General features: G+C 45.1%; 1 protein-coding gene across 1 annotated transcript; it reads right to left on the bottom strand.

Annotated features, from left to right (window-relative positions):
* Positions 1 to 2,578: 2,578 nt before the first annotated feature.
* LOC144122008 (carnitine O-acetyltransferase-like) lies at positions 2,579 to 42,442 on the bottom strand. The gene is made up of 5 exons (XM_077655514.1): positions 42,415 to 42,442; positions 30,077 to 30,199; positions 29,343 to 29,541; positions 28,545 to 28,682; positions 2,579 to 2,794 (listed from the first exon to the last, which is right to left on the bottom strand). The coding sequence occupies exons 2-5, from the start codon at positions 30,100 to 30,102 to the stop codon at positions 2,579 to 2,581; spliced, it is 579 nt and encodes a 192-aa protein (XP_077511640.1). The 5' UTR covers positions 30,103 to 30,199; positions 42,415 to 42,442.
* Positions 42,443 to 63,288: the final 20,846 nt, after the last annotated feature.

Genomic DNA, 63,288 nt, shown 5'->3' with positions numbered 1-63,288 from the left:
GCTTATCAATAAATACGAGTCAGAACTTCCAGAAATAGTTGTAATGGGAAACATTTATTTGAATTGGCCTTCAAATGGTTCCAATTGTTTTCGCAAGCTTCAACTGACTATTTCGGACGAAGTGTGTCAGGCCTGTGCCAGAGGTATGTATATGTCAATTTTGCCTGGGCTTTTAGCGGAGTGACGGTGTACCACAATTATACAGGTACAGACCTTTTCACGTCCCTCGGAAAAACCGGCTTTCTGGGCTGTAGGGAAAACGTGCATCTCTATTTAAGGCAATCGTGTTGTGCAAGGTTATTAACGGGTCGCATGACATCAAAAGCAACAGGCCCAGTCAAGTGGCCTTGCTATATATGCTACGTCATGCGAATGAGAGAATACGGGAGGGGATGACAAAATCTGCCTTAGCTACAATAGTTGACGCTGTAAAAAGCGCACAAATGTCGAGGAGAGGCGAGGCAATGTCCGAGAAAAAAAACCTTTTCTAAAGGAGTCTGGTCAGGTTCAGGAGTGAAATGAGGGAGAGGGGAAGAGTGAGAGGGCTAAGAATTGGAACTCAATAGCCCGAGAACTAAACACTGTCTGCCACATAATTACATCACTCTGCCTTTAGAACGTAGTGATGGCAGTGTTACTGAAGCTCAATGGAAACCTAGCTGCCGTAGTACATGAGCAAGAAGCTTACGATTCAGGTAACTAACAACCTTCCACCATATTTCATACAACACACTGCTTCTTATGGTAGCCAACACAACAGCCTCTTATGGTAGCTGCCCCGCTGACATCCTTTGCATACATCACAAGCACAAAGTATACAGTAGTATTTCGATGATGCGACCCCAGCTGATGCGAATTTAGGGACAATATGAATAGGTACAATTGCCTGGCCAGAGTTCATTGCGTACTATGTAAAGAATCTTGGTAGTGCTGAACACTCTCTGTGCCCATACAGATGATCCAAATGCACGAACCGTGTCCTCGATCACCAAGCGCTGCCTCTACACTGCCAGCTGCTTGGTACACACCACAGGCATTGAACCGTGGCATGCGGCCAGTGCATTGCTGGCGTGATCGCAGTGGTGCGTGGCTGTGAACAAATCCCATGAATGCATTTCCCATGCTTTTACATTCGTTTTGGGTGATAGAAATATTTTTCGCAACCCTGTGAGATTCGTACAATCTTGCACAAGATAATTCATATTCTTCATTTTTAAGAACATTTCCTAATGAATTTCTGGAAAATGTTTCCAAGCCTGTAGTGGCAAAACCTTCAAGCTTTTATCTTTGAATGCAATAAAAAATTATGCAAAAGGGTCAGGGTGGAAAGTTGGTCTGGCCGGTTTTCTAGCAGCATAAAAAAATAGTTCTACAGAAGAGGACAAAAGTACAGGACGTGCGCTAAAGCGCGTCCCGTCTCTGACCTCGTCTGTAGCCGTTGCAAAATGACCATAAGAGCAGTCGCACAACAAAGCCCGTTGCTTGAGCTGCAGTGTGTGCAACGGTTCGATTTCAACGCACGCAGCCAGCAGCCAGCATGGCAGAATGGTTACATGAACTTACCTCTGCTGAGGAATGTTAAGCGACCCATTACTGCAATGAACTTTCCTCCACACAGAGACAAGAGGTATACCAATTGGGGTCAATGTCTCACTAAATTTTTTAGAGGCATGCACAGTGATGGACAAAAGTTTGTGGGATGGGGATTTGCGGAAAAAAATTATTTCTGCGCTGTCGCACTAGACAGGCAGATTGTATTTTTGCAGCAGATGAAGTTTGCACAACTCCTCATGTTCATATGCATTTCAGTTACCTTTCTGCTGCACCTCAACTCGCCGCAATACAATTTTTGCCGCGAATCGGGATCCCAGAAACTTTTGTCCATGACTACATGTCACCAAAATCTTCTCTGGAAATTGCTATGAAATGTGGCAATATGCAAGCTGGCAAAATAATGCCGAGGTCCCTTTTTTCATTGCAGATGTTTTGAGGAAAATGTTTTTTCTGCAAGGAGCATATTTTTGCATTGAAAGGAGAGCACCAAGGCATCGTCTTAGCACACAAATAAGATACCACTACAGCTACCACTATGATGGCATATGCCATCATCTGGAGTAGGAAGAGGTAGTCATAAAAAACTGGTGGCAAAACATTTGAATTTTTATTTCAGCAAGTGAAATAAAAATATACACGTATTTATTTAGTGGTAATCCCTGAATGCAACTCGCACGAGCGGCATTTAATAATGTAAGCTTCTATTCTCTGCTCATGAAACAAAATAAAGCATGCAGGAATATTCCACTTGGGACAATACATAAGTGAACTATCAGCTCAGGAACTTCCACATAAGCAACATTATGGTTCAAACTTCCATAACTAACATACTGCAAAACCAAAACAACAGTAACATTGTTCCTTAACAAGTTGTCGGAAGCAAATTATACAAATTTCATTTTGCAGGATCGGAAAAGACTTGCTTCTTCACAAGCTACTGATAACAAACATCAAACCTTTGTTCAATTTTATTGTAAGAAGGCAATAAAAACCCCAAACACCATTCCCATTAGAGCGTTGCTCTTTATAACTTTGATGCCTGTGAAAGCCTGAGACAATCGTGTATTTGTGTCAAGCTCTCCTCTAAAGCATCCCTGAATTTTGCTGTGAACGTAGCAGCACTGCTGTTGAACGAAGACAAGCCAAAAGTGACTATGTGAGCTTGAGGGTTGTAGCAGCAACCATAGCCATCCTTCACAAGTGGGCCAGAGAACATTACTGCATCGCATTGTGTTACCACCTGCATAACCAAAGAGAGTTCACATTAGGTGATGCTAATTAGAACATCAAAGTGCTTTAAGAAAGCAAACAGTCGTTGCATTCTTTAAATATTTTGGGTATAATGTAGGCAGAGTCATGGCCCAAGCAGGAGGGGCTTCGACCACAATAAAAGTAAATACAGCAACCGCACCACCAGAAAAAAAACCGACCATGAATTGACAAGCAAAAGATTCAATCCACTGGCGAAATTCAGACAAGACAGTTCCACAATGCTCTAGTTCTCCCAAAAACTATACATATAGACATTTGTTCTAGCAAATACTGGTGGTGGTGCAAAATAGGTTTCTATATGTGGAAATACGATGGATGTGAAAAAGTATTTGGTCTTCCTTGAAAGGTAGTTGCCAAGAAAAGGGAGGCTTTTGTGTACTTCCAGTATTTTAATGGACTTCCTGCTGCATACTCTCACCCTTAAAGTTACCATTAGGGACATTATGAGGAAATGGCGCTACATTCATATATACCTAAGTGCAAATAATGTAACAGAAAGAAGGTAACTCAGAATCCCACACTTTCCATAAACGCGTCCAACTGCCTTATGCTAAGCGTGATGAAGTTGGCCGACATATTTTTAGGAGTAAGGGTCCCATACTACTGCAGCACGTTTAGATTGGTATTGCACAGGAGCTACAGATGGGGGAGCTGGAGGTTTTAGTTTAATGAAACTGGAAAAAAAGAAATACAACCTTAATTTTTAAAAAAATAAGTTTATAACAAAAACGTACCTTTCAGATGTACATTACAACTTGCTGGCTACTGAGTGTGAGTTGGCGGCAGTCACAAAGTAATCAATATGGGAGACAGGAGTGTGCAGACACAACAGGATTGTTGGATTAAGTAGCACAGTTGTATGTTTGAGGCACTGCTCCACTACTTCAGACACACGCCGGGTGCAGTCAGAGAGGCTCCACCATCTTGTCAAGTTCCGCCTAAACTAGCATAGTGCCTTCGGCTCGCAGGCTGTCATTGCGTCACTAAATGCTACTGTTCACGGAGGCCTTTTCAGGACATGAAAGGAAAAAGGCTTCAATGCTAACAAGCCATAGCTTAGGTGAACTAATGCATAAGCGTCTCCAAAAAGGGTCATGCTCTGGCCTTAGTGATAGTTCAGTGCCGCTTTCATTGCTGCCATCATAGTGTGGACTACTATCAAAGGCCCTCTGGCCCCTGGATTTCAGTTAGTTACTTTTTTTTCTTCCCAATCGTACTTTCTTGTGAAGTGCTTGCTCTATTCACAGTTCATTTCGTGTTGGAGGGAGGAATGTGTGGCAAGAAAGAAATACACTTCCGTTTATAACAGCCAGGTATTCATCCAGCATGAGGGAGACAAGGGAAGACAGGCCTGGTTCCATATGCCTAAGCAAAGCAGTTGTGTGCATTTCTGAGTTTTGTTACTTTTGCTCGTTTTGCCTTTTATTTTTGCACAATATGGTGTTTAAAAATATACTTACATTCACATTTTTGTCCTATGACCTGATCATTCAACTTTAGCACTGTTGCTTTTTCTTATGGCGATAGCATTTCATATTGCAATCATTGTTTTCAATTTTGCAATTATTGCAAGATAATTTCTGACTGCACAACGGTGCCACATATATTAGTGAAAAAGATTCCTCCACACCAAAAGAGTTGACCGTTTTTAAAAACCATACATTGAAAACTCCAACCCATGGATATAAGCTTGAAGTCTGGTGCTTAGACTTTTCCATTGGGTGAGGGGTTGTCAAACTTAACTCTGGGCATGCTACAGTCAAACCCGGTTATAATGAACCCGGGTAGAACGAATTATGGTTTACATCACTCGAAGCTGTTTCATCAGTATTCATGTGATATTGTTACGAGCAATTCGAAGGAGAACATCCGGAGACGTGACGTAAAACTGTGGCGGTCCCTAAGTAGTCCGAGCGCGCGAGCGGGAGAGAAACATCTTCTTTCTCCACGGATGCAGGCGCTTTTTCTTCTTCCACAGTGGCACGTATCACTGCCCCCTCTTCTGCAGCATCGCCACGATGCGGCTAGGAGGGAAATATCAGCAAAATACAGCTGCAGTGAACCGCTGTTCAGTCAGGGGGTCCGTCGTGGTAAGGCTTCATGCGAACAATGTGCACGACTTCAGTACGGCGCGACCGGCGCGATGAGCAAGCCGCTTAGACGGGAGTAACTGCATACGTCACATCACTGATGCGGCGCACTACTTCGTAAGGGCCGAAGTATCTGCGCAACAACTTTTCAGAAAGGTCGCGGCGACGAACAGGTGTCCACATCCACACCAAGTCGCCAGGCACGTAACTGAAGAAGCGGCGTCTGAGGTTGTACCTAGCGGCGTCAGTCTCCTGTTGGCGGTTAATTCGCAGGCGTGCATATTGCCGCGCTTCCTCAGCACGCTGAACGAAGGTGTGTGCGTCGAGGTCAGCGTCAGAGTCGCAGTAGGGGTCAACGGGCAACATAGCATCCAACGGAGTGGTCACTTGCCGACCGAAGACAAGCTGAAATGGGGTCGGTCGGGTTGTCTCCTGCAGGGCGGTGTTGTAGGCAAACGTTACGCACAGAAGAATGGTATCCCAAGTTTGATTCTCGACGTCAACATACATAGCAAGCATGTCGGCTAGAGTGCGGTTGAGTCACTCTACCAATCCGTTTGTCTGTGGGTGATAGGCCGTAGCATGTCGATGGCTGGTGTGCGTCAGAGTCATCACGGACTGGGTTAAGCGGGCAGTGAAAGCAGTTCCCCGGTCAGTAACAACCACGGCGGGGGCTCCATGACGCGCAGGACAATGTTGTGTACGAAGAACTGCGCCACTTCAGCAGCAGTGCCTTTGACAAGAGACGTGGTCTCAGCGTACCGTGTCAGGTAGTCGGTGGCAACGACGATTCAACGCTTTCCAGATGAAGACTTCGGAAAAGGGCCAAGGAGGTTCATGCCCACTTGGTGAAAAGGGGTCGTCTGTGGTTCGACGGGGTGAAGGAATCCAGCTGGTTTCAACGGAGGAGACTTACGACGTTGGCAGTCGCAACATGGTTTTGCGCAGGCCCGCACTGATGGGAGTAACCTGGGCCAATAATACTTCTGCTTAATGCGCGCGAGTGTACGACTTACTTCGAGATGGCCAGCGGAGGGTGCATTATGACAAGCACTCAAAATCTCTGGCCGCAGCTGTGATGGTACGACAAGCAGGAACACTTGTCTGTTGCTGGAAAAGTCGCGCTTGTAGAGAACACCAGATTGTAAAGTGAAGGTGTGGAGCCCGCGACGAAAAAAATGCGGGATGTGAGCGTCGATGCCTTCGAGGTAATCGATGAGCGGCGCGAACTCCGAGTCCTCCCGCTGAAGCTGTGCCGCTGTGCCATTTTTGTGGTACTAATAGCGCCCAGGAAAGAAAAATCATCGGCGGGTTCCTCGGGACCGATTGTGATAGGTGCACGCGGGGGAAGGGGCCCAAATTCAGGCGACTCTCCGCGGATACGGCGGCTGGCTTGCTGGTGGACAGGTGTGAGGTCCGTTGTGATGCTGTGCGGAGTGCGGTAGACAGGAAGCGTTACCCCGCACCTGCACCAAATGTTACGAGCAATTAGAAGGAGAACCTCCGGAGACAAGACGTAAAACTGTGGTGGTCCCTAAGTGGTCCGAGCGCGCGAGCGGGAGAGAAACATTTTTCTCCACGAATGCAGGCGCTTTTTCTTCTTCCACAGTGGCACGTATCAATATATACTTTCTACAGTGAATTTCACATTGGATATATCAAACTCTGAGTGCGTGCCGTTGATGCACACACAAGCATGAAAGTGCACAGGCCGCACTGTCGGCACCGTCTCCAGGCAGCTGTGCCTGGTCACATGCTCCTGAGGGCCAGCTGAGAAAAAGGGAGCCCTCTTTGAGCTCTGTGCCTTCACCTCGACTTGCATTGCAGCCCTCCTATTCCGCAGCTGCCCCCCACATGACCAACTATGTGTAAGCAGCTTCGGGCCTATTGCGCTTTAGGAAAGAACACGAACCGGGCAGAGCCAACACCCTTAAGAGTTTTACAAGGCCTTAGTTCTCCTCCTGTGATAATGTGAAGAGAGGCCTACAGTCACCACCACTTAAGGCTGAGTTGAGAGAATCGCCACTGAGGTCACCTAGCAACAGTATACTTCCACTGACTGCTCCACACTTTTTGTTTAGTTAGAACGATAGAAAGAAGAGCAGGTACATGATGCGGCATTTAATTTGAGGCACTAGCCACAAAGCAGCAGTTTTGCAAAATTTGCGTAGGTATTGATGGTAGCAGCTCTATGGCATGGCGCTTTGTCTTTCTTGTAAACATGTTTCTTTACACATAACTTTAATAAACTGCTGAATGTTCTTAAATTTACTAGGGTAGAACGTTGGGCCAGTTGGTGTAGCGACACAATTAAAAACAGCGCAGAAATACACAGGACGGGAGGGAGAAACTCGCATACACACACACTCCCTCCCGTCCTGTGTTATTCTGAGCGAAGTTTTTAATTATGTTCTAAAACTTTTCCTTAAATTTTCTACTCATAGCTTTTATAGAGAACAGCAATAATAAAACATAAAACACGTGATTAGCTTCAGTTGCATATAAATAATCTTATTGTGGACATGTATATTTATTCTAATCCAGATTATGTTTAAAATGATTAATTCCCCTTTCAAGACATCAATACATGCACTGCTGCAGGCCACTTAGTTACAACACAGCAAGTTTAGAAATGGAGATATACCACACTGAAGGAACTATTTACAAAAAAAACAACTGCCTTATTATGTAGAGTTTCAACTTCTTGGCTTAAAAAGATAAAATGGGCCTTCAGGAAACACAAGTTGTGGCATGCTGGCCCCTACAATGTTCATTACAAGTGTCCTACCTTTTTAAAATTAAAGCGTGCTCACACTGGGCTCCACTGCCACGCAGACCTTGCCTATTTACCCTGGAAATGTACTGCATCTGAAGCTGGGAGAATGAGTGTACAGTCTCTCCAGCACACAAATTACCGTGCCATGCTGCTCATGGATACAGACACACAGCTCCTATTTGCTGCATATGGGAGTCTGGCCAAAGTGGCCTGCTCTTTGATGAGATTGCACCTGGGCGAAGGGCAGATGCGAAAGCGACGCAGTGATGGTGTTCTCTGTAGACTCGTTGAGGTGGGAGGCCTCTCGAACGTCAACCTCAATAAAGCAAGGTTCACTAACCTAGAAGAATGTTAAATGTTCTTTAAATAGCAGTTGTAACTCGGCAAGAGACCTACCTCTTAAAAAGATACTGGTGCAGTTTTTGAACCTGCTAACCTTCTAGGGTTCTGAAGTAAAGTCGTTGATCACGTCTGTGATATTACATTTTGATTTTGGCTAAAACACTGGAATAATCACCAAATGAAAGCGCGGTGTCCAAACATCCCGCACGAGCGCAGGTGAAGAGAACAACGGAGAGGGAAACGTCGTCCATGTCAGCCAATGTGACGTCCCGTTGAGGAGTCAGGGATACTTCGATCCACCCGAGGAAGCTTTTAGCAGGTGTTGTTTCTAAAGCTGCATGCGCTGTTCCTGTTACATGCGTTGTAGCCATACAAAATGTGTCAGATGACTGAGCAGCAGGTTCAACACAAGGTAAGTACTGCTCTGCGTTATGGTGCACATATAACTACTGCCGTGACGTATATCGTGCTCCACTGTTTCTCATAAGATCAAAAGCTTGCAGCATGGGGGGTCGCAGCTCTAATGAGGCAGAGTTTCAAGTCGACCAAATCAAGCATACTCTGCTCGAAGCACTTTTTTCAGAGCAGCTGCACGCAGAGCTTGTTCCTAATGTGATCTCTCGGGCTTTCAGTCAAAAAGGCACGGCTGAGCCACGACATGGTTCCTTCAATTTTTTTCCGCGTATCATGTGTGTAACCAGTGCCAAAGCACTTCTGCTAAAAGAATAAACATGAGGTAATGGCTTTAACACCAGATTCTAATTCTATTACTTTGCGACAGTTCAGTTCTTTTTTGTGTGTGGAGCATAGTGTGAAGTGTTTACAGCAATCGGTCCACGGACAGTGACCTCCGATGGGACAGACAAACAGCTTCAGCAGGTCGCTACATCTGTGCCTGTTTTTTTCACAAAAAGGGACACACTACAGGCAGCTGTGTTAATCGTCACGTAACCAATCATCAGCATGATTATTCGCGGGCGGACAGGCTATTGTGGAGAGCCCACTGTTGTGTCTGAGATCGTGGTGGCTCTGCGAGACGCTTTCCCGCACGTCATGCGCCTGACATGCTCACACCGCTGCAGAAGCTTTATAGAGGCTTAGGCATGTGTCGCTCTCCTCAAGACACGCGGCCAGACCTCCTGGGGCATACTGAGCAAAGTTTGGTTCGATGCGCCCAAGCAATCCAACATCGAAGCTTTCATATGCTGCATCTTGTTTTTCTCCCCATTGCTGCGTCCCCACTAATCGTGATTATGAGATTAAAATGAAAATATTCGACAGACAGAGGTATGTCTGGTTTGGAATACAACACTTAGAAATAGACGCCAACCATGTTCTTGCAGGAAAACCTGATGTTTAGAAATCTTGCTTGGTTTCTTTATCAAGGTGTGGCTGCGGGCTAGTTGCAGGTTGGCTTTTAAACTCTCATAAAGGTTACCACCAGGCCATTCATTTTAAACTGTGGATCTAGGAAGAGGGAAGGGATCCGAAGAAGACATTATTGCCCGGCATCTGCTGAACGCGCCGTGACTAAAGCAGCAGCATTGTGCACGGACTTGCCTTGGTCTACAACACAGTAGTTCCGTCAAAGTCTACCCTGTGGTCACATTCTTCGTAGTGCTCGGCCACTGAGCTTCACTCACTTTGACATCAACTTTGTGCTGCCCCATCCATTCTGTGAAATATTTTGTTTCCCCAACATAAAACGCCAGGCACTCAGAGAAGCTAGGGTATTTTGTACACGATGCCTTGGGCTTTGGGATGACAGTCCTACCTTTGGGCGAAGCAGGAGACATCTGATATTGGTAATTGGCCTAAGTATTTTTCGCACCCCTTCCATTCCGAGAATACGACCTCAGGTTTCATTGATACATTTTACGCATGGAATGCATACGCGTCTTTCCCGCTGGTGTATGCTGAGGCTAGACATAGAATTGTTTTGGTTGACTATTGGTTTCAGGTTATACCTGAAATGAACAAATTAAGGTAGGATTTTTTTTCAAGGTCAGTTTAAAAATAGTCGCCAAAATCGCTTTACAACACCGCAAAAATCTGTGATCTGGATTCAGTGCAGTGCCGGATACATAGCAGCAGCTTCTCGGGTCCTCAATGTGCCATCTAAACCTCTTGAGCAACCACAAGAAGTGGCACGATTTGCGGTATGCCCCGCGGCACCATGTTCATACTTCTGCTAAAAACTTAATCTGCCTAATTTTAGTTCCATATTCGAGTACGCAGCATCAAAAACTGTAGGACGCCACAACCAGCCTGATTTTCACAAAACAGTGCTTCAGTGTCCCTTTAAGAGACTACATTTGCTTCTTACTATTATAACAAACTCTGGTTTAAAGAGACTTTTCTATAATTCAATGCCTCAGCTCCTTGTATTTTTCAAAAGTAACCATTATTTGAAAACATTTCGAACATCTTGCCGTGGATTACAGTCGCAAAACGAAGTCTTCTTGAAGTATCACTCTAATCCAGGCGTTCTGGGCTTCATCCCATAGAAACTTGAATATACAAGTGAATTTTGGTTCCCAGCAGCGCTTGTTAGGTGTTATCCACATTCTGCCCCAATGAAGGCAGTAGCACATCTCACCCCACACACAACCGCATGCACAGCACATGCGTAAGCACTACATCCACTGTCAATGTACAAAAAAAATGGGCTCAGAAGCATGTTGCAGCATGCCACGACTTTTCTTACCCCGAGGCTAGGCTATCAAGGGAGTGCCTGGTACTTCTGCAAACCATCGCAATGGTGTCGCCGTCGTCCCCATTCGGGCTTCTCCCAAAAGCTGGTGTTAACAATTTTATATCTTCCTGGCCTCAGTCTCAATGATAGTTTGCCACTCGTAGCTTCGCAACACGCTGCACAGAACTTCAATGTGGGCCTCTTCTGTGAGATGTAGCTTAGGAGGGGAAGGAAGAGCCAGAAGGCTTTAAGTTCTCCAGGGGGTGTTGGGAGAGCCAGAACTGCCATTGGATCCTGTCGGGCAACAGGGGAGAAGGAAAATGGCTTACAAAAGCAATTCGACGTCTCCGGCACCACACGCTCCTGCTTTTAAAGCGCTGCTCTTGGCCCATTCCTTTAAACAGCGGTGTGCACGTCGGCAATCTTGACAGTGAACCAAGCAGCTGCCGCGCAATTTCCACCAAGCGTGCTGGCTGCAATGGCTCGATGAGGAACTTACAAGCGTGACAGGACGCTGCGGGGCCAGTAGCTGCACAGCGTGTCACTGAAAAATTATTTGCTTTCACACCACAGATTGCTTTTTTTATCTTCGATGCTTTCTTCGCATAGCGAGCTCTAGCTCTAGCCTTACAGGGGCTCCCATGACTCCAGCCGTTCATACGCTGCTGCCGATTCTGGACCTCCTGTTTTCTGCACTTGCCCAGCGAGCGTGTCATGTGGTCAAGATGATGAAGCTGCGGCAATCCCTGCCGCTTCCTGCAGGCTGAAAATTATTTAGCGCGTCGAGCGTGGCGTAAAGAAATCGGATGTTGCAGTGGGCTTCGAATTGCCAGGAGGACACTCAGTAGTTGAAGAAAAAAAAAGTCTGCCATTAAGAGAAAGCACGAGTGCGACCGATTGCTGTTGTGTCCGCAATCCGGCGTTTTCGCTCGGCTGTTCACAATCTTATGTTTGATGAACTTGGTAATGAAATTCGTTATAAGTGGGTTTGGTTTTTATGAACTATCGCATACATCAAACATATTCCGGCGAAACGTTATGTTCGCTGTAACCTGATTCAACTGTAGTGCAGGCCCACGCAAGAGCTCTGTGACCAATATGATGATGCCCAGGTAACCCTTAATGGAAATGTCTATAAGTGCTGATTCAAATTTCCTTTCTATAGCAGTAGCTTTCACAAGGCCAACGTGCAAGTATCCAATATGGTCAGACTAGAACAGCTTACTATGTTAAGGGTGGAGCCAAGATATCTGTATTATTTTTGAACTTCAGAAATGCTCTTACTTTGTGACATACACGAAGTATCACTGTTTCCTTTACTTTGTCATGCGTATAAGCAGTTTTTCCTATTGAGTACCATGCATCTATTGCCACAATGTCTTGCTGGAATAAAGCGTGATCCCTTTAGCAAGTTAATGATTTAAAAATTCCAGTCATGCAAATTGTTAAAACGACGCACTATCTCCAATAGCATCAAATACATAATTTTTATCAATTAAAAATAACGGGTCAAAAAATGCTTCCTAAAAGTGCTTCTGAAGTGACACTTAGAACACCTGAACAGTCGGCCACTTCAAAAGACTGTTGCCTATCCTAGCGACAAGTGCCAGTCCACTGAATGATAAGCACTAGAAGCCCTATTGACTGTAATTTAAACAACAGCTTTGTATCAGGAACCTGACCAAAAGCTTTGTAGAAATGCACACACAAGATCTTGCTCAACATATCAAACACTGTTGACAACTGCTGTATAGAAGTAGAGATGCTTTATTTGGTTTGGTTTTATGGGGTTTAACATCCCAAAGCGATTAACGCTATGAGTGACGCCACAGTGGAGGGCTCCGGATAATTTCGACCACCTGGGATTCTTTATTATGCACTGATATCGCACAGTACACATGCCTCTAGCATTCGGGCCCCATCGAAAGGAGACCAACGCGGCCGGGGTCGAACCAGCGTCTCTTGGGTCAGCAGCCGAGCACGATAATCAGTGAGCCACTGCGGCGCCTAGAGATACTTTGTCTAAAAATTATCTGGATTTTGGGAAAAGGAAATGGCACAGAATCTGTCTCGCATATCCGTGGACACCTGAACCACCGTGAGGGAAGAGATAAAGGAGGCACTAAGAGAGGAATTGAGGAAAGAGGTGCCATAATGAAGGGCTCCGGAATAATTTTGACCACCAGGGGACCTTTAACGTGCACTGACATCCGAGGTATTCTGAGGCCTGAATTGGGAACAGTTGGGAATAAGAGTAAATGGAGAATACCTAAATAACTTGCGATTCGCTGATGACATTGCATTGCTGAGTCACTCAGGAGGTGAACTGCAAATCATGATCAATGAGTTAGAGAGGCCGAGCAGAATGCTGGGCCTAAAATAACATGCAGAAAACCAAAGTAATGTTCAACAGTCTAGCAAGGGAACAGCAGTTCACAATTGGCAGTAGCGCCTGGAAGTGGAAAAGGAATACGTCTCCTTAGACCAGGTAGTGACCGCTGATCCGGATCATGAGAGGGAAATAACTAGAAGGATAAGAATGGGGTGGAGCGCATATAGCAGGTTCTCTAAGATCATGAATGGCAGTTTACCAATTTCCCTCAAGAGAAAAGTGTACAACAGCTGTATCTTACCGGTACTCACCTACGGGGCAAAAACATGGAGGCTAACGAAAAGAGTTCAGCTTAAGTTAAGGACAACGCAGCGAGCCATGGAAAGAAAAATGATAGGTGTAACGTTAAGAGACCGGAAGCGGGCAGAATTGGAGAGGGAACAAACGCAGGTTAACGACATCCTAGCCGAAATTAAGAGGGAGAAATGGGCTTGGGCAGGGCTTGTATTGCGAAGGCAAGATAACTGCTGGTCCTTAAGGGTAACGGAGTGGATTCCAAGAGAACGTAAGCGTAGCAGGGGGCAGCAAAAGGTTAGGTGTGCGGATGAGATTAAGAAGTTTGCAGGCAAAGGGTGGATGACGCTGGAAAAAGGCAGGGTTAATTGGAGAGACATGGGAGAGGCTTTTGCCCTGCAGTGGGTGTAATAAGGCTGGTGATGATGATGATATCGCACAGCACATGGGCACCTTATCATTTTGCATTCATCGAAGCGCGGCCTCCGCGGTCGGGTTCGAACCCCCGTGTACTCTGGATCAGTAGCCGAGCACCTAACCACTGAGCCACCGCGGCGTGTTATTGTCTAAAACCATGTTGGCGAATTGACAGCACATTATGTTTGAGCAAAAACTTCTGCATTAGCTTGCAATAACATGCCACTGCTTGAAAGATGTACTGGTAACAGCAACAGGCTTGAAATTACGAAGTGATATTGGGTCAACTTTTTTATAAATAGATACAATGCATGCATTACACCAGTGAGCTAGTATTCGACTTGTAGACACAGATAGCTTGAACATGTCAGTCACAAATTTGAAGGCTTGTTTGGCACACCGTGCTGTAAGCGCAATTAGGAATGCTGTCCGGCCCCATTTACTTTTTCCGATTTTTGTTTAAGAACATAGCTGCAGCACCTATGCACATTATTCCTGGTCCATATTGCAGAATGACACAGCAAACACTGGCATTAAATACACAGCAGGAGTCTGACGCGTGTGCATTACGCACAGCCGCACCGTCGGATGTTACTGAACTTTCTTCGAGAGTCCAATGTGTACCTATATTTGTAAATACTTCATCCCTGCAGGCACACTGTCACAAAAAATGTGCATGAAACATTTCTAAGACCCACAATTAAGCCTCAGATGTTTGCAGTGCAAATGTAATATTTACTTGTGCAATGAGCAGAGTTTAAGAACCCCAGAATTAATTTTTTTAAAGCGTTCACTTTTCTTAGCGCATCCATCCGTTTTGCACCATCTGCAGTGCACGCGTTGGCAGTGCCCGAGGATGCTGCATGCCAATACATCAAGATGAGTTTATCTTTTGACGAGAGCTTTTGCACAGGTGGCACACTCGGCGAACTTGGCAGAACACCAAGGCTCTGTGCTCATTTGCTCAGCGTGCTGCTGTGAGCTCAGCTGCGCCGCTAATATGCTTAGAAAGCCGGTCAGCGCTTGGGCATTGAACAGGAGTGCAGCAGTTTAAGCCAGAATGATATAAAACACCCTCAGAACAGAAATGCTATGCAGGAAGCCAGACCTTCAGGCCTCCAAGCGATTTAGTGAGGTCGAGAATAGAACCGAAAATGCGTAGTCCCTCTCACACCACAACTAACACCTAAAAATCTCCATTATACACTCGAAAACAGCCAACAAGCTTTTTAACATTGTGTAAAAGAACTCATGGACATCAGTTGTATGTCCATGCATATGTTCCTTGGCCATGTAATATATTCACGCTGATGTCAAACCCTGCATACACAGCTTTGCTTTGACAGTCCTTACATACATCAAGTACACCTATATGAAAGGAATCTCATAAATGTGTTCAGCTAAATAGAACTTCTTGCAGCATCAAAATCGCTGTTCAAATAAGGTAGCTTTAAGAAGGGAAGATGACAACCTTTCTTAAGCTCCAAAGCAACTAAGAACTAAAAGTGCAAGTTTCACACAAGTTAAATCAACATGTTTCACTCTAAAATCTTCAGCTTAGTTCTGCTGCTTTGCAAATAAGCACACCGCCACAGAAAGACAAAAGCTGCCTAAGGTTTCTGATGATACTTTGGTCCTTATGTGATGCCAGCAAACCGACCACATGTCACTGGTTTTTCCTTAGCATCAGTACGTCTGCTTTCATCATCAGCAGCTCCTTGCGAAGCTATGCTGAGCATTTTTAATGCATAGCATACATGGCATGAGCTCTTAACCCTACCCCCCGTATGTGCTCACAACACACTTTCAGTGATGCTACGGATAAAATGCAATTTATGGTAATTTTTGCAGCATTAAAATTTCCCATTTGGAGCAGAGAAACGTCGGTTTAGAAGCAGTCTGGAGAACTGAAATTTCAAATATGAAGCAGTTTCGAGCATTATAACATTGGTTTAGAAGCACTTGGAGTATGTAGCTTTTAGTTTCTAGATCTTTTAGGTTGGCAAACAGCGCTAGAAATGTTTGAGTGCAATGTAAAGATGCGCTACACCATTATTATTGTAATTATTGGCACATAGGTGCACCTGAGAAGTCTTGAAGTCTAAGTTTTACGCTGCCTAATTGAAGAGGCACCTTTGAGAAATATGTCATACAATGTTTAGTTGGACACCCCATAAATACACTGCACATACTTTTGAGCACAGTAGATCAAACGTGTTCATGTGTGGCTCCTAATTTTTCTTTACAATGCTTAGAAAGCTTTATTATATCTCTCCCACATCAAAAACACAAAGCTTTTCATCTATGTTAGCCAGTTCAGCCACGCTTTCTTGCACACTTGTGCTAGAATCACTCAAAATCAATTAGAATCAGTCATCTCCTTATCCTTGTGAGCCAGGACAGCTTTGATCAGCCCTGTGCGGGCTGAAGCATCGTCGACAGTTCTGCCTATGGAGCGCAAAAAGCCTGTACAGACCCTGCACAATGTGTAGAGCTCCATTTTTTAAACAATTGGCAGAACGCAAGGGCCACCGTGTTGCACAACTGAAACAAACGGCAAAGTACAAACGCAGCAACACCATGCAGCTGTGCCCATTTACAACGAACATAGGCCTCGCAAGAATGAGATCGACACGGCAGTTACAATGCGCATTGTGGCTACGGCACTTTGTCGCATAGACAGGAAGTCCCCGGACATGGTGCTAGGTTGCAATGAAAATAAGATGCCAGAAGCCCACGTGCAGGAACGTGCTGCACGGCCGCAATTTTCAGAGCGAACAATAGTGTCAAAAATATTCATCGCAATATGTGAGAACAATAGGCGTAGTAACATGTATGCGACATAAAGTAGGAAAAAATCCACACGTGCCCAGCATTGCCCTGTGTCGAAGAAACTTCGAGCTCCCTGCGAGGCTAGCCGAGTTAGGTGCCAATCTCACGGGACAGACGCTGAGTGGATATACAGACAAAGCTCATCAATTAGAATTCAAGGAACCAGAAAAAGTGTTCCAATTATCCCAAGTTCAAATAATCGAATGATCCCGACAAAACTGACAAGAACCACTTTCATCGTGGTAAATGTTTTAAGGTTAAAGACTGCACAACGGTTGTCTGTTGTTGGGATGAGCACAGCGTGACAGCAAATAGTCTTCACATTTCTGTCAATGCTTTATTGCGTGCACACTGCCGGAAGCGTCAAAGAACAGCAGCTCAAATGATTAAGGCCCCACGACATCTTTCATGTTGTTATCGAGCCCTCTCAGAAGCGAGCGTGTCACGAGTGCGAAGGCACACAGTTTTGGTATAGTGTTCTAGAAGTGGAATGTGTGCCATCCGCGCCACAGACTAATGGGGCGAGGTGGTCACTGGAGCGATGAAAAGCGTAGAGGGCTGCACTGGCTGCACGAGGACTACTGTCGCATCGCTCACAGCACGGAGAAAACATGCACGGCATCTGCTTCTGTACTTCGTTTCGTGCGTTCTTTTCTCCCAAGTCACGTTTTTTTGCTGTTGTGCCATGGTGCAATGTGAACTGAAGAGAAAGGCGAAAAGGACGACGCGACAAGAGAGACTGCGTGCGCTTGGTAGGGCACAACAGCACTAGCTGCTCGCGGAAAGAAGAATGATCCTTCTTTGGCGCTCTGTTGGTAGCGCATTGATGTGACTTAAGCTTATTCGCGGTACATCAAAAAAAGACTAGGGCAATTGCAGTTCACTGGAATAAAGATCACCCTATATGGCACCAGTTCATAGCCATGCTTACATTAAAATTTAGCAAATTCTCTATTCTTTACTCAGCAAATACCCCGCTTTGCCCAGGGTGCGTTAGCAGAAGTTTTGACAGCTTTGAGAAGAACAAATCATTGCTACAGCACACTTGGTACCACTCTGTTATGATTCGCACAGAGAATGAATTAGCATAAAGGGCCGCAGCAGTGGCTCCGTGCTTATGGCGGTCGGCTGCTGACCCCAAAAACGCGGGTTCGATACCAATCATGGTGGTCGAATTTGGTGGGCGAACTTATAGAAGCCCGTGTGCTGTGCTATGTCAGTGCACGGTAAAGAACCCCAGGTGGTCAAAATTTCCGGAACTGTTCACTAGTGTCCTCATAGCCTGACTCGCTTTGGGACATTAAACCCCCATAAATCATTAATTAGCATAAAGGTTCGTCCTAGTCTGGCATTAATTTCGAAGTCATGATCAGTTCATTTGGATATGTAATGCAGTGGTTTTAAGTAAATATCTTAATTCATCATTTTGTGGAATTCTGCGAACAACAATTTCACAGTTTTCTTCAACGAGAGAACAGTGCTTCCCATTCCAATTCACTTTTGTCCTCGCTCACACCATCATCATCATCATCATCGTCAGCCTTACTACGCCCAATGCAGGGCAAAGGCATCTCCCATGTCTCTCCAATTAACCCTGTCCTTTGCCAGATGCATCCACCCTTTGCCTGCAAACTTCTTAATCTCATCCGCTTACCTAACCTTCTGCCACCCCCTGCTGACACCATTGCATCACAAATATTATTTCAACTTTTAAATTAGCATTATGTGATTTCTGTGTTTTAATGTGATGCTGATCAAATAACTATAAAACAGGATTTAAAATATATTGCAAGCATTACACATTTTAGAATTTCTCCCACTGTTCGTCCAGCAATAATTTTTCAACAACAGCTTATTTGCACCATTTTGCTGGTTAACCACTAATCATTGTCACATATCGGACACTCTTCACTGCTGACGTGGTGGCATTTATTGTAGTGTGTGTCGTCCTCATCAGCGTCTCTCCATGTCTTTTGTATCATCTCCCTTCCACGCTATTTACTGCACTGGCTCCTGGAAGGCTGCTGTGACCACAACTAACCGTTTGCGGCATCTGTGCCGAAGAAAGAGACCGAAGAAATCTTCCTTGAATACACTCAAAAAGACACGGCCATGCCCCGCCGCACGGACTCCTCCTTCTCCCAGAGGCCTTGAAGTGCCAGAGGCCTTGAAGGTTCCAGCACTAACTAGAAAACCTGGGGAAAGATGCGCAGCTTTATGCTGGCTGAAATGAGGCTCCCTCTTTCCTAAAGGCCTAAGCAATGTGAAATAAAGTACACCGACATCCTTGGTTTTCTTCCTTTCTCCAAATGCTTTTTGCACAACTCTGTCATCATGCAAAGTGTACAATTTAAGTCAACACAATTCTGCACAGGCTAACCCACTGTCCCTACCTGCAAAGCCTGTCTAAATTGATAACCTGACTAGGCGACCATAATAACGGCGTTTACATGAAAGTGCCAGATATCAAATTCCCAAAATATGTTCAGAAAATTTCATGTTTTTTGTTATGGCACCTTAATCACTTTTGATCATTAGGCGATCACTATGATCAACTACGATCATTAGGCGCGAACCGCTTTGGTCTGATATAGAGTAGACCTCCTCTATAGTAAACTGACTCGGACCAGCTAAAATCTTTACTATATCAGGCCCTGAGGATGCTCTGATAATTAATTCACTACTTACTAAACACAGTGTTTGTTTATAAAAGAAACATTCTCAAATACCTTCCACCCTGCTCTGCTGTCCCTTTATGTGACAATAATTTATTTTGTTTACACCTTGAGGAAGTACCACATTTGCACAAATACAATGTGGCTACATATAAAACGCGAGTTTGATTTCATGTGGAAACCAGTTTTGCGTGAACACGGCATCATTTCCCGCAGCCTCAGTGTTGTTTAAGAGGCAATAGTTTAGCACGCGACGCAGTCGAGGCGCGGTAGTAGCGCTCACTCAGTGCCATTGCCCCGCTGTTTCTTGCCGCCGCTTCCCTGTGCTTCGCACTATTGTGCTGTGAACGTTCGCCCTTTTCTTCCCTTCCCTACTCTTCACTGCATTTCCTTTCTCAGTGATCCTCACCTCTTCCTTTCTTTCTGTGTTCATAGTCAGCTTTACTTTTTTTTTCCTGTGCGTGCTGTGCGCTTTGCCTCACGACCCCAAGGACATTAAAAAGTTGGCTTCTGCAAGACTTGTTGTCTTTGGTATGCATTCGCCACCGAAGGTCAGCCTCGCGTGTGTCGTGTTGTCATCATTCTGTGGGAGGTACAAGGCCAAGACCAGACGCGCTTTACTAAAGCCGTTTTTTTTAAATCTTTACTACAACATAAAAAAAAGTCTATGGTAGGCGAAATGGGACTGCAGTTTCACTTTGCTTAATCCGAGTTTACTATAGCAGGGTTCTAGAGTATTAGGTGAAGCTTATGGTACCTAAGCAGCTAAATTTTCAAATTAGCACCTTCGTAACCACGCCAACGATTGCACCGTGATGACAAATTCCACACACATAGCGGCGATGGAGGCAGCTTGCCCGGCTGTCAGCTCGGTGTTCATAGCACTCCTCTTACACACAGTGTCCTCTCGTGCCACCCTGAGCTTTCATCGCTGAAGCAACCCATTCTCCGCCCCCTGACGGCACACTTCCCAGTTCAAGAACACTATAGTTTTGGCGCCCTCACTTGAATAGAAGAATGATGTGGAGAGAAGCAAGAGGAACGCGCCGCGGCACCAATCAGCTCCCGAAACGGCGCACAGCTGTGCTCTGTTGGCTTGCTAATGTGCGACCGATAGCCACCGCTGTCGCGAAGCTAAGAAAACCGAAACTATGGTGCCATATTGAAATCGAGTGGTCGGATTACCTCTGAAAACGGAGGTCGAATTAACGAGCTTTCACTGTTGTGAACACTTCCTGTCTTTTCCCATTGCCCCCCCCCCCCCCCCCCAAGCTATAAACCTGAGCAACTGCATGACTTTAAGTGGACAGGCTGATTGCGCCTCGTAGCCCTTTTTACCATCAGCCGCGCCGCCAGTTATATTCTCACAAATGAACTTTACAAGAATAACTGCCATTTACTCGGTACAAAAATCTGACTGCACAGCATTCAACGCTGTAAGCACGTCGCCAGCGTAACGCACGTACCGGCAGCGCGGGCTCTCTTCACAAGCTGCCACTTGTCAGTATTAGTGTTGCTGTACATCAGGGGCATACAGAGGAACACATAGCCAGCAAGGACAATATTCTAGTAGATCTGGTGTGTCATATACAAGGAAATACCTGCTCGTGTGAACAATGCCACCAAATTATACCTGCATCACAACTGCAACCTTCGATTGTTTGACTCAAACTATGACCAGCTGGCCGGCAAGATGGAATCGCGCCGATGAAATGTACATTCTAAAGACATGCAAGCCTGAGGACATTGATCGGCCTCCATTTTGACACGTGTGCTGCTCATGTTTTGTAAGCAAAAGAAAAATGCACAGCAGCCGGAAAATGCATGCCGAAACTTCACCGGTAGTAAAAGTTTGCCGGTGGTGTTGGTCTGGTGATTTCCAGAAACTGGATGCACCGCTTGAAGGCTTCTCAATGATATGACTTGCAGGCGAAGCAATTTAGTGAGAAACGAACTTTTATACATGCTATTTACAGATGGGTACAAACAAAAGTCAGTATACGGTCGCAACTATCTGTGGCCGGCCTAGCCGACCGCCTGCACAGAGGCGAGGGACACCACGTCCTAACGGTCAAACTGGCGCGCCTTGCACCAGCTCTCAACGGTCACTCCCTCCGCACTCGGCCAGACCGAGCGCCTGCCAGCTAGGAGTAGCTAGAGACAAAAGCATACGGGCGCGGCTCCCTTCGCGGGTACACCCCGAAGATGCCCGCGCCCCTTTCCACACGTAAAAATAAACTGCTAACTGCAGCTCATCAGTTTTGACGAATAGGAAAGCTCAGAACTGATGTCAGCGTTTTCCCTTACCCCCGAGTTCCTACCTAGGTGGTCTCGCAATCCTTCGCCAAGGGGACAGGGGTCCAAGGTCGAGGCCGGCAGATAGCCCAGCCGTCCGGAGCGGCAAAGGAAACCGCAAGGACGAATGGGGAGACTAACCAAAGAGGCATGAGTCCCCTTCTAACGGCGTGCACCAAAGCAAAACAAAATAAAACAAAACCGGACGCGCAGCCTAGGTCACTGCCCTCTCGCGGAATATTCGCAACACATGTACAAAAAGATGCGACAGCGCGCCGAACCCTACACCTTCCCCCCAAGAGTCGGCTAATCTATTCAGAGATAAGCAGACGCAACAAACAACAAAAAGGGTTCGGCAAGTGGCAGTTGAGTACCTCTGCACGAGCAAGCAACCGGAGCCTGCGAGCCCGCATGCTGCGACCCTTCGTCACACACAGATACATGCTACTAAGGTCCACAAAATAAAGAAAAAAAAACATGCACAGAAATCCCACACTTTCGTTCGATCGACGTGCGCCTTTCTTGAGTACAACGAGTACAGTTTGTTGTCCATGCACACAGTTCCCTGGTCCACTATCCCAAGCTGTCACTGCGGGACGTCAGCCAGTGCACTATCCCAACAAGCGTTGGGTATTCTAGACAAGGCATCTGCGTTAGCGTGGTCAGCTCCTCTGCAATGTTCAATGGTAACATTGTAGCGTTGGAGCGCAAGAGCCCAGCGCGTAAGCTTTGCACTTTGAGGCACACTGCTCGCAAGAAAGGAGAGCGGATTGTGGTCAGTGATGACAGTCACGGTGGTGGCGAACACCCACGTCTCAAACTTTTTCAATACCCAGATTACCCCGAATGCCTCCCTCTCGATTTCCGCCCACCGCATCTGTGATGGTGTGAACTTGTGACTGGCGAAAGCTATTGGCGCCTCAGTGCCGTTGTCAGAAAGCTGCGCTAAACAGGCACCAGCTGCTACTGCCGACGCGTCTGTAAAAAGCAGATACGGCTTTCGCTGGTCCGGAGTGGTCAGTGAAACCGCCTCGCTTAGAGCTTTTTTCAGGGCTTCCAAGGCTTTGTCCGCGTCATCTGGCCATGGTATTTTGTTCAGCACGCCTTTTCCTGTCAGGCGTGTTAGTGGCAGAGCGATTTCTGCAAAATTGGGAACATAGCCACGGTAGTAGCCGCACAGCCCAAGGGTGCTCCTCAATTCTTTCTTTGTCTTAGGGGCTTGAATTCCTTCGATGGCCTCAATTTTCTCTTTGGCTGGGCCATGCCAGCCTGAGCCCGCAACGTGCCCCAGGTATCGGATTGAAGGCATCGCTACCTGGAACTTCTCCCAGCTAGCGTGCAGGCCCACCTCCTCCAAAGTGCAAAACACCCGCTTTAAATGATGGATATGCGCTTCTAGAGATTGGCTGAATACGGCGATATCGTCTAGATAGGCACAAGCGTATTCTTCCTGCCCGGCCAGCAACTGGTTCATGTTCCTTTGGAAGGTTGCCGCTGCGTTCTTAAGACCAAAAGGCATCACCCGCCAGGCAAATTGACCTAGGTGCGAGATGAACGCTGTCGGAAGCTGAGAATCCTGAGCGAGCGGCACCTGCCAATAGCCGTGCCTGAGGTCCAGAAGTGTTATGAACCTCGCGGCTCCAACTCGCATGATCAGCTCCTGGGGGCAAACCATACGAAATGCGTCCGTCTCGGTCACCGCGTTCAGCGCTCGGTAGTCTATGCAAAGACGTACCGACCCGCCTTTTTTGGGAACGCACACGATCAGGTGTGCAAAAGGGCTTTTACAGGGGTAGATGAGGCCTTGTGCAAAGAGCTCATCAATTTGCCTCGTTAATTCATCTTTTAAAGCCTCTGGGATCCTATAAGGGTGGCCTCGTCTTGGAGCTGCCCCTTCCGCGAGCTTTATGCTGTGCTCGCCCACGCGCACGATCGACGGTTCGTTCACAAATAATGCCTGGTGCTGCTCGAACGTGGCGTGCACCAGCTCCGCTGCATCCCTGTCTAAGTGGCTTGCTTTATCCGGCGTAGGCATTACCCAGTCCTTCGGGACGTTGCTTGCACACGGGGTATATTCGATTTCTCCAAAATCGCAGTCGTCATCAAATATGACGCTCACTGAACCTACCTTCCCGACGTAAGGGCGTAGCTTATTTGCATGTACTGGCATGCGGCGACCGTCACTCATCTGCACATAGTACGAGTGCTCGCGGTACCTTTTTGTCACCACCGCCGGCCCTAGCCACTTCGGGTACATTTTCCCTGGCCTCTTGTCATCAAAGACGAGGACCGCCTCACCTTCGCGAAAGGTTTTTACCATTGTGTGCTTGTTGTAGTGCGACGAGTACGCCTCTTGCTGTTTTCTAGTCGTTAGCTCCGCAACGTCGGCCGCGATCTCGAGCTCTGCTTTCAGATTTTTCAAATACTCAGCGGGAGCACTCGCTAGCTCCCCGGGTACCTCAATGTCTCCTGCCCAGCTTTGCTTCAGGATACCGAGTGGTCCTACTGGGTCTCGGCCGTAAAGCATTCGGAAGGGTGACACGCCAGTGGTGTCGTGTGGCACCTCCCGATAGGCCCAAAGAAGAAAGGAAGAAAGGGAATGAACTTGTCCCAGTTTTTCGGTTCCTTTTCGATTACGTGTGGAAGCATGGTCTTAAAGACTCTGTTCCACCTCTCCACCGCCCCACTGCTCTCCGAATGATTGGGAGCGGAAAAGCGTGGGGTACATCCGAGTCTTTCGAGGAACTCCTTCGTAAGTGCGGCTGTGAAATTGGTGCCGCAGTCTGAGCACACCACCTCGGGAACCCCAGTCCGGCTAAACACCAAAAGCAGCGCATTTCAGGTTGCCCTGGGGGACAAAGACCTTAGGCAGACTACTTCTGGCCAATGCGTGCACAGATCTATTATGCAAAGCGCGTACCGATGTCCTCGGCCAGACGACAGCTCAATCGGACCTATGATATCCATGTTCACTTTCTGAAAGGGAAACTTCGGGCGAGTGAGAGGCGTTATCGGTACCCTATCGGTTCGCTGGTGGTCTGAATGCACTTGACAGCTATGGCAGCTGTCACAGTGTTTGCGACTATCCGACTCCATGCCCGGCCAGTAGAAACTGTACTTTAGGCGAGCTTTAGTCTTGCAAAAGCCCAGGTGTCCCCCCAATAGGACTCGTGTGCTAGGCTGAGTGCGGCCTCGCACCGTAATCTTGGCAGTACTAACTGCTGTACCCCTTGGCCTAGCACCTGGTCTTTATGATACAAAACTCCGTCTACGATAGACATGCCCGCCTTTCCTTGCTTGGCGTTCTGCCAGGCCTGACGCAGTCTCATTCTCATGCTGCTCCACGCGAAACTTCTGTGCCCTGCTAAGCTCAGCTGTGCCGCCCGCCTCTGATGGCTCGACCTCATTACTGTCAACTGTCTGCTGGGGCAGGGTTTCGTCTGCGAACGCCAGGACGGGCTCGGTGCCCATGTCTGGCCCTGATCTATCTGGTCTGTCTTCAGCCGGCGGCGACAGAGTTCCCCCCGCCTGCACGAGACCCTCACTGTCCGTTTTGCCCGAGTCGTGCAGCTGTTCCCATGAGTCTGCGGAAATTAGACAGTCGGCTTGTGTGAGCTTGTCAGTGAGCGCACACAACACCGGTGTCGCATCGTCCACATTTTCGATCAGGGGAGTGCCACGACACAGCGCCAACGGAACTACTGCCAGTTTTGCCTCTACCTTCTCTCCGAAAGCGGAGACGAGATCGACCGTCCCCTGTGGGGATACGAACTCCTCAGGTACAAGGCTCTCGCACACCACGGTGATATCTGCACCAGTGTCCACAATAGCGCCAATAACCGCTTCCCTACAGCAGATTTTATTGTCCCTGAGCACTGGACGCGTGGATTGCAAGGCATAGGTGGACACGCATGCCGTTAGCCTATCGCGCGGTGGATTCTCTCGCCTGTCAGCTGGGTTCTCACGATGAAATGGGCAGTTCGCGACATGTCTCCAGCTTCCGCATCAGAAACAGCCACACGACCGTGATATTTTTTTCTTTTCTCCTCTTGGCCTGACTGCGGCTATTCTGTCTCCTCGCTCTGCTCCATCGCTTCTGCGTAGGTGGGGCTTCAGTTCTCGGTTTTGGGGGCGTGTCAAAACCTTTAAAGCTGTCGGCTTTCCTCTGAGCACTTCCCTTCCCGGCGGCTTCTTCGTATGTCTGTAGCAGTGCAGCTATCTCATCCGCATTCAGCCATTCCTCACCCTCGCGCAGCTTGACATATTTATGTGCTTCTTCTGATAGCCCCGCCTTGAGCTGGTCGGCAACCAGTAGCTTCAATAATCCGTCAAAAGACGACACGCATCGTGACTTTAAATAAAAATTTAACTCTGGACGCGTGTGACAAAAGCCTTCCAGGTTTCTTCGCGGCGCTTAGTGGCCCCAGAAAACCGTCTTTGATACTCTGCGGCTGAAAGTTTCAACTCGTCTAGGACCACCGCCTTCAACTTGTCATAGTCCCTGTGCTGCTCTGCGGTGAACCATGTAAATAAGTAGGTTACCCGCCCAGCCAGCACCGGGAACACAAGCTGCGCCCAATGTTCTTTCGGCACGTTGTAAGCCACGAGCGAGCATTCCACTGACTCAAACCAGATGGGTACTTCACCGTCTGGCGGCAATTTGGGGAACGCGCTGGCGAGTAGCTTAGCGTACTGTCTCAACCGCTCGTCATCGGAAGGCACCGCATTCTGGCTTCGAGCACGCATGATTTGCATCTGGAGCTCTAAGGCTCTTATCTTTTTTTCATACAATTCCAACTCTTTCTCAATGTTTTGGCCATGCCGTGACCCCGACGCCTCGTTGCTGCCTTTGTCTCCACCGTCCCCCCTGTCGCCACTCTCACTACCGCTGTCCATCGCAGATGCCTTGTCGGGGTTAAGATGACCAAATCGGGTTATCATCAACTACGCAAGCCTTAGCCAAACAGTGACCGCTAAGAAAACGAAGGGACCAGGGAACTCACTCGGAGCTGCGCTCAGGGTCCTCTTTACGGGCAGGAATGGCGGCGACCTCGGACCAGGTGCCGACTGAAGCCGCTAGCTGCTCCCTTTACTCGGGGATGCCGTTTTCTGTCCGCTGAAGGCCGTGTCCGCTTGAATCTTCCAACTGCCGCCGTTGCTCAGGGATACCACTCAGTGTCTGTTGAAGGCCTTGTCTTCGGCGTTTCACGCCCGATGCGGTTCGCACCTTCGTACCCCCGTAGCCTGTCGTCCTTTCGGCATCTCGCCTTGGATGCCGAACTTCGTCGTTCTCTCAGTGGATGTCTTCGTCCGTTCCTCGGGGCCGCTGCAGGGCACCAGTACTGTCGACTGCGCCAGTAAAAGGTTTGCCGGTGGTGTTGGTCCGGTGATTTCCAGAAACTGGATGCACCGCTTGAAGGCTTCTCGATGATATGACTTGCAGGCGAAGCAATTTAGTGAGAAACGAACTTTTATACAGGCTATTTACAGATGGGTACAAACACAAGTCAGTATACGGCCACAACTATCTGCGGCCGGCCTAGCCGACCGCCTGCACTGACCGAGGGACACAGCGTCCCAACAGTCAAACTGGCGCGCCTTGCACCAGCTCTCAACGGTCACTCCCTCCGCACTTGGCCAGACCGAGCGCCTCCCAGCTAGGAGTAGCTAGAGCCAAAAAGCACACAAGCGCGGCTCCCTTCGCGGGTACACCCCGAAGATGCCCGCGCCCATTTCCACACGTAAAAATAAACTGCTAACTGCGGCTCATCAGTTCTGACGAATAGGAAAGCTCAGAACTGATGTCAGCATTTTCCCTTACCCCCGAGTTCCTCCCTAGGTGGTCTCGCAATCCTTCGCCAAGGGGACAGGGGTCCAAAATCGAGGCCGGCAGATAGCCCCGCCGTCTGGAGCGGTGAAGAAAACCGCAAGGACGAATGGGGAAACTAACCAAAAAGGCATGAGTCCCCTTCTAACGGCGTGCACCAAAGCAAAACAAAATAAAACAAAATTGGACGCGCAGCCTAGGTTACTGCCCTCTCGCGGAATATTCGCAACACATGTACAAAAAGATGCGACAGCGCGCCGAACCCTACACCGGTCCTAAGACTGCTCACACAAGCATATGGCATAAAATGTTCTCCATGGAAGTCCGCATTGCGAGGTTAGTTTTTGACCATTTACCGCAAACTTCTGGACATAGTTAAGAATGCCATGTGACAGTCATGTTCATTATAAGTGGGTTTCAAAGGACCCTAACCTTTTGAAACGGCGGCGACATCAAAGGTTATATTTGCCTGGATAGCTGGCGCACAGTGCCGTCCAATTCGAAAGCAGCAAGTCTGGAGCAATTTCGTGACTTTTATCAGGATGGCGCAGCTTATCTGGTTTGGCGCAGCTTGGCAGATTTGGCTCAACGGTGGGGTCACTGCAATTTGCAACCTCGATAGAAGCAAGTGTGGGCGAGAGCAGACTTCAGGGATGGGGACACAGTGTGCAAGCAACAAGGTGAAAGAATGTGTGTGCACTGTTGTTCTGTAGTTGTGGTATTTGAGGTCACATGCAGTGAATCGGCGCAGCATAGGTGTAAAATACTTGTCCTGCTTCTCTCACACACATACCATGCTTTGCCTAAATTTAGAACTACTTTCTGCAGTCCAAGTTTTGGCCATTGCTTTTTTTCAATTACTGGACACCAAGGATGCGTTGGGAGTGCGCTGGTTGCTCTTGCAACATCGGCTGCTTAATTGTTGCTGGGGAAACTAGCTAGTTGCACCAAGTGTGGACCTTAACCGGACGGCGCAAGGACAGAAATACGCAGAGGGCATAAGAAATCAGAAAGAAACATTACAACACTGGCTGACCCATCCGACTAAAGTTTGTCTGAAGTGGACCCATTAGTATCAGTAAAATAACTAACACCCAGCACCAAGTCACTTATAAAAGGGATGTACTCAACACATCAACTCACCTGGCTGGATGATATTTTGAACTCTGTGCTGATCTTGTATGCAGCATCTTTATAGATCTCAGGAACAGGAATCTCATTCTCGATGGCAATCATTTTCAAACCAAACAACAGCCGGTCAACACCACATCCATTAATGGCCTTGAAAATAGCATACAAAACAAATGTGAGAGATATTACTCCAAGAGTCAAATAAAACCTTCATAAAATGCACTGATAAGGCACAGGAACTCGTGTCAAGCAGTGCTTCTCCTACAGTATTGACATACTGCATGTTTTTTTGAGCCAGTATTCGTCTGCTGCTGTCATCAGTAAATCAAACTTCAAACTAACATTAAGCGCGAATCAATGTTTCTTTGCTCAGTAATTACCTGTTACAGTAGTAGGACTTAAGGCAGTGAGTGTTTTGATACTACTAAGGAAAAAATGGAGAAAAGAAAAAAATGTGCCATAACAGAAGCGCAGGATTGTCATTCCACATTGTTCTCATCATAAAATACAAAACAGTTCTTATTAATAAACTGTGCACAGAAAGTACTGCATTGGATTTCTCTGCACTACGAGAGGGTACCTCAATTCACTATACTCCATAGAACGCACACAGCACGTAAAGGTCAAGCTTCCAGAAGAGAGAACTGTCACAAACGCTGCATCCTCAGCTTGGAAGATGCCCAGATTAGTCCCCAAACAGTGCACTAAGTACTTAGTTGAAAATTATTCTGAACTTCTGAGGCTAATTTTACCAGTACTCTATATACTACAAAGACAGCTGTGACTGAACGGTTGCATGCACATCCTTACCAAATTTGTGTAGTCCTTGTGATTTTGAACAGCTTTCCGCAAGCGCTCAACCTTTTCTGGCAGCTTTGTCTCGCCACTTTCAAAAGCCTTGCAAAATTTCAAGCTTTCACTGGAGGTAGAGCGGATAGTTTCCGTGCGCCCATGAACAAACTTTCGTGTAGAAGCACTCTCATAGGTTGCACCAGGTGCTCTGTGAATCCTGTTCAAAGGTATGCAAGTTGAGTCACCAAAAGAGAGGAAGAAAAAAATGCTGAAGATGGTCCAACCATCATCACCACCAGAAAATGCAAATTTACTATTCCTGGCCATTTTAAGCAAAACTACTAAAACACTTTTCTTCTCTTGGCAGTGATATTTCTATGGCCAAACTAGGCACGTAGCCAGAAACTTGTTTCGGGAAGCCCAAGGCAATTTTTTGTACCGGTGGAAGGGTTGAGCTCGATTTCGGGGGGTGGGGGGTGGGGCTTGAGCCCCCACTTGAATACACGCCTGTGCCAAACACAACAGCCATGTGCCGGGATTTTTGGTGCACAACAGGAAGCCCCACATGGTTGACATTAATTTGGAGCTCTCCCCAAGACAAACCTCAAAGTCTGGGTTTCTTTTTCAAGAGTTCTCAAGTAACAAAAAATGAACCTAGTAATCCAGAAGAACATGCATAGAAAGTAGCTGTGACCCCTTGATCTACACAACGTGACATTTTCTGCCATTATGTGACTTACTACAATACTCACTTGTAGTAGGCTAGCTGCATTGCCATCTGAATGTAGCTGTCCGGACTTAGCTTGCAAGACTTGATAAATTCCTTTCCATACCCTTTGTACTTGTAAATAAAAAGGTCCAAATCAGCCGTGAGCCTGCAAACAAGAATTCCCCTGCATGCACATGACAGTCCTTACACTAAACGTTACATAGGAAATACATATTAGTGAGTGAGAATGTGAGTAAGCATACCATAAGCCTATCAGCGAGATGCTTAAAGTTAGACCAAATTTTCTAAAAAATTGCAGATTTTAACATTTTTTCGCTGAATTATGTGTCAGTAGCTGCATTCTCTTTTTTATGATGACATTGTACTTGTAGACATCGGTAGGAATGGTAGAATGATGAGAATATTTAAGTGTCAGAATGCTTTTGGAAGGTAGACCTTGGTAATGAACGAAGTTTTGCTGAGGTCTTGCTATGCTTGTTCCCCCCATCTGCTCAATCAAGCTAGTGTATCAAGCATTGCAATAGCCACACGCTCACATGCTTCTATGGGAAGAGTCACAGTATTGACACCCATTGAAAGAATTACAGTAAAAACTTGGTGATACGTTTCTGGCTCATACCATTTCCTGGTTCATACTGTCGCGAATCTGTGTACTGTTTGGTTATTCACTCTTATTTTGTTTATTTATTTTTTGTATTTATTTACTTTGTTATTTTATTTAGTTTGTTTATTCGGTCTATCATTTTGTTCATGATGCAAGATGCGACCAGATTATCTCGATTGACTGCATGCGAGCAGAGCTTATTCTATGTTCCAGAATGTTGTGCTAACTTTGCACGCGGTATCTCGAAAGTTCGAAAGTTTGCGGCGGGCATTTTGTACGACGACCACCAAGCACGCTTGTTGCCATACCAACGCCAAGTGATTCAGACCATTGTGGGCGCAAGTAAGCCCAGATAAAGAGTTTTGTTCAGACACCATTTTTGCTGTCTTTCTGCTCTCCGGATTGCAGTCACCACTACGTGACAATACACTCAAAATAACAGGCAATAAAAATTTCCCACAGAGTTACACTATTTTTCTTCCGGTTGATAGGTTCCTGGTAACACAATTTCCCAGCTGCTTTGCTCCAAATTTCAACAAATCCTGGTCGTATAATACGTTTAGTGACCAAATGCATGAGCACAAACATACAAGTCTGCCAGACAAGGGAGCTCGCGACATGGAAGAGCTGGAATGCAGTGGAAGTCAGTCGACCTGGTGACTCCTCTGCAATGCTTTAATGCAAAGGGAAGAAGCATGTAAAGCTAAACGGTTCTACATCTGAGCGGGCTGTTCCAGAGGGGACGCGACACGAAGAGGAGAAATGCAGCTGCTTTTTTGCAGTGCCTGAGGGTTAGGGGGTAAAACATTTGAGAACTACTAAAATACGTTTGCATACGAGCATTCTGGGTTTGGGCAGTGAAGCATGAAGAGAAAGAACACTACAAGACAGTCAGCTGCTGTGGTGGCTTCCCCACAGTGCATTACTCTAAAGAGGCAAAGCATTAAAAAAACAACGCAAAAGAGATCTCCTGCTTTCACCTTCGCCATTAGTGGATCGGATGTGTTATGAAGTTTCTTCCACGCTAAGAAAAACGCAAATGCAGGCTGCATTCTTTGAGCACTAGAAAAGGAGCTTCTTGGACCTTGTACCAAGAAATGCAAATCGATATTTTTATGACAAGAAAGTGTTGGTTTAAAAGTGTGCCTTATTCAGCAGTTACATTTATCAAAATTCGGAGGTTAATTTAAGTTTTTTTCTTTCCAGGATCTTTTCTAAGAATGCATCAACAAGGTTTACTAAATTTGCACGAATATAGAAAGCACTTTGATTTACAATTGGCGCCAAACTAGGAACAGCACAATCTTTTTTTCACCTTTCTCTAAGGGGACTATGCAGAAATTAATTGAGGTTACATAAAGCAGATGAGAGATAGGCATTCCATCACTCGTCACCCCAGCCCAAGAATGTTTGAGCTAGCATCAATAACAACGGATATATAGATGATTAAAAGTTACGCTCCTCTTCTCCCCCCTTAACTTATACACGCGGGGCACCAGAAAAAATTAAGGAAAACAGCTCTGGGACTGGGCCCCGCCCATGACCACATCATCTGCTGATGTTTAATTTGCGACTTCCGGTTGTCACACGCAGCGCCCCAGCAGCAGCGTTGGCAGTGCCTCTCCGGTCCCTCTTCACCTTCCTAGATGGTGGACGAAAAAGACACTGCGAGTGGCTCCGCAACTCCCGACAGAAAGAGGCGGCAGAGGCAAATTGAAAGAAAATGTGTGAAGGCAATGAGGTGGCCTGCGCTTGCCCGAGGGGCTCATGCGGCGGCACGAGCAGACGACTTTTACAGCTACCGGAAGTGTGCCTGTGGCATCATGGCTGCCGTGGCTCGAGCGAATGACAGCGTGTGGTGGCCTGCCGACGTCACTGAACTAGGGACGTCTATTTTCACGATTTTAGTTCCAAAATCGGTCACTATGCGCACACCAATCGGCCCGCGAATTATAAAAACACGGTTTTTAAAATATCATAATAAATTGCTGGCTCAGTCCTGACTCATACTTAGTGTAAATGCTTCTTAGCATCATTTTTAAGCATTGAAAACATTTACAAATGACTTTTCATTCATTGCATAGTCTCTTTAAGATAGAGTACTTGTCCAAACGTAACGCGAACACGATTATAATGCGAGGGTCAACTTTACAGGTACTAAACAGGAAGAAAAAAGTACACAAATAAAATGCAGGGAACGAGGCCACAATATGCGGAAAGTTGGGTAGAAGTTTATAAACAAAAACAGCTTAAAACATGGCCTTGCTGTGGCTTGCCTTCGAGCCTTATGGCAGTTGCTGCCACCATTATTGCGAGAAGGTTTCATGCACCCCTTCCTTTTCAAGAGAGCCCCGGAAAAGATTATCAGATCAGACCGATACAAACACAAGCACAGAGTCCTTACATGCTGTCAACAGGCTGACCATGAACTTTAGAGGCCTCGTTGTGAAAACGCAATTACTCCCGGTCACTCAACCACGTGGCAAGTCATGCCTCCCGAACATCAGCGACCGTTCTCGGCAGCATTTAAACAAGTCTACACCTTATGCGCGGAGCAGATGGAAAGTTGTGCAGCAGCATACGAGTTCAATGTCGCCGGAAAGTCCAGCTGTCCTAGCTAAAAATATCTGCATCTCAAAGCTTCGGCTGTTCCGACCGTTCCAACTTTTATGGGTGGGGTGGGGTGGGGGGGTGGGGGGGGGGCGGTTTCTTTATCCATTTCCGCTGAAGTTGGGGGCCACCCTGCCTGCTGCCACCAATCAATATGTGAGTAAATATAGGATAGTTTGCCTTTTTCGTTACATAATGTTAAATTATAATGCGAGGGGCGACTTTTCATTTCTGTTCTGGCTAAAAAAATTACATCTAGTAAACACGGTTACCGCAGCGAGCGAGCTCACCAGCTGTGATTAAAAGCGAAGTTTTCAATGACCTTGGGCCACCAAGGCAAAGCGCACGGAATGCACTGGTGAGAAACAGTCACTAAAAAAAAGGAAAGAAGGCAACGTGGACCACTGAGAGAGAAGGCAGTTAACGATCCACTAGTAGAAGGATGGAAAAAAAACACAGAACTACGCAGCATGAAACAAAGCAGAATGAGAAGTGGCGGGAAGGAAGCCACTGTGGCATGAAAGGCTGCATGCGTTAATGTGCAGAAGGCTTTGCTGTACTTACTTCTGTCATGTGTACACACGCACTTCTGAAATGTTGCCTCTCAAATGATGTGGACACCTCACACATATGAAGGAAACCAATATTCATTGAAACGAAGAAAAGCACAAGAGAATGTTTTCTTTATTTTTATTTGTGGTGTTGATGAATAGGTGATTAGTAGAGTAATAGTAATTGTTTTTCAGCTGAAAGATTATTAGTAAGTTTGGGTCCCAGCAGTGGTATGTGGTTAATTTTCTCTATACTTTATAACAAATCATCTTTTAGGTGAAAAATGATTATGCTAATAATCTCCTATTCATCAACACAACAAACAAAAAACAAAACTGAACACCCTCCAATGCTTTCCTTGGTTTCAATGACTGTTCGCTTCCTTCATATAAAAGTCTTAATGAGGCTCTCATTTCGCTTGCCTTGTCCGCCCAACACACAGCTCTAGGAAGACAATACTGTAGAACCCCGCTGTTACGTTCCTCATTGCTGCGTTTTCCCGGCTGTTACGTCGTTTTCTTTCGTCCGGTCCCGGCATAGCTCCCATAGGATCCAATGTATTGGGTACCCCGCTGTTAAGTTGTAGCTGTGAAAACGTTCCCGCATGATACGTCGCAACCTGGCACCCCGAACCCGGCCGGGCAACGCGCGCCAACCGCCATTTTGACGAGTCTTGGCCAGGCTTGGCTACGGAATTGGCTACAAGACCATGGCCTCCGAGATCACCTCCTTGCACGCACGTGGGCAATCTCGGAGGCCATAAAAAGCCGCACGCAAGTTGGAGAGATTGCCACTAGATGGTCATTGCCTCGTCAGCCGAAGCTTCTTTTTTCTTTTTTTTGTGCGTTTTATCTTTCTTTCTCTCCTTGTGCACTTCCATCTTCTTGTTTTTTTTTGTTTTTGGTCCGGGTGCCCAACCTAGTGGTGCCCACCCGTTACAAAGGGCAAGGCCTCAAGTATCTATCTATCTATCTATCTATCTATCTATCTATCTATCTATCTATCTATCTATCTATCTATCTATCTATCTATCTATCTATCTATCTATCTATCTATCTATCTATCTATCTATCTATCTATCTATCTATCTATCTATCTATCTATCTATCTATCTATCTATCTATCTATCTATCTATCTATCTATCTATCTATCTATCTATCTATCTATCTATCTATCTATCTATCTATCTATCTATCTATCTATCTATCTATCTATCTATCTATCTATCTATCTATCTATCTATCTATCTATCTATCTATCTATCTATCTATCTATCTATCTATCTATCTATCTATCTATCTATCTATCTATCTATCTATCTATCTATCTATCTATCTATCTATCTATCTATCTATCTATCTATCTATCTATCTATCTATCTATCTATCTATCTATCTATCTATCTATCTATCTATCTATCTATCTATCTATCTATCTATCTATCTATCTATCTATCTATCTATCTATCTATCTATCTATCTATCTATCTATCTATCTATCTATCTATCTATCTATCTATCTATCTATCTATCTATCTATCTATCTATCTATCTATCTATCTATCTATCTATCTATCTATCTATCTATCTATCTATCTATCTATCTATCTATCTATCTATCTATCTATCTATCTATCTATCTATCTATCTATCTATCTATCTATCTATCTATCTATCTATCTATCTATCTATCTATCTATCTATCTATCTATCTATCTATCTATCTATCTATCTATCTATCTATCTATCTATCTATCTATCTATCTATCTATCTATCTATCTATCTATCTATCTATCTATCTATCTATCTATCTATCTATCTATCTATCTATCTATCTATCTATCTATCTATCTATCTATCTATCTATCTATCTATCTATCTATCTATCTATCTATCTATCTATCTATCTATCTATCTATCTATCTATCTATCTATCTATCTATCTATCTATCTATCTATCTATCTATCTATCTATCTATCTATCTATCTATCTATCTATCTATCTATCTATCTATCTATCTATCTATCTATCTATCTATCTATCTATCTATCTATCTATCTATCTATCTATCTATCTATCTATCTATCTATCTATCTATCTATCTATCTATCTATCTATCTATCTATCTATCTATCTATCTATCTATCTATCTATCTATCTATCTATCTATCTATCTATCTATCTATCTATCTATCTATCTATCTATCTATCTATCTATCTATCTATCTATCTATCTATCTATCAATCTATCAATCTATCTATCTATCAATCTATCTATCTATCTATCTATCTATCTATCTATCTATCTATCTATCTATCTATCTATCTATCTATCTATCTATCTATCTATCTATCTATCTATCTATCTATCTATCTATCTATCTATCTATCTATCTATCTATCTATCTATCTATCTATCTATCTATCTATCTATCTATCTATCTATCTATCTATCTATCTATCTATCTATCTATCTATCTATCTATCTATCTATCTATCTATCTATCTATCTATCTATCTATCTATCTATCTATCTATCTATCTATCTATCTATCTATCTATCTATCTATCTATCTATCTATCTATCTATCTATCTATCTATCTATCTATCTATCTATCTATCTAAGCGAGTACAACCCGCGGGCCCGCAGCAATCCAGTCTTTCTTGTTTGTGCGGTTCAACCCATCCGATTCGTACGTGTCCTTCCATCAACAGCTATGCTGCCTACGCCTCGTCAGGCCTCACTAATCCAGTCTTTCTTGTTTGTGCGGTTCAACCCATCCGAGTCGTCTGTGTCCTCCCGTCAACACCTACGCTGCCTATGCCTCGTCGGGCCTCGCTAACACCGCGAGCAATTTGTCGTCCTTTGATGGCGTCGCGCAAGCGCAAGGCGCTTTCCCTCGAGGAAAAGCTGGATGTTCTCAACGCAGTCAACAGGCAGCCAGCGTGGAAAAGAGTCGACATCGCCAAGGATCTTGCTCTGCCACCCTCGACGCTTAACAGCATCGTCTCGAAGCGTGCCGAGATACAAGGGAATGCCGCTTCAGCGTGGACTGCAGTGAGCGCGTCAACTGCACAGCACTGCTTCGCGCGGTGTGGCTTTCGCATGGACGGTGGAGAGGAAACTGCCATGGAAGCTGAAGAGACGGAAGCAGCCTCTCATGATCAAGAGCTGAGTGAAGCTTTGAATGCGCTGGATGCCACGGGAGTCACGTATGACGACTACGTCGCCGTGGATGCTGCTGTCGTGACGTCCGAGTGTCAGAGTATCGCCGAGATCTTTGCAGACCCGGTCGCGAGTGAATCCTCAGACTGTGATGACGACGAGGAGCACGAGCCGCATGATTCCGGGGAGTTGGCAGACCCGAGCTTTGGAAAAGCCGTCGCGGCTCTGGACCTCCTCCGCAGGTACGTCGCACCTCAAAGCGACGCTGAGAGCAATGCGGCTTTCCAGGCCATCGAGAAACACGTGGTGTTTTCCAGCGAGCGGAAAAAACGGCAATCGACCATTGTCGATTTTTTAAAGACCTAAGCTCACTTGATGTTGAATAAATTGTTTCAAGGCAAAGCTGCACTGTTTTCATTAATTTTCGGACCTTTCCTCACTGTTGCGTTTTCCCGGCTGTTACGTTTTTTTTCGCGGTCCGGTGAAAAACGTATGAACGGGGTTCCACTGTACACTGTTTGTGCCTGGCCCTCAGCTATGGTTGGTCTGAGCATACTGAAGTCAAGCTATATTTGTAACATTTTTTCCCCTTTCCCTGAAGGTTGCAACTCCCTAACTGAGGTTCATTAGTGCAAGCGTGGTAATAGTAGAGGCAAAAAAAACGTGGCAAATTTTTTATAGCCCAGCATTCATACTGGGGCTTCCTTCTGTTGTAGTACCACATTTACATGATTGTAAGTCGACTACAATGTAAGTCGACACCCCAATCGCATGTCAGGAAAAAGAAAAAAAAGAAGGGCGTGTCAGTGGACAATGTTTCAATGAAAATGTTTAAGTCACAGAACTACAGGACAGAAAGCTGGGAAAGCTGGCTGCAATTCATAGCATAACAGCGCGGAAGATGAGGACAAATGAAAAACCAGACAACATGACCGCTTACTATGAATCACAACCAACTTGCCCAGCTTTCTATCCTTCTAAGCATAATTTCTAGTTCCTTGGGCCATGTTTATTCTTAGTATCTCCCCCATAATGATCCTGCCATCTTATTTTCTAAAAAAATAATAATGAACAGCGCTCGTGTTTGGTTTTTCGTTTCTCCTCATCTTCCGCGCTATTATACTATGGATCGCAGGGCTAGTCGGCCACACTTGTGCCATTATCCTCACTTGTACTCCCATCGCTACCATTGCTGCGATCCCACAGCACATAGTCATCCCGTGAAATCCCGCACTTCACAAACAAGCACTCCATTAAGTCGAAAAGCTGAAAATTTTGCCGTGCTGTAGCTGCCACACCTGAATCATTCGTTCCGAAATGTCGAACTTGCGGCCCGGCACAGTAGAGATTGATAGCTCTCCAATGCAGCCACGAACAACAGCTGAACACTTGCCAGACTCGAAGCGCTCATGACAACTGATGAAGCATGGCAGTAAAAACTGATAAAATGTGGCCAGCTTCAAGTAAGATGCAGCAAACAAAACAAAGCCAAAGAAAACTATGCGTGAGCCATGTTGGCTCTTCTATCAGCTACCGACACCGCCTGGAAGTGCTGCCATTCACACTGGCTGTGCCACCATGATTGGAACAGCGGTCCTTCCATCAACTACTGACACTCCCACGAGGGGCGAGAGCACAGTAAAATTTTAAAAAAAGAAAAAAATTTAAAATCCTGCGAACAAGCGTGCAGAACAGCTGACTGCTACTGGGTAGAGCTGTACAGCAAACATAACATTGTAACCATGCCGCAGCATCCCAGATACCTCGTTTGTCTCGCCATTACGGATGGTGCCATGCATCAACCCCACCAGATTCGGATTTTCAAGTTTAAAAACATACCGTATTTACTCAAATCTAAGCCAGCCGCGATTGCAAGCCGACCCCCCAAAAATCGGGAACCCGAAAAAGAAAAAAAAACCTCGAATGCAAGCCGACAGAAAAAAGCAAAGGACCGCCCTCAACAAGAAAGATATTTATTGAAATGAAAGCTGGATGTGCTCTTCATGAGATCGACTGATCACTCGTCTTCTTCCTCGCTGCAGGTTTTTTTGTCACTGTCCTCATCCTACAGCGCGCTATCCTCGGTACCATCCAGTGCGTTTGATATGCAGCACATACGGAATGACCACACGATCATCTCCGCCAGAATATCTTCCCACACTGCTGCAACCCAGTTGGTGGCCAATTGACTGAGCGATGCGCAATTAATGCGACTTGTCGGATTAAGCTCGAGATCTTGTTCGGTAAACCAGTCAGTGTAATACTTGCGCACTCTAGTCTTAAAGAGCCTGTTGATGGCGAGATCGATTGGCTGCAGCTGAACTGGTCATGCCGCCACGTATGGTGGCCACATCTGTCCCACCTCGTGAGAGTGCAGCCTTCATGCCTTCTGTCAGGTGTCCACTGTGAGAGTCTAAAACCAGGAGAGAATCCCGGCACAACAATGCACCTGTTCGACGCTGCCAGACCAGCCTAATCCATTCTTCGACCATTGTCGCAATCATCCATTCATTTTCGTGCGCACGAACGATATGTTTCTCGGAAACTTTTCCTTTGCAGGAAGAGTCTTCCGCTTGAAGATGATGTACGGCAGCAGCTTCCGTCCATCGGTAGTGCAGCAGAGCATCACAGTCGAATGTCATTTCTCGTAGCCCGCAGTACGTACTTTCACTTCTTTAGACCCCTTCTCGGCCACTGAGTATGCCATGGGCATATCAAAATAAACTAGGGTATGATTGGCATTCCAAATTTGCCCAAGTTCATACTCCTTTTCAATCCTCTTCTTTATCACATACCTTTGGAAAGATACCAATTTCGCTTCAAAATCTCAGGGAAGCTTCTGGCACACTGAAGTTCGTCGCCACATGCTGAAGCCAAACTGCTTCATAAATTTTTGAAGCCAGCTTCTGCTTGCCTTGAAGCGGTGCAGGGGATGCCTCGTGCTTTCGCGACTTCTCTGGCCTTCGCCTTCTGTTGTACCAGGAAGTTCTCCGGCCTTCTGCATCCTAACAAACTGAGCAACTTCCTCTTCCACAGCATGGTGACGACCTCTGCGGGACCCGGAAAACGCCATTCGTGTTGCAGTGCAGTTGAACAACTGGTCTAGTTGTTTTCGGCAGCGGCGGATATTTCCTTCGTCAATGCCATACTCTCGCTTTGCTTGAAGATTGGTCAAGCTTTCCGCCTTAAGCACAACTTTTCACCTAAAAGCAGCGGTGTAATGACACCGCTTATTTGTTGGCGCCATCGCGTCGTGAGACGAGATCACGGAGTCACACTAGCAACGCTAGCCACAGGCCTAACGAGCCGATCCGCTGATCTGACAAAGTATGCAGGAAGGAGGCGCTAGAGGCATTGCACGCGCAGTACCACCGATGGCGATGGCTATTGCGCTGCCACATCTTGAATCTAAACCCCAGTTTCGAAATAGGAATTTCAATAAAACACCATCGGCTTAGATTCGAATACATACGGTAGGTCGACTTACAATCGTGTAAATGGTAAGTTGCCATGCAGGAACAAATGAGCTGCAGACAAGTGCCAAGCTTTTGTAAGCTGTATCCCGCTCACGAGCATGGTCCCCACAGTTGATACAGGATTGTGCCAAGCAGTGCACTGCCTGACGCTAAACCACAACAGCCACCTTCGATTTTAATCAAGGCTCATTTGGAGTATGCAAAGCATATTTTAAGAACAGAAGTATATTTACTATATAAGTGTTATATTTCCCATAGAATACTGCAAAGTTAACATTTTCAATCTGCAGAATTTAAAATTTTCCATTGCAGAAAATTGCAGAATTATTCTAAGACATGCGCCTTACTGGCAAAAACCAGATATATGGCCCTTATACCCCTGTGAGACGGGCACTTTCAAAGGCTATTTAGAGCCTTTGATATTCTCAATCACTATTGAACTCAAAGGAGTTGTGCTACTGGTACACGGAAAACTCGCCTTCGAGAGATTCCATCATCTCACACCACGGTGCTGTGGCACCACTGTCGACACCAATACTTTTGCAGGCATACAAGCAATCAGCTTACAAGTTTAGCCCATAAAGATTAAAAAAAATTATTCGTTAAAGCAATATTAATCACTCTTGAAATTAATATCACTGTTTAGCACAAACTGCATCCCATTCAGGCACTTGTGAAGAAGCTAGTGTATACTGTCTTTCTATCACTAGCAAAAATGGTAACATGCCTGCTGCAGTGTTTTTTGCTGCAAAATAAGTTGTATATTTTAATGTTCCAAATTTTTTAGAGATGATACTGGTCTGATTTTAGTCCCCATCGTGTAACTGTGAGCGCTCCTTGTCCAAAAGTGCATGCAGCCACCACTTGAAGGCCCTCAATATCTTGATAGAGTTCTGCGCTGCTCCATTGACTCGATATGACCATGAGAACCACACTAATAGCAGCACTTAACTGGCCTTTGAGTCGATAGGCTATCAGTTCGAGGGCCTTCAAAATGACCATGTGACACAGGTATTAGTTTGAAGTCCGAAAGTCAATCAGCATCGAAAGCCAAGTTATGATGAAAGAAGAAATACAGTGGCACTCAAACTTCCACATGATTAGTGCGACAAAGAGAAGAAAAAGATTGCGGGAAGAGGAAAGGTGGATGCATTCCAGCATTAGCTTTATCTAGCAGTGCAAAGTGTGCTCTCACTAATGATGTCTTTGGCTCAGACACACTGCCTCCGCGTCGGTGCGCATGAAGTGACGGCAAATATGACACGAGTGTCACATCTCTTTGTACCTCAGCCGAACACGTGAAACACTCAGAGTGCCGTCACTCTTTCTGCGCTCTATTCACGGTGGCCTCGAGGACTCTCGAAAGTCTCAGAGTCCATCCTTAGGAGTGGCCAACACCCGTGTGCCGCGGTTAGCAGTTTGTACAGTTGGTTAGTAGTTTAGTGATTTAATAATAAAAATACAAAAAGGAAGGAAAAGATATTGCTAGCTGCGGCAACTGCTACAAGTTCTTCAGTAAAAGCATGCAGGACCGTGTTTGAAACAGACGTTCGTTGAAACAGTGGGAAAAGCGGGACCCACGAGCATGCTCATGAAATCCTGCCATTACTGTAAGTGGTACTGGCTGGTTTCGATGCATATGCTGTACAGCTTCAGCTAGAGTAACTGCCAAAAATATCTGAACATGATTCCCAATTCGATCTCAGCTCACCATGTTGTCGCTTTATTGATATTCGTTAACATATGCATACCTTGACAAAAAGTACAACGTTATAAAGTGGCGCGAAAAGCCGAATGTGTGGAACTACACGAGTGTGCAGAAAACTCCATGAGTGTCGTGGTGTTTTCTTCAACTTCAATATATGCTAGCCCAGATGTCTTCAGCACATTCATTCGCAAGTAGGACAAGGAACACTCATTTTTTTTATTGTCTGTAAATCAGTACTGACCTAGAGAGTGAAGAATGTGCCTTTTCAATGTCTTTGATGATGTCTGCAGAGAAGTGAAATTCAAGCTTTCTTGGCATGTTGTCAGCAGCTTTACTGGATTGTGGAGAGCCTTGCTTCTTGTCACTGAAATGTGACAAGAAAAGCAATTTTAACTTTTTTCTGAAAATGTTAAGAGCTACAGGCCATCCCACAGACCTACAGCTACACCACATGATAAACATATCCCCACACTAATGCACCTCTAGCAGCAAACTCTATTCAGCAGCCTCTCAAACGCAATGCAACATTCATGTTAACAGTGCTAAAATTTTTTGCCATTATGAAAACAAAAGTAAACATTTTTAGCATATATATGTCTCATCAGACCAGAACTGCAAAAATGTACTGAAATTGAAAATGCTCTGGTGTCATAACAAAATATAAAATCTGAAGACATCATTTGGCCTTGCAAAAATGCCTCGGCAACAGAACATTATGTCATCAAGCAAATTCATAAACCAGCTGCCCCTCTAGGTATTGCAGCTGTTGGTGGCATTATTTACTGCCTAGATGAAATATTCCAGCTTGAATGCCAAGCTCATTTGCAGGAAATTTTTTTTTTCATGGGGTGCTTATGTGTAAGTTTACCCCCTCAAATCCACTGTTATACAGTATAATACTTTTTGCAGTATCAGAATGTGAATACTGAGAGCAGTAGCAGGGTAAAGCAGTGTTTAAGCCAGCCATGTTAGCAACCACTACAAGCTACAGCTGTTCACAAAGCCCATGATAGAAAGATGTTAACAAAATCTCGAGTATCTTAGCTTAGCAATACACGAAGATCTACTACGTTGTTACTCAGACTGCAGTAACTTCAAGAAGCTTCACAAAATGTGTTTGTTAGCCAGCCCCATGATAAGGAACTAGGCATTAACACAGCACTGCATGGACACTTACTGCACTATATTTGGCTGCATTGCAGAGATACCAGACAAAGCAAGCATGATGAAGTGACTGCGCTAATAAAAAGTACCGAATACAGTGTTTAGAAATGCTGTGGTTGTGCACAGGTGCTTTATACTACAGCAGAATCTTGATGACACAAATCTTATGAGGCTGTGAAAAATATTCGTATAATCTGAAACTTCTATAATTAATTATGAACAAAATCTGTACACAGAAGTATGAGAAACACATTCATGCAGAACCCCCGCAGGGGGGCGCCTGCAGCTTGCAGGCGTCGCGACGGTGAGTGGCGACACCGCGGGTTCCCGAGCATCCGCAGGGACATCCCCAAAAGGGGATGATGGTGAACTGTGCATCACCACGGACCCGAGCACCCGCGCCTCGCCGTGCGTGGCATCGCCGTGTCCGGGGAAAAGGGGGACCTGGTGGTTGAGCCGATGCCGAGCGTTTGGACCCTTAAGGCCCCTTGGCGGAGGCAACACACCACTTTGGCCCCAGCTTCCAGCAGACGGCACCTCCGGCCTGACCCGACCGGGGGGAATCGGCAGTCGCCTTTTCCTATCCTCCTCTTCATCTTTAACTTTCCTATCTCTCTCTCACAACTCTCCTATATCCTACTCGCTGCTTGGTTTTTCCTTTTTTCCTGGCGGCGAGGGTTAACCTTGTGTGACCAACTACCCTGAGTTGCGTCATATTTGGTTATAGTTGAGGTTTACAGCTGGCGTGGGCAGGACTTGCTATCAAGTTCCTGTCCCGTCCCCTTGTTGGACTCCGTGGTGGGTGGCTGGCACCATGACCGAAAAACAACGTTTTTTTATGGCTCCCCAACTTTCAAAACCTGATCGCTCTCTCAAAAGAGGGCGGAACGAGGCAGACAACTTCTTTCAAAAAAGAAAAGTAACTTTCCCCAAATATCATGTGATCCACAGTGAACAACATGATAAACAGGCAAGAATAATATCCCCCTTCCTTGTGTCAAAGTGCTAGACTGAAACCCTAGGCATTGGCTATAAGCTGTCAAAAATGGCCAGCGGCGACTTATTGCTCGAACTGTGTGACAATGTCCAACATTCTAAGCTCTCCAACCTAACGTCCATAGGGGAAATCCCGGTCTCCGTGACTCCTCATCGCTCACTAAACACTGTCCGAGGCGTAATATCGGAAAATGATTTTCTTCACATAACTGAAAAAGAAATGCTCGAAGGGCTCATCGACCAAGACGTCATAGATGTCCACCGAATCAAAATCTGGAAGGACAACAAGGAAATAGACACAAAACACATGATCCTGACGTTCAACACCAGCACCCTGCCCGACACAATCGACGTGGGATATTTGAAAATCAATGTAAGACCATACATACCAAACCCTCGCAGGTGTTTCAACTGCCAAAGGTTCGGCCACGGCTCACAGAGCTGCCGCGGTCGTAAAACTTGCGCAAAATGTGCCTCGAACGATCACCAGTCTGATGTATGTGACGCAGCCCTTTGCTGTGCAAACTGTGAGGGAGAACATGCTGCATACTCCAGGGCGTGTCCGTCCTGGAAGAAAGAAAAAGAGATAATCACCATAAAGAGAAAAGAAAACATTTCTTTCAAAGAAGCGAGAAGGCGTTTTGCGCTTACAAACACATTCTCCTTCACAGCAAAACAAAACTTCGCTGATGTGGTGCGCAGGGGCGTAGCACCACACAGCACTCCGGCACCTGCCAAGGCCGCTCCCACCGAGCCTATGGCAGGGCCATCCATGCCCCAAGGCAGGGTCAGCGAAAGCTGCCCTGTCACTGCCAAAGCAGGGACCGCCGGTCCATGGGTCGGCATCCCGCAGGACCTCCCCCCGTCGGGAGAAACCTGAAACTAACACAACCGTGACTGCGCGGTCCTCCAGCACCTCTGTTGAGGTGATGGATACAACACCCACTCCGCCTCCATTACAGCGGCGGAACAGCTCTCGTGAGCGAAAAAAAGACAGGCCCCTCATAACGGGCCCACCACATAAGTAAATCCCCTTTCATTTTCTCTCAAAAACACAAGCATGGCTTTTTTAATTCAATGGAATTGGAGAGGACTTATGAGAAAATATAGTGACATAACACATATTTTAGGGTCAATGTTACCCATAGTTTTATGTCTTCAGGAGACCAATCTTGGTCCACAACATGTACATATCCTGAAACATTATCAAACTTCTAGACGCGATCGCGAGCAGGCAAATCGACTCTCAGGAGGCTTCGCAATTGTCGTCCAAAGCGGCGTCCCTGCTCGAGAAATCAAGCTCAATACAAAACTTGAGGCGGTTGCAGTCCGCATCGTCAGCTATAAAATACTAAAAATCTGTTCCGTATACATTCCTCCACATTTTACATTAACAGTCCATGATCTAGAAGAATTGATAGATGAACTTCCAGAGCCATATCTGGTAGTTGGGGATTTTAACGCTCACTCCCCTTTTTGGGGAAGCGAGCGCTGCGACTCTAGGGGGCAAACAATCGAAGATTTTAACCTCTCAAATAACATCTGTCTTTTAAATACAGGAAAAGCAACTTATTGTTGCCCAAGCTCGGCAAAAATGAGCTTTCTCGATTTAGCTTTCGCATCACCATCGCTTTTTATCGATTTTAAATGGGATGTTTTAAATGACCCTCTGGGAAGTGATCACCTACCTATTATCATCAGCCTCTCATTGTCTACTGCAGTCATCCCCACAAGACCACGGCGCTGGAAACTTCACCTCGCCGACTGGTCACTTTTTACAGCTAATGCCACACTACAAAAAGAATTTTGTGAAGACCTCACCATCGACGAAATTAACGAAAGGTTTACTACATACAGAATATCGGCCGCTACACTAGCCATACCACAAACAACAGGACTCGTACACAAAAAACATAAAGTATGGTGGACACAAGAATGCACATTGGCAAAAAAACAACAAAATAAAGCTTGGGGCTCTCTGCGTCGGTATTCCACTGCGGAGAACTTGATTGCCTTTAAGAGGGCCAAGGCCAGAGCGCGATTCGTTCGGAGAAATGCCGAGAAATCCTCGTGGCAGAAATATGTGTCCTCAATAAACTGCTCAATAACCTAAAAAAAAATGTGGGAAAAGGTTCGAAGATTCAGTAGTGACCATACCTCTTTCACACTTCCTCTATTGACTACACCCGGGACACGAACATCATTAGAAGAACAGGCCAACATACTAGGTAAGCATTTTGCTGAAGTTTCCAGTTCGCCCAATTACACAAACACGTTCCAGAAGTACAAAGCAATAGCAGAAAAACAAAAACTTCTATTTGCAGCAGGTATGCACGAGGACTACAATCAACCCATCTCACTCCAGGAATTGATTAAGGCATTATCTTCTGGTAAAAAGACAGCAACAGGCCCAGATAATGTGCATTACGCTATGCTTGCCCATCTCTCGGAGGCTGCCGTGCAGGCATTGTAGAAATTCTTTTACAAAAAATTGTACAACTGGAAATACACCTGAGGAGTGGAAGAAAGCAATAATAGTACCTTTTCTGAAACCCGGAAAACAACCAAGTTCTAACAATTACAGACCGATAGCCCTCACCAGCTGCATCGCTAAATCTTTCGAAAGCATAGTAAACATTAGACTGACCTTCACACTTGAATCTCGTCGACTTCTAGATTTACATCAATGTGAATTTAAGAAAGCATGCTCGACCACTGATCACCTTGTCCGCCTAGAAAACACCATCCGGGAGGCGTTCATCCACAAACAGCACTGTATCGGGGTCTTCTTCGATTTGGAGAAGGCCTATGATACCGCGTGGAAGTTCGGCATCCTCCATGACCTAGCAGAGCTAGGGATCCGCGGCAGGATGCTGAACTGCTTGAACGACTTCCTTACTAACCGCACATTCAGAGTCCGTCTGGGAGCAACTCTATCAATGACATTCACCCAAGAGAATGGCGTATCCCAGGGATGCATTTTAAGTACGACACTCTTTATAGTAAAAATGAATTTTTTGGCCAAAGTAATCCCTAAGTTCGTAATGTATTCAGTTTATGTAGATGACATACAGATAGCATACACTTCTTCCAACATACTGTCCTGCGAGAAACAAATACAAATCACACTAACCAAACTGGCTGCTTGGGCAGAGAAAAATGGATTCAAGTTCTCCCCTCAAAAAACAGTAGCTGTTTTGTTCTCATTACGACGAGGCCTACAGGTAGATCCCAATCTGTGCTTGAATCAAACCACACTGCCAGTCAAACAGGAACATAAATTTCTAGGCGTCACTTTTGACAAGAAACTTACATTTCTGTAACACATTAACAACCTGAAAAAGAAAGCATCCCAAGTCCTCAATATAATAAAGGTACTCTCGCGAAAACGGTGGGGGTCCGATAGAGCATGCCTATTGCAAATATATCGCTCTTTGGTGCGCTCCAAGCTGGACTACGGGTGCGTGGTATATGGTTAGGCAAGAGCATCCTACTTGAAACGACTGGACCCTGTTCATAATCTTGGTTTGCGCCTATCAACTGGAGCATATAGAACATCCCCGGTAAATAGTCTTTACGTTGAAGCTAATGAGCCTACACTAGAGGATAGAAGAGTCACACTAACATGCACGTACATCCTAAAAACCCGTTCTCTCCCTAAACATCTCTGCTATCCCATTGTTACCAAGTGCCCATCTAGGAGATTATTCAATAATAAACCACATTTTATCAGGACACTAATAATGCGCTTTGAAGATAAATGTGAAGACTTAGCAGTGCTGGACGCCCTACCTAATATTGCACAAAGACATGAATATCTACCACCATGGTACAGCCTTCCTTCGGTGTGTGACTTCACACTGACACACGTAAACAAAAAGAAAATACCACACGAGCACATACTGCAAGAGTACTTTGCACTACAAGAAAAATATAACACATATACTGAATTTTACACTGATGGCTCAAAAACAGAAAGTCATGTCGGACGTGCAGTAATTCAAGGAACAAATGAAAAAATGATACGATTGCCACAGTATGTATCGGTATTTACTGCGGAGTGTTATGCCATTTTTGTAGCTGTAGAACAAATAGTAAAACAAAACATAAAAAATAGCATCATTTACACCGATTCACTGAGTATGCTAAAAGCGCTGCATTCGACAAACGCTGCTGAACCCCTAATAGGAAAAATCATACATAACATAGTTAAAATTACAAAGCAAAAACATAACATTATATTCTGCTGGGTCCCTAGTCATGTTGGAATTTTAGGTAATGAGAGAGCAGATGCTTGCGCAGCACAAGCTAGAATTGCCCATATAAAACAAGTTAACATACCACAGAGGGATTTTTCTAAATTACTGCACAATAAACTCAGGAATAAATGGCAGATTGCATGGGACGAACAAACAAACAACAAACTACATTCTATAAAACCTGTTTTGGGAAAATGGAGATCATGTACACATCAGGAGCGTTTCATAGAAGTTATTTTGTGTCGACTACGCATTGGACACACACACCTTACTCAAAACTTCTTACTGGAAAAAAAAGACAAACCTCTCTGCGAAATGTGTGGCGATGAACTCACGGTAAACCACATTTTAATTGTATGCAAAAAACTGGAACAACTGAGGAAAAAATATTTCACAACATTGTACAATGAATACATCCCACTACACCCCATGTTACTTTTAGGAGATCAAGCACTGGTTGATTTTTCAAGCACTTTTAGATTTCTCAGAGAAGCCAATGATTTATACAAACTTTAGATATAAAAAGCGTAACCTTTAACAAAAGCTCTAACCGTGTGTTTGGCGCATCATAGCCTCAGTTGCTTTTGCGCCATTAAAATCAATATAACTAATTAAACTAACTAACATTCATGCAGAACTGTTTACAACCGACGGGATTTAATTATGGCTGTGCGCTTGCATATTTGTATCATCCGTAGTGGCACGGGAGAGTGTTTGAAACATCACAGATTGTACACATTGTTCACATGCAGTCCGACCAGAATATTTTACTAATTCACATTATACCGAAATTCGTATCAACAGTAATCGCACCTTCCTGATTTATTATTGTAATTGCACTAGGCACTAAGAGACTGGAGAGCAGCAGCTAATGGAAGTGGTAGCAATGTATCATGATGGTGGGCTCGGTGGTTGTGCCATGATGCGGTCACATAACCTGAAACTCTTCACCATGCAAGTGTTTGCTCCCCTCATCATCGAGATGCTCTTTTTCGTTGTGCTGCCTCGCTCTTCAGACGACATAGATCCCAGCGGGCGATTACGTTCAGCGTGCTACAGTGGCCGCTCCTGCCATCTATCCACTGCTTTGAAGTCTCTGCTAGCGCCACCACCGGAGCAGCTGACGGTCGATCTTCCTTGGCCCACCCCATCAGCACTGACGGCGACTGACGCGCCTAGTATAAAGCTACGTCACCCATGCACGGTACCCTGTGCGCCCAGTGGCTGTCCCATGATGCGGTCATGTAACCCAATGCTCTTCGCCATGCAGGTACCATACTGTCTTTTTATAACAAAAAAAACTAGCAACTCTTGTCTTCTGCAGCTGCCGAACCCACAGTGTTGCCTTTCTATTGCCGTAGTGTGTCCTACTGTCATTCGTTTCCTGTTACTGTTGGCCGGCAACACTGAATCGAACCCAGGCACAGATCATGTACTTGCAAAATTGAACAAGCTGTCTTCCGGACAGTCGCAGCTAATCAGTGAGGCACAGGGTCCCAAAAATCGGCCGAAATCAACCGAACAAACTATTTCCTACCTCAGTGAGAGACTGGCTGACCTTAAAACACACCATCAAAACCTGGTAGCCATACGTACCGACCTAGATGCAGTAAGCACTAAGAACACTCAAATAACCAGGCCGGATCTCTGAAATGGAAGACCGCATGGACAATGCCGAGAACCGCTCATGATGCAACAACCTAATTTTTTATAATCTTCCAGACTACAATCCATCAGAGACGTTTGCCCAGTTCGAAGAAATATTCCTCTGCCACTGCTGTGAAACCCTGAAATTAAAACTGGACCCGAAAGAAACCGAACGTTCTCATTGTCTTTGACACCACACAACCAAAGAACTTTGCCCAATAATAGTTAAGTTTGCATTCTTCAAAACAAAGAAGTTAATTCTTTCTAAAAGCCCCATTTTAAAGGATACAGATTACAGCATTGGAGAGGACTTCTCATGCCGTGTTCCATGCTGCGCGTAAGCAGCTGGTTGCATTCACTCAAACCAAATAAACAGCATTTCTCTCGCGCTATAAAACATTGCATTATGGTTTGACGCGGTACGCATTCAATGAATCACTGCAGACAGTACAGGAAATTTCATAGCAATCAACTCGTCATCGTGCAACAAACAGTCTTTGCAATATTTCTTGTAATAAGCTTCCAGAGCTTTCATTTTCTATAATGTTTACAAATATACGGAGCTTTCTCCCCAAGCGCGAGCATGTTTTCAATCTTGTTTCATCATCTGCAAGGAGCATACTCGTACTAACTGAAAGATGGCTAACAAATGACATCACTGATTCTGAAGTTTTGGCAGACTAACCAAACTTTAACCAACTCACAAAATTTTAATGTCTTTCGGAAGGATCGCAAGGGCTCCAGAGGCGGAGGCGTTCATATTGCTACTAACCAACAGTTGCCCTTTTCTATCATTAACATAAATTATGACCGTGAAATACTGTAGGTAATCTGCCATTCCGTGCATCAGCTAATCGTTCTAGGTGTCTGCTATCGACCTCCTAACAACAACAACCCAACATTCTTGCCTAGCTTTAGTGATTGCTTAGATCAATTTCATACTAAATACCCAAATGCGCACATTCTCCTCTTTGGCGATTTCAATTACCCTACTATTAAGTGGCAGAGCATAACATCAACAAGCAACATAGAAGGAACGGACTTTATTGATGTGTGTCTAAATTTCTACCTCACCGAATTAGCATCAGAACCAACACGCATCAGTCGTCAATCTGATGATGATGCTGGGTTTTTTGGCGCAAAAGCATCTAAGGCCAACGAGCGCCAAACACAAGGTTTTTGGCCGGCTCAGACTAAAATGTCAGATGTTAAAATTATCACCGGGTGTACAGAGCCCAAGAGGAGTGAGTACGTGCATGGTTATAGTGTGCCGAGAAGGTGTATTAGGCAGGCTAAATTGCGTAAAATGGTGCATAGCGCCTAGAAATGTGGTAAGAGTAGTTACTTGTAAAAGACGAGGCCAGGCAGCCTCAACCATATCCTTTGTTTGAGCAAGAGGGGCGAGGAATCGCAGCGGCAGCTAAGGTCGGGCTTCTCCTCAGCAATGAGGAGGAGCTGGGGTTACTTGGAATAACAGACCTGTTTTAAAAAGCCAACGTGAGTTAAAATTTAAAAACCCTATCCGATGAAAACATGCGGTCATCACCTAAAAATAACGAAGGGTGCATCGGTACTTTGAATGTGCTTAGCTCAAGAAAGCACTGCCGTCTCTGATTCCAATCTCGGGCACATGATTAATCTGTAGACAACAGAGGTGTGGGCTCCACATCTCTCGCATAGTGGTGCCAGTGTATCCCTTAAAAGATGAGAGTGTGTGGTGTATATGTATGTCCTACCATCAGTCTGCAGAGAGCAACTTCTTTGAATCTATTTTGTTTTTCTGTGGTATATCTCATATCTTCCAAACCTTGGTTTTATTGTGTGGAGCTTGTTCTCTGCTCGTTTGTCCCAATCCTGCTGCCACTCTTTGCGCAGTGCAGTCCTAATATATGGCTTGAGGTCCTGGTATGGAAGTTGGTTTACATTGATATGGCTTAGTTCAGCAGCTGACGCAGCAAGCCTATCAGCTTCCTCATTTACATCTATGCCACTGGGACCTGGTACTCAGCATTGTAATTTTGAGGTTCAACGTTCTTGCAGACATAAGACATTTGAGGAGGAAATTCATTATAGGGTTTTTATAGGGCTTCCCAGAGGACGGGGCCATAACCTTAAGGAATCTGAGTAACAGAGTAACAGAGGTTGGAATTTTCCTTTGCAGGATGAATCTAACAGCCAACAGCATACCATGACATTCTACAGTAAATATGCTTGTGTGTCTATTCATTGTTTTTATTTCAGAGAACTGACAGCTGTGAATTGCACATGAAAATAAAGAAGTCTTGGAGGCATCAGTGTACAACTCTGTGCACTGATACTTTGCACGTAGGGACATGAAGTACTGCTTTATGCCAGCTGGCGACGCATGCTTGCCAACGTCACAAAAAGAAGTGGCACATTCAACTTAGTGCACTTCCCAGGGAGCAATTTAGAAGAAGCCTTGGACAAGTCTAGAGACTCTAATGGGTAAAGGTACGGTTTCTGACGGTCGATTTAAAAATAGCATTGTATGGTTGGGTTTCGCAATAGAGCGTTGCGTGTGTGGTCAGCATGAGATAATACCTTCGCAGCGTATGTTATACTTGTGTGCCTTCGCTGTCATTCAAATGACCATCGGTCCACCTCAGCGTACAAAGTGGAAAATGGGCTTTTGCGGAAAGCACCAGTAGCCAACCGCAGGCCCATGTGATACAAAGCGTCGAGCATTTTCAAGGTGCTTTTTCTTGCTGACTCGCACACCACTAAGCCGTAGTATATACGTGATAGAACTATGCTATTTAAAAGACTCAGCAGGCAGTCTCGATCTGTACCGCAAGACTGGTGTAACAAGATCTTAAGATGGTTCAGTGCTTTAATACATTTAAATCTTGACTGCTTAATGTGTGTGATGAATGTAAACTTTTCGTCGACTATGACGCCAAAAAATGTGTGTTCTTTTTGGTCAGAAATACTCTGCCCTAAGTGTGATGTCAGGTTTAGTTATAACACCACGTTGTTTTCTGAAGAGTACACCGACTGTCTTTTCTGAGTTGAGTTTTAATCCATTTTCGTCTGCCAACTTTGATACTTTGTTTACTGCTAGCTGAATTTTTCACTCACAGATGGACAAATTCAATGGCTTTAGCTTACCTGTACATTGTCAACATAAATAGAGTAGGATATTGATCTAGGCAGGACGCTCTTCAATGAATTCATTTTGACTATGAAAAGAGTGCAGCTAACACCGCCTTGAGGGACACCATTCTCTTGTATAAACTGCTTGGATAATCAATTCCCTACATGGACCTTGAACGTTCGTTCAGACAGATAACTCTGAATGGTGGCCAGCATATTCCCCGAGATCCCAATGACAAAGAGGTCAAGGGTGATACCGTAGCGCCATGTGATATTGTATGCTTTTTCTAGATCAAAGAAAATGAATAAACAGTACTGTTTAGGCCCAAAAGTGTCCCTTACATAAGGTTAGAAGGCAACGAGCTGGTCACTGGTTGACGGGTTAGCCCTAAATCCAGCTTGGTGCTGTTCAAGAAGACCGCTGAATTCAGAGAAGTGCCTCAGATGACACAGATGGCCTTTTTTACAATTGGTTTTGGCTCATCAGCTAGCTAGTATCGCAAGAAGGAATCTTTATAGTGCGCTGAGCTAAAAGTGTATTCAAAGTGTCTGTCTAGTGCATCTGCCTGGTGCTCCAACGTATCACCAGCAGTGCTAACAAGAATAAATGGATGTGTACTATGTCCTTTAAGTTCTTTTAGTCCACTGTACACTTTATGCGTATCTATGTAGGAATTTACAAAGGAGACAAACGATTGCCAACTTTCCCGTTTAAATAAACATTGAGCACACCTCCCGTTTGCTTTAGCATTTTATTAAGTTGTCAACCATAGGATAACGGCGGAAGTTTGACCATGCATTATTTAGTGCTAGCGAGCTTTCTTGCACTGCATATTCCACCATGGTCTTCATTTGTTTCTATTTTACCTGAAGTCTGCGGAATGGATTTCAGTGCAGCGTCTATTATATGCAGTGCGATCAAGGATTGAGATTCATCTATACCTTGGCCTGTAATTGATGAACAGGGTAATGCTGATAGTTCCCGGAACATGTTCCAATCAGCGATCGGTTCTTTAAACTTCCTAGGATTATTTACCCCCCGATTAATATTTTATGCATATTTTAAAGAAATGGAAAAGTGGTCATTTCCATAGAGATTTTCAATAACAGCCCACTCAATAGCTGCCAAGAGCAATGGAGAGCCAATAGCAAGGTTTATCGCTGTGTATGAGTTGTGTGTTGCATTAAAGTATGTTGATTCTTTTCTATTGATTATGCATGAGCCAGACGACAACAGGAATTTTTCGATTAGTGCTCCCCAAGAATCTTTTCTGGTACCTCCCCATAATGGGTGGTGTGTGTTAAAATCGTCAACCAGCAGGAATGGCTCCGGGAGCTAGTAAATGAGTTTTTCGAGTTAATAAATGGACAGGCGATGATCTGGGGGGATATATATAAGGAACATACGGTTATTACTCTGCAGAAAGTTAGGGCCCGTATTGCCACTACCTCTAAATCAGTAGCCAGTGGAAGACATTGAGAGGGAACGAATTCTGAGCCACAATAGCGACGCCATCTGATGAGTGCGCACTGCCTTGCCTGTCCTCCCAGTATACTACATATTTTTTAGGAAGTTTGTGTCGGGTCTAAGTGTGTTTATTGTAGGCAAAGTATGTTTAGTTGATATTGGGCGAGCATTTCATATTTGTTATCCAGGTTCTTAAGTAGACCTCGGCAGATCCAGTGGGTAATGCTTTTGACAGCCATTGTTCTTAGTGAGGATGCGAAAATTAGTGGGAGTTATTTAGATGTCGCCGCCTTTATCAGGCGGCTTGATTGGCATGTCTTTTCGGCTTCAGGCGGTCTATGAAAGCCCGCCTCTCTTTAGGGTACTCCCACAGCACCTCTGACGCTGAGGATCTCGGTGTCCCCTCCAATGTTTCCAGTGGAGACGCGGAAGCAGATGTGGATTTCTCAAGAAGGAGAGACTCCTTCTCACTTGTCTGTGTTTTCCCAGAGGTCTGGGAAAACTTGACCTCCGGGACATGGAATTTTGGGGCAGCCAGAGACTGCTTGGTGAGGGGTGAGAAAACCTAACATTCTCTGAAGCCCGTAGGAAGCTCTCGCTTCTCTCTAGAAGATCCTATGCTGACGCAGCGTGCCGGTGGGCCGGGTGGCGTCTCGTCATGGTGGGCATTGCCGACGTGCGCCCACCGTACCGAGACGCCACCCGGCCCACTGGCACGCTATGTCAGCATAGGATCTTCCGGAGTGAAGTGAGAGTTTCCTCCGGGCTTTAGAGAATGTTAGGTTTTCTTTTACTTTGATGTAAATTAATTTCTTTTCATTGTGGAATGCCTGTCATGTTCATGAGTACGCGGCGTGGCCCGTGGCAATTCGGACAGTCATTCTGCTTGAGCAACACTGCAGTTATCAGTTGAGTGCTCATGGGCACAGCACTTCGCGCAGGTGAGGTTTGCACAGCAAGTTTTAGATCCATGTCCGTACTTTTGGCAGTTGAAGCATCTTCTCAGGTTGGGGATATAGGGAAGAACTTTACAGTGAATGAATTCTGCTTTGACAGCATCTGGTAGATGGGAGCGTTCAAAAGTCAAGATGATGTGGGGTGTCACCACCTCTTCATTGTTTCGCCTTATGGTGACGCGGCGAAGGGCAATGACACATTGATCTCGGAAGCCTTCAAGGAGATCTGAGTCTGTTTCACGGATGAGGTCGCGTTCGGATATAACACTTTGTACTGTGTTTATGCTGCAGTAGGGGGAGACGGTTACCAGGAGGTGAGCAAACTGTTTTTGCTTGAGTAGGGTGTCTGAGTGGCTTTTCTGTGACACTTGGACAAGTAGGTCACCGAATGTGAGTTTTTTGCATGGTTGTGTTTGCCTATAATTTTATCCAGAGTCCTAACAATGAGAAAAACAGACATGGCCGCAATTGGTTCATTGTCTACAAGCGAATTGACGATCGGAAAACGAAGAAAATGGTTCGAGTCAGGTCAGGTTCTGGCAATCCTTTCGTCGGTGCAGTTCCTTTTCAGGGACCGATCAGAATTTTAAAAGCAAAATTACTCATGTAATATGGTTATGCTGACGGTTCCTAAAATTTCGCCTGTGGTTCACGGTATTATTCACAGGAAGGTCTCGAAGCCCCCAACTGGTAAACGGCTGGGGAGCCCATCAGCCCGAGCTTGACCATGGCCTCGGCCACCACCATTCATGGTTTCTACCCTTCACCTTAAAACCTGTCGCCACGGTACGGATGACAGCTTCGGTATGGGGGCTAATGGTCCATGGTAGCGCCATGCACCATCACCTTGAGACTCAAGGTGCCCTTGCAGGGCATGTGAATCTTCTAACATTCTAAAATTGATACTAATTACCCGGAAAGTCTTTCATCTCATACTTACCTCTGCAAAATTAGTCATCATGAAGTTTTGCATGCCACTTTCACCTTTGCCCCGGTGCCACGCCAAACAATCCATAAATCAATTTATTTGTATTACAGAGGTAATTACTAAGCTATCAAGAACCACCTCCAGACCTTTATTTGAAATTTTCGAAATGAGCTTTAACAGCTGATCTGTTCAAGATAAGTGGCTAACCTTCAAAAACAAAATGGCAGAACTAATAACTGAATTCATTCCCACCATAACATTTTATGCCAATCGCCATGGTTCTCTAAGCATTCAAAAACGCTCGACAGCAAGAAAAAAACGCTATTCCGCGCAGCAAAACTCACCCCAAATGCATGCGCATGAAACAAGGATTAAGCAGCTGGGGACACATATCTGGAATCCATTCAGGATGCTAAACACACTTTTTATGGAACCGACCTGACGAAAATCTTAACAATCCGAGAAAATTCTGGAAAGTACAAAACCCTAAACCGAAGCGCACTATCACTCTTACTAATGCACTTGAATAAGAGGCCAGTGATGTTGAATGTGCGTACATATTTAACAGCGCGTTTTCATCGGTTTTCACCTAAAAACCTGACACAAAATTATCTCTCACGCCTACTGATCCAATATCTCAGATCCTTTGACCACATTTTCTGCACATGGAATTACGTGTATTATCGAAAATACGAAGCTGAGATCTTCAGCGGGTACTGGCGAAATCACCACCAGGTTCCTAAAAAATACTTGGTGTGTCTCCTCAGCATACTTTTAATTACTGTTTGCACAATGAAGGTCGCTCCAGTCTTCAGATCAGGTAGCAAAGAATCACCTCTTAACTACCGACCCATTTCCTTAACTGCTAAAAATTCTTTTATCCAATCTAGTACATTAGGGTGTAAATTTAGCTGGGAAAGGTTTAGTAGTAAACGTTTGTGAGGCACTTTGTCGAAGGGTTTTCTATCATCAAATATTGCTCCAGGAACTTTACTACGGGATTCGTGGTAAGGCTTTGTCACTATTAACATCTTATCTACAGCACCGCACACAACTTGTTGATATAAATGGACACTTCTCACATGTTAAAACGGCGACTACAGGCGTTCCCCAAGGTAGTATTCTTGGCCTGTTTCTTTTTATGTTCTATATTAACGATATTGTGCGCATAGGTGAACCTGATAAATACATATTATGTGCAGACGATATAGCAATGTACTTTTCGGGAAGCAAAAGCTCCGACTAAGTGCTCGTGCGAATGGCACCATTTCGCAAATAAACAACTGGGCATGTAACAACAATTCAAAGTCAAATACCAATAAATCAAAAGCAGTTATATTTCATACACGAAACACGAACATTGAACTGCCTCCTCTCCTGCTCAACCAAAATGTACTGGAAGTTGTACCGTTATAAAACTTTAGGAGTTTATTTCACTGAAAACATGTCATGGGATAGACACATTGAACATTTGCCCGGTAAATTATCTAGCACCATTGGCCTTATACTTCGCTACTGCCCGACTTTTCCCACATCCGTTAATACCCTTCTTTTTAAGTCGCTCTTCATATCTTTGATTAACTATGACATCCTAGTGTGGGCCACTACAACTGCAGAAAACATGCACAAGTTGGTAGTCTTGCAAAAACGTGCCATTAGAATTATAAGTGCCATACCAATATCTTACTGCTGACGTATTCAAAAAACTAAACGTTACCCGTGTGGACTCCATGTATGGCTTTAAGTTATGCAAATGTTACAGGTCAAATGTCATAAACAACATCCGAACCCTGGCTGAATTAGCCGAATTATTTAAAATAGAAACCTAGCTTCATACCCCACACGTCATCCTGATTTCTAGAAAGTTGCCAAATGCCGTACCAATTATGGAAAACAGATGCTAAACTTCACTTTGCTAACTACCTTAAATCACCTACTACAAAATGACATAGATGTTATGAGATTGTCCATGAAAAAGTTTCGCAATATCTTTACTTAGATAACGTATGTGTTTTCCATTTGTACTTATTTTATTAACTAGTCATGCTTGTTCTGTATCTTTTTTTGCAAATACTGCAGTAAGCGTTTTATGTTTAGATTTTTTCTGATAATGCAAACAAGGTGACTGCAAGTGGCTTATATATGCTGTGTAATCTTCCCTTGTCCCCTCTCTGTATATTTGTCGATGTATGTATTCATGTTGTGTAACGTAATATTTGCCACCGCTGATGTAAAAAGATGGGTACACTGGCCTAGTCAAGCCTTTCTGGCTTTTTGCCTATGCACCCCACATCACCTCATGTTGAGTAAAGATCAAATCAAACCATTTTTTTTCATGATCCTTGGTTCTAACGTTCAAAGAGATGCAATATTTCTGGCCTTTCCTAAACCTTTGACAAAGTGCCTCACAAATGTTTACTATTAAATCTTTCCCAGCTAAATTTACACCCTAATGTACTAGATTGGATAGAAGAATTTTTAGCAGACTGCTCCCAGATAGTCTATGTTAATAACCAAGCCTCCCAGTAACATTAGGTATCCCTCAAGGGTCAGTGCTTGGACCCCTTCTATTTCTGATATATATCAACGACTTACCCACTCATGTTACCTCTAACATCCGTCTGCTTGCTGATGACTGCGTTGTCTACCGCACAGTTACTGACCCATCTGATCAGATAGGTCTTCAAAATGAGCTAACCTGTATGCACGACTTGGTGTAGGCAATGGCTCATGGAATCAACCCCACTAAATGCAAACAGCTGTCACTTCTACCCAAATGCAACCCTCTTTTATTCCCATACATAATCTCAGGCATTGCAGTAGAAGTAAATAATTGTTATAAATTCCTAAGCTGGAATGCGCATGTCACTAACATCCTATCATCAGCTAGCAGAACCCCAGGTTTTTAAAACGTCATTTGCGTCACACACCGCCAGAGACGAAACTTCTTGAATACAAGTTCCTGGTTTGAACTAAACTAGAATATGCATCCCCCATCTGGAGCCCTCACCAAATCTACCTGATAACTTCACTAGAGTCAGTGCAGAATCAAGCTGCTAGGTTCATTCATTCATGTTATTCATACAATGTCAGCATAGCATCCTTAAAATCTAAATCTGGTCTAACAAATCTTGCTAGTCGTCATTGAATCGCCATTATATGCATGTTTCATAACTTTTTTTACAATTTACTTCGTATTCCGCGCTATGTCAGCCCTCTGGCGCGCATTTCACTCCACATTGTTGTCCTTGCAAGTTACCCATCCACGTTACTCATACTACAGCGCTTGCCGCATCATTCTTTTCTCGCTCAGCCATAGACTGAAACAGCCTTTCAGAAGACGTTACTGGCCACCCACATTTTCGAACTATTTGCCTGCCATATTTAACAGGTAATTTTATGCATAAATTAGTTGTTACTTAAATCCACCCTTTAAGTTAAACCCCTAAACTGGGGGTCTTTAAGGTAATAAAGACATGTGATGTGATGGGCCCGTGTGCCACCAAGTTGATGTAACCTCAATCATGACATCATGACCCAAAAATTCTTGCACTCAGGAGTCAAAAGTGAAGTTAGTAACATAAAATGTTATGAATTACTGTACATGCGTAATGAGCCCACTTTTTTCCAGCAAAATTGACACTAATTTGGAGGGGGGTTCCATATGCAGGAAAAAATTCTTAAAAAGAATTTTTTGGGAGAGGAAATTTCATATCATACACCCGACTGCCCAATCGTTAATCTATCCATCATGAACAAAAGCGAGCAGTCAGACGCGTTCGTGTCACCGGTGTTTAGCATCATTCACTTCGAAAGGTTTTGGCTATTTCTTGGCGCGACCTGATGATTTTGTGATGGCCAATGGCGCCGGTCAATCAGAGCGAGATAGAACAAACATGCTTAACACCGGCCCTGAAGGTCAGGTGCTCGTTTTTTACACAATGTTAAAACTTTCTGGACGGTCACAAGTGTGTGATGTGAATGTTTAAACCTTAGGAGTAGTGAGGGGTTAGGTACTTTCGCTCGCTATTTTGAGCTCGGCAAACTGGGGCTCTGAAGGTCCTGCTTCCTTCATAGCATTTCAGTGTAAAGGATGTGTTATAGCGTCCTGGCTTAAACTGCTATGCTCCTTTCCGGTTCTCAGGTGCTTGTCGGCTCTCAACGGATACAGTAACACAGCCGGGCGGCACTTCTGTCAAGGCTGCACAATGTCTTGGCACTCTGCCAAGTTCGCCAACCCCAACACCCCCCACCCTCACACGGCATTTTGGTGCGCTGCCAATGTCCCCGCGCTGTGGACGGCACTAAATTGAGGAACCCGCACAATGAAAACCTAACGCTTACGGTTAAAAAAAGTTAATTCTCAACGACAAAAGTAGGGGTGGGTTCATTATGCAAGTGGGAGTTCATTACGCGTAACGAGCTCAGGTATAGCTTGTCCTTCTGTCCAATAAATGCTGAACATCAAAATTCCATATCAGTTATAATTCAATTTTCCAGATGCCATTTAACAAGTACCACAGAATTCAATACGACATGAAACATATATATTAAAGGACAATGCACACAACACCATGTAAGCTTTTTTCTTAGTAAAAAGTGACTATATGGCTTTTTCTAGGTATCGTGATACTTTTCCGGCAGCTAAAAACATTTATAAGCGCCAGTTGTCCCGATTCAACGAAAAATTACGAATTTCTGCCTTTTTGCAAGCAACTGTGAGCTAACAGCCCCATATTCTCATTTTCTGATAACTACTGATGTTACAGACATCAGTATAGGAACCATCGGACAATGAGAAAATGACTAATTTAGCATACTCCCATGAATATAGCATGAGAAGGGAGTTATGCGAGGCCAGAAGAATTTTGTAAAAAAATATCACGATTACAATGCAATCTCAAACTGTTCAGGTCAACCATAGCCGACCTCATCTCCCCAAAGGAAATGCAGTTGGCTCGTTAAAATACAGAATCAACAGATGTGTTGATGTTATTTAAAAGGCAAATCTATGCACCACAATCAAGTAAGGTGAAGCCTCCAATATGTTAATGTACGCAATCTCGCATGCGGCAGAAGCAGCAACCATCACTGCCGCGCCGCCGCCACTTGGTGCCTCGAGCTCCCCAGTCCTGAGCCCATTTGCCCTATATAGTAATTTGGTTTCCCTACTGCAGTTAACACCTTCAGTTCCTTGCCTTTCTCAACAACCCCTACCACCTTCTTTCCACATCCGCAGCCATTTTCTTTGCACTTGCTTGCCATGCGCGTTGGCCCACGATCACTGAAAAGCTGGCTTCTCCCAGCAGCTAGCTAAGTGCGGGTGCGAAGGTCGCTTTAGCTATCTCGAACAGCTCGGGAAAGAACTGCACTACATGTATACCATGGTTTCGAATACAATGCGAGGTGCATTCCGAAGTATTATTTGATGTTTGCCATGGAACATTGAAGATTACTTGTCCACAGTTCGCAGAACTTAAAATACTCCGCTGCAGGAACCACATTTATTGCTGAGAAAATTTCATTGAAAAATCCTGCCGGTTCCTTCCACTTGATTCAAAATCGTGACGCAAACATTGAAAACAACTCCATGATCCCCATTTTGAAGTGTCTGATAACGCTGCCTAGCCTCAAGGATCCATAAGAAACTCACAGGTGCAGTTTGCTTGCGAAGACTGCTGTGGGGTGGCAACATCTGTATTTCATTTTTTAACAGTTCCTGCCTTATAAAAGCTTTCTTTTCAGTGAAAGTAGCATCTTTGCTATTAGAATGCAGTCATCTATTGATACAGGAAAAGTTATATTTGTCTACAGTGCTCCTTTCATGCAGCTCCCTTCACAAAGCACAGCAAGCCCACCAGTGCTTAAATGTGCTTTGTTTATTTCTCAAATTTTCATTCATAAAGTATTGCAGACCCGAAGTCCAAGCAACACGCTACAGTCGAGCCCGCTTATAACGAACATGAGCGTCACGTGGCGTCCATTCATTATATACCGAAATCGTATTGACTGGACCACAGCTTTAAGGACAGTTGCTTGTGAAAACACTAAATTGTTTCTTTTCGGAAAAGTCCGTGATGGATGTCTATTTTTGCAGCGCAGATTCGATGAGAGAGGGTTCCAGTTTATTCAAAGCAGAAGTGTGCTCTACCCCGAGGTCCTTGGCATAGACAAGTTGCCTGAGGCTCTCTATGTAGCTCATTGCTACAGGCACGCTTATGGGTGCTGGCTCCGAAGTTTCATCCTCATCCGATTTCTCCGCGTCACTCCCGTCCCGCCCATCAGAAACGATGCCCTCGTCCGTGCACGGTTCCGTGGTGTCGGCGTCGTCATCGACAGAAATAAAATCATTCCAACCAATGTGACAACCCCCCATGTTGGAGTCGACGACGCGCTGCCACAAATCGCTGCTGGACTAGTCATCTTCCGAAGCATCATGCTTGGCATCAGACACTCGACGAAGCTGGCCTTGCAGAAGCAGTTCCGCTCGCCAGTGGCCGTCACCTCCACCCAGGCCGCTTTCATCATCTCTACCGCTGAATACAATGGAAATGGGCACGGTGTTCCCGTCCGCCACGCCGAA

This window comes from Amblyomma americanum, chromosome 1, assembly GCF_052857255.1.
Source record: "Amblyomma americanum isolate KBUSLIRL-KWMA chromosome 1, ASM5285725v1, whole genome shotgun sequence".
NCBI classification, from domain to species: Eukaryota; Metazoa; Arthropoda; class Arachnida; order Ixodida; family Ixodidae; genus Amblyomma; species Amblyomma americanum.
The sequence above is the reverse complement of the archived record's forward strand: the minus strand, read 5'-3'. Positions and strand labels throughout refer to the sequence as shown.

What these genes read in the sequence shown, in the direction of transcription:
- LOC144122008 (XM_077655514.1), bottom strand. Translation starts at nt 30,102, where the DNA reads ATGGCAATGCAGCTAGCCTACTACAA. An exon ending in ATGCAGCTAGCCTACTACAA is followed by an intron (nt 29,542 to 30,076) that starts GTGAGTATTGTA and finishes ACCTTTGAACAG; the next exon opens with GATTCACAGAGCACCTGGTG. An exon ending in ACAAGGACTACACAAATTTG is followed by an intron (nt 28,683 to 29,342) that starts GTAAGGATGTGC and finishes GCTATTTTCAAG; the next exon opens with GCCATTAATGGATGTGGTGT.